This window comes from Notamacropus eugenii, chromosome 1 (genome assembly GCF_028372415.1).
Source record: "Notamacropus eugenii isolate mMacEug1 chromosome 1, mMacEug1.pri_v2, whole genome shotgun sequence".
NCBI classification, from domain to species: Eukaryota; Metazoa; Chordata; class Mammalia; order Diprotodontia; family Macropodidae; genus Notamacropus; species Notamacropus eugenii.
Genome location: NC_092872.1, coordinates 410,544,862 through 410,616,950, shown reverse-complemented (window position 1 = coordinate 410,616,950; position 72,089 = coordinate 410,544,862). Strand labels below are relative to the sequence as shown.

The 72,089-nt window shown below is 36.9% G+C and overlaps 1 long non-coding RNA gene across 2 annotated transcripts; it reads right to left on the bottom strand.

Annotated features, from left to right (window-relative positions):
- Positions 1-37,180: 37,180 nt before the first annotated feature.
- LOC140518697 (uncharacterized) lies at positions 37,181-68,837 on the bottom strand. 2 transcript variants are annotated; one of them, XR_011971992.1, is made up of 5 exons: positions 68,688-68,837; positions 68,134-68,234; positions 67,353-67,390; positions 38,577-38,604; positions 37,181-38,125 (listed from the first exon to the last, which is right to left on the bottom strand). It is a non-coding gene; the product is annotated as an uncharacterized lncRNA (long non-coding RNA). The 2 variants fall into 2 exon arrangements; XR_011971993.1 differs by lacking the exon at positions 68,688-68,837 and adding an exon at positions 68,416-68,614.
- Positions 68,838-72,089: the final 3,252 nt, after the last annotated feature.

Genomic DNA, 72,089 nt, shown 5'->3' with positions numbered 1-72,089 from the left:
TGACCTTGCCTTTGCCTCAGGTCAGCTGAGGAGATCTCCTGAGGCCAGACCACCCCTCCCACACACCTAACAAAGCTAACCCCAGGGTTGATCTGGGAAACAAAAAACAAAAGCCTGCTTTTAGCCTAGACACATCAGCTCAATTTAAAGATCTGTACCTTCTGACTGAAAGAACCAGAAGCTACAACACTCAGTCAACATCATGAATTGGAAAAAGCAGACGAAAAGTGAAAAAACCATAGAATCTTTCTATGGGGATAAGGACCAAAACACAAACACCAAAGAGGTCAGAGCTGAGACTGTACTTCCATCTGAAACCTCAGATGGGACTATGAATTTCTCACAAGCATAACTAGATTACCTGGAACATCTGAAGAAGGATATAAAAGAAAAACTGGGCAATGATTTTAAAATTATAAAAAAAGAATTCACTGATGAGAACATCACTCTGAAAAAGAAAATTGAAGAAATGGAAAAGGAAGTTCAAAAATTAACTGGAGAGAATAATTCCCTAAAAGGAAGAGTTAATCAAACGGAAAAGGAAACCCAAAACCTAATTGGGAAAATTGATCAGATGGAAAAGGAAACCCAAAACCTAACTGGGAAAATTGGTCGAATGGAAAAAGAAGTACAGAAACTAAATGGAGAAAATAGCTCCTTAAAGGGAAAAATTGGTCAGATGGAAAAGGAGATGCAAAAATTAACTGAAGAAAACAATACGATGAAGATTAGAATTCGGCAAGTAGAAACTAATGACTCAATGAGGCAACAAGAATCAGTCAAACAAAATCTAAAGAATGAAAAGATAGAAGAAAATGTAAAATATTTAATTGGAAAAACAACTGACCTGGAAAATAGATCCAGGAGAGAAAATTTGAGAATTATTGGCCTGCCAGAAACCCATGATGAAGAAAAGAGTCTGGACAATATCTTCCAGGAAATCATCAAGGAAAATTGCCCAGAAGTACTAGACTCAGAGGGCAAAATAGTCATCGAAAGAATCCACCGTTCCCCTCCCGAAAGGGATCCCAAACTCAAAACCCCAAGAAATATAGTTGCCAAATTCCAGAGCTATCAAGAGAAGGAGAAAATACTACAAGCAGCCAGAAAGAAACAATTCAAATATCAAGGACACACAGTCAGGATCACACAGGACCTTGCAGCTTCTACATTAAAAGATCAAAAGAATTGGAACCCAATATTCCGTAAGGCAAAGGAGTTGGGACTTCAACCAAGGATCAACTACCCAGCAAAGTTCAGCATAACATTTCAGGCAAGGAGAAAGTCATTCAATGAAATAAGGGATTTCCAGAGCTTCCTGACCAAAACACCAGAACTCAATAGACAATTTGATCTTCAAATGCAGGTCTCCAGAGAATCATAAAAAGGTAAACAGAGGGGAAAAAACAAAAACAAAAACTTGCTACTCAATTAGGGCAAACTGTTTACCTCCCTATAAGGGAAGATGATACCTGTTAATCTTGAGAACTGTGCAGCTATTATGATAAAAGGGATATATGTAGAGGGAACGGGCATAAAGTAAATGATGTCATGTCAAAAATATGATTTAAGTATGAGAAGGGATTGTAATAGGAGGTGTGAATAGGGGGAAGCAGAAAATGGCAAATTATATCACAGGAAGAAGTACAAAACTATAGTAGAGGGAAGGAGGGGAGGGAGATGAGCATTGTTTGAGAGGTACTCTCATCTGATTTGTTCAAAGGAGGGAACAATAATCTTAAGTAGATAATCCTAACTAGCTCTATAGGCAGTAGGAGGGGAAGGGGGAAGAAAGGGGAGGGTGGCTAAAAGGGAGGAAAGAAGCAATAAGAGTAAAGGGGAGTAAAAGGGAGGGGGGCTAAAAGAAGGAGGGGAAGGCTGCAGGAGGAGGGGGAGAAAAGTGAATACTATTGAGGAGGGGAAGGGAGACGGGAGAGCTAAAAGCACAAATGGTGGGAAAGAGGTTGGAGGGAAATACACAGATTGTAATCATTACTGTGAATGTGAATGGAATGAACTCTCCCATAAAACGGAGACGGATAGCAGAATGGATTAAAAGCCATAATCCAACAATATGCTGCTTACAAGAAACACATTTGAAACGGGGGGATACACATAGGATAAAGGTCAAAGGATGGAGCAGAATATATTGTGCTTCAGCTCATGTAAGAAAGGCAGGAGTAGCAATCCTAATCTCAGACAAAGCGAAAGCAGAAATAGATCTAATCAAAAGGGATAAGGATGGAAACTATATCCTGCTAAAAGGCACCATAGACAATGAAGCAATATCATTACTAAACATGTATGCTCCAAGTGGTATAGCATCCAGATTCTTAGAGGAGAGGTTGGGGGAGTTGAAGGAAGAAATTGATAGCAAAACTATACTAGTGGGGGACCTCAACCTCCCCCTCTCTGAACTCGATAAATCCAACCTCAAAATAAACAAGAAAGAGGTTAAGGAGGTAAATAAAACTCTGGATAAGGTAGATATGATAGATCTTTGGAGAAAATTAAATGGGAATAGAAAGGAATATACCTTTTTCTCAGCAGTACATGGAACATTTACAAAAATTGACCATGTACTAGGACATAAAAATATCACAATCCAGAGCAGAAAGGTAGAGATAATCAATACATCCTTTTCAGATCATAATGCATTAAAAATTACATGTAATAAAAGGCCATGGAAAGAGAAACCAAAAATCAATTGGAAACTAAATAATCTAATTCTAAAGAAGGGTTGGGTTAAAGAAGAAATCATAGAAACAATCAACAATTTCATTCAAGAGAATGACAATAGTGAGACAACATACCAAAACTTATGGGATACTGCAAAAGCAGTTATTAGGGGAAGTTTTATATCTTTGAATGCTTACATAAATAAAATAGAGAAAGAGGAGATCAATGACTTAGGCTTGCAGTTGAAAAAGCTAGAAAATGAACAAATTGAAAATCCCCAAGTAAATACCAAATTAGAAATACTGAAAACCAAAGGAGAGATTAATAAAATTGAAATTAAGAAAACTATTGAATTAATAAATAAAACCAATAGTTGGTTTTATGAAAAAACTAATAAAATTGATAAACCTTTGGTCAATCTGTTTAAAAAAAAGAAAGAAGAAAATTAAATTACTAATATTAAAAATGAAAGGGGTGAACTCACCTCCAATGAGGAGGAAATTAAAACAATAATTAGAAACTACTTTGCCCAACTTTATGCCCACAAATTGGATAATCTAAACGAGATGGATGAATGTTTTAAAAAATACAAATTGCCCAAATTAACAGAAGAGGAAGTTGAATACTTAAACAACCCCATCTCAGAAAAAGAAATTGAACAAGCCATCAATGAACTCCCTAGGAAAAAATCTCCAGGACCAGATGGATTCACAAGTGAATTCTATCAAACATTTAAAGAAGAGTTAATTCCAATACTACATACACTATTCTTGAAAATTGGGGAAGAAGGAGTCCTCCCAAATTCTTTCTATGATACAAATATGGTTTTGATACCCAAACCAGGAAGAGACAAAACAGAGAAAGAAAATTATAGACCAATTTCCCTAATGAATATAGATGCAAAAATTTTAAATAAGATTTTAGCAAAACGAATACAGCATCTTATCACAAGATTAATACATTATGATCAGGTAGGATTCATACCAGGACTACAGGGCTGGTTCAATATTAGGAAAACTATTAGCATTATCGATCACATCAACAACAAAGCTAACAAAAACCACATGATTATCTCAATAGATGCAGAAAAAGCTTTTGACAAAATACAACACCCATTCCTACTAAAAACACTGGAGAACGTAGGAATAAAGGGAACTTTCCATAAAATAATAAGCAGTATCTATGTAAAACCTTCAGCAAGCATTATATGTAATGGGGATAAGCTAGATGCATTCCCAGTAAGATCAGGGGTGAAACAAGGTTGTCCATTATCACCACTATTATTCAATATGGTACTAGAAATGTTAGCTGTAGCAATTAGACAAGATAAAGATATTCAAGGAATAAGAATAGCCAAAGAAGAAACTAAGTTATCACTCTTTGCAGATGATATGATGATTTACCTAGAGAATCCCAGAGATTCAAGTAAAAAATTACTTGAATTAATAAACAACTTTGGCAAAGTTGCAGGGTACAAAATAAACCCACACAAATCTTCTGTGTTCCTATATATTAGCAACAAAGTCCAACAGCAAGAGATAGAAAGAGAAATCCCATTTAAAGCTAGGGTAGACAGTATAAAATACTTAGGAGTCTACCTGCCAGAACAAACCCAGGGATTATATGAACACAATTACAAGACACTTTTTGCACAAATAAAGTCAGATCTAAATGAATGGAAAAACATCAGTTGCTCATGGGTAGGCCGTGCTAATATAATAAAAATGACAATTCTACCTAAATTAATATACTTATTTAGTGCCATACCAATTAAACCATCTGACAATTATTTTCTAGAGCTGGATAAAATAATATCAAAATTCATTTGGAAAAACAAAAGGTCCAGAATATCAAAGGGGCTAACGAAAAGAAATGCTTGGGAAGGTGGCTTAGTGCTACCAGACCTCAAACTGTACTATAAAGCAACAATTATCAAAACCACTTGGTATTGGCTAAGAAACAGAGAGGTAGACAAGTGGAGTATACTTGGGACTCAAGATGCAGCAGGCAAGGAATATAGCAACCTTCTGTTTGATAAACCCAAGGACCCCAGCTTCTGGGATAAGAACTCATTGTTTGACAAAAATTGCTGGGAAAACTGGATAACAGTGTGGTGGAAATTAGGCATAGACCCATACCTGACACCGTACACAAGAATAAAGTCCAAATGGGTACATGATTTAGGTATAAAGATTGATACCATGAATAAACTGGAGAAGCAAGGAATAGTGTATTTATCAGATCTATGGAGAAGGGAAGAATTCTTTAATAAAGGAGAGATAGAAAGCATTATGAAATGCAAAATGGATAACTTTGATTACATTAAACTGAGAAGTTTTTGCACAACCAAACCCAATGCAACCAAAATCCGGAGGGATGTAGTAAATTGGGAAAGAATTTTTACAGCTAAACTCGGGGATAAAGGCCTCATTTCTAGAATATACAGAGAACTGACCCAAATGTATAATCATACAAGTCATTCCCCAATTGATAAATGGTCAAAGGATATGAACAGGCAATTTTCAGAGGAAGAAATTAAAGCTATCTATAATCATATGAAAAAATGCTCTAAATCACTATTGGTTAGAGAGATGCAAATCAAAACAACTCTGAGGTACCACATCACACCTATAAGATTGGCAAACATGACAGAACAAGAAAATGATAAATGCTGGAGAGGATGTGGGAGAGTTGGAACACTAATTCATTGTTGGTGGAGCTGCGAGCGCATCCAACCATTCTGGAGAGCAATTTGGAACTATGCCCAAAGGGCTACAAAAATGTGCATACCCTTTGACCCAGCAATATCGCTACTAGGACTATATCCCCAAGAGATCATAAAAATGGGAAAGGGCCCCACATGTACAAAAATATTTATAGCAGCACTCTATGTAGTTGCCAAACACTTGAAGTCAAGGGGATGTCCATCAATTGGGGAATGGCTGAATAAATTATGGTATATGAATGTAATGGAGTACTATTGTGCCATAAGAAATGATGAACAAGAAGACTTCAGAGACGCCTGGAAGGACTTATATGACCTGATGCTGAGTGAAAGGAGCAGAACCAGGAGAACTTTGTGCACAGCAACGACCACAGTGTGTGAGAGTTTTTTTCTGGTAGACTTGGAATTTTGTAATAACGCAAAAACTTCTTATAAAAAAAAAAATCCCAAAGGTGGTTCTCAAGGCAAAATGCCTTCCACACTCAGAGAAAGAAATATGGAAGTCACTCACAAAATGTGGCAGATCATGTTTATGTATGTGTATGTGTTTGTGTATCATGTTCTGATTTGTTATACGATTTCTTTCATTTATTTTAGTCTGACTACATAGCATGACTATAGTGAAAATATACTCAATAGGAAAGTATATGTAGAATCTATACAGAGTTGTATGCAGTCGTGGGGAGGGAGGGGGGTAGTGGGGGGTAGGTGGGGGGGGATAAAATCTCAATTGTATGGCAGTGATTGTTAAACATTAAAAAATAAAAAATAATAAAAAAAAAGAAAATGCAAGCTTACATGGATTTAAAAAAAAAGTAGACTAACTCAATTGGCAAAAGAGGTTCAAAAAGTCAATGAGGAGAAGAATGTTTTAAAAAGCAGAATTAGTCAGATGGAAAAGGAGGTTCAAAATCTCGCTGAAGAAAATAGTTCTTTCAAAATTAGAATGGAACAGATGGAGGTTAATGACTTTATGAGAAACGAAGAAATCACAAAACAAAACCAAAAGAATGAAAAAATGGAAGATAATGTGAAATATCTCATTGGAAAAACAACTGACCTGGAAAATAGATCCAGGAGAGACAATTTACAAATTATGGGACTACCTGAAAGCCATGATCAAAAAAAGAGCCTAGATATCATCTTTCATGAAATTATCAAGGAATATTGCCTTGATATTCTAGAACCTGGGGGTAAAATAAATATTGAAAGAATCCACTGCTCACCTCCTGAAAGAGATGCAAAAAAAAAGAAACTCCTAGGAACATTGTGACAGAATTCCAGTGTTCCTTGGTCAAGGAGAAAATACTGCAAGCAGCTAGAAAGAAACAATTCAAGTATTGTGGAAATACAATCAGGATAACAAAAGATCTAGCAGCTTCTACATTAAGGGACTGAAGGGCTTGGAATATGATATTCCAGAAGTCAAAGGAACTAGGATTAAAATCAAGAATCACCTACCCAGAAAAACTGAAGGTAATACTTCAGGGAGAAAAAATGGTCTTTCAATGAAATAGAGGACTTTCAAGCATTCTTGATGAAAAAACCAGAGCTGAAAAGAAAATTTGATTTTCAAACAGAAGAATCAAGAGAAGCATGAAAAGGTAAACAGCAAAGAGAAGTCATAAGGGACTTACTAAAGTTGAACTACTTACATTCCTACGTGGAAAGATAATATTTGTAACTCTTGAAACTTTTTTCAGTATCTAGGTAGTTGATGGGATTACACACACACACACACACACACACACACACACACACACACACACGCACGCATACATGCACACGCACAGAGAGAGAGAGAGAGAGAGAGAGAGAGAGAGAGAGAGAGAGAGAGAGCACAGGGTGAATTGAATAGGATGGGATCATATCTTAAAAAAATGAAATTAAGCGGTGAGAGAGAAATATCTTGGGAGAAGGAAGGAAGAAATGGAATGGGGCAAATTATCTCTCATAAAAGAGGAAAGTAAAAGACTTTTCAGTTGAGGGAAAAAGAGGAGAGGTGAGAGAAAAAACATGAAGCTTACTCTCATCACTTTCGACTAAAGGAAGGAATAAAATGCACACTCATTTTAGTATGAAAACCTATCTTACAATACAGGAAAGTGGGGGAGAAGGGGATAAGCAGGGTGGGGGGAGGATGGAAGGGAGGGCAATAGGAGGAGGGAGCAATTTGAAGTCAACACTTGGGGAGGTTCAGGATCAAAAGAGAGAACAGAAGCAATGTGGAGCAGGATAGGATGGAGGGAAATATAGTTAGTCTTAGACAACACGACTATTATGGAAGTCATTTGCAAAACTACACAGATATGGACTATATTGTATTTCTTGATTTCCCAAAGGGGATGGGTGGGGAAGGAGGGAGGAAAAGAAGTTAGAATTCAAAGTTTTAGGAACAACTGTTGAATATTGTTCTTGCATACAACTAGGAAATGGGAAATATGGGTAATGGGGTATAGAAAGTTATCTGGCCCTACAGGACAAAAAAGAAGATGGTGATAAGGGAAGGCAGGGATGTTAGAAGGGAGGGCAGATTGGTGATAGGGGCATTTAGAATTCTCAGCGTTTTGGGGTGGGGGAGGGGAAAAATGGGGAGAAAATTTGGAATCCACAATTTTGTGGAAATGAATGTTGAAAACTGAAATAAATTTAAATTTAAAAAAAGAAGTAATTGAGACTTTTGTTCAATAGGAATAAACAGACATATTAAGCCAATTCACCAAAAAAAGAAACACTGGAGAATCACTAGTATCTTGGATGGTGAGAATCAGTGACAAGGGGCCTGGAGAAGTATTGTTAGATAAAATAGATTGCTTGAAATTTATAGGCATTAGTCAAAATCCCTGTGTACCACAAGTTTTTGTGGATTACCATATTTAAGTAGGCAACAACAGGACTAATTTTTTAGCGCTGGGTCCCAAGTGATGCAATAAACAATATTCTACTGACTCTGTATGGCCTGTTTGAGTAAGACCTTGGTATTTGCTTAGGGACTGTATAAGAAAGTCAAAGGAAGAGATAATAAAAACTGCAATAATGATCAGAGATGTAGATGTATATCACAGCACTCACTTAACAGTCCCTCATACAAATACATTTTTAAGCACATAATTCTGACTTTACTAATTGGGAAAATAGAGCACCCTCTTTTGGAGGTGTTAGATGAGATTTCACAGGTAGGTGACCTAGGGGAATGGGGGATAAATTTCCTCAAAAGAGAAGAGAAAATAGCCAGCAGATTCAAAGTCAGAAAAAATTAACAGGGAGAGAATTCTTCACTGCCTTACTAATAGCAGGAATAGATTATGAAGAAATAAATGTTATTCCATCTAATGTACTATATAAGATGTACCAGGAAAAGGGACTCAGTATTATACAGAATAGGGAAGTAAGAACTGCCACTACAGCTCTTCCTGAGTCATTGTATCCAAGATTGTCACACCTGAAGGGAAAATAAGAAATTGGCCAAGCCCCAGCTCAGAGTACAGAAGTATACAGACAGGATTACAGAACCCATATCAGTTTAACCATATAATGGAAAAATGGATTAACCATTGTAGCTGTGGCATTAATAGATACTGGAGCCCAGACCGCTCTTATATGGAAACTCTGATAAATTAAATCCCTATTGTCATCACAGGACTGGGAGGAGCTGAAATACCAGCCAGACAAGTAAAAGTATTGATGAAGATTGGGCAATTACCTAAGAAGGAATATATAGTGGTAATTGTGCCTATTCCTTAATATATCATCAGGATAGATATATTGAGAGATATGACTTTAAATCTGGCTGAGGGAAGACACCAATTTGCAGTAAGGAAGATTGGAATTAATGTAGTACTGGTGAGTAAAATAAAAAATGGGCCCAGTGATTTTACCTAAACATTCTGAAAAATATTACTTTGAAGAACTATCATGTGCCAGGTGGATAAGATGAAATTACCAATACTATAAAGGAATATATTGAGGCAAGAGTGTTAGTCCCTACAACCACTCAATGAAATAATCCTGTCTGAACAGTGGAAAAGTCAGATGGAAATGTAGAACTATAGTGGATTATAGACAGTTAAATAAAGTGAGTCCTCCCTTTTATGCTTCTAATCCAAGTATATTTACCTTAATAGAAAGAATCCAGAGATATGATGGGACTTGGTATGAAGCTATTGATTGTCCAATGTTTTCTTTGTTATCACGATAGATTCTAAACAATGGGAACAGTTTGCAGTCACTTCTCAGGGCAGACGGTACACTTTCATCTACTTGCTACAAGGATATCTGCATAGCCGTAGGACTTGTCAAAAAATTGTAACTGAGCATGTAGATGAATTACGACTGCCTGGTATGGAGCTCACCCCCTACATAGATGATATTATGTTACAGGGAGAAAATGTAGAAGTTGAGACGAGTTTGATATTTTATTTGGGCATGTGAAGAGCAAAGGGTAGGAAGTTAACTTTGCAAAGGTTCAAGGACCAGCTCAAACAGTAGAATTCTTAGGCATACATTGGAATAAGAGATTTTCCCACAAGCCTGACAAGACATTCAGGATTTTGCTATCTCACCAATAAGAATGAGATGCAAAAGTTTATAGGATTCTTTGGATATTGGAGACATCACACAACACATTTAGGGCAGATTCTGAAACCCTTATATAATGTAACTAGGAAGAAATATGAATCTGATTGAGGACCTGAGCAGAGTAAAGCTTTCGAAGAAGCCAAGGATGCTACCCAGTTGGCCCTGGATTTATGGCCTATGCAAAGTGGCCCAGTGGAATTATAACTGACTCTACTGGATGAATATGCAAACTGAAGTTTATAGCAAAAACAGCAAAGCCTAAATGTACCCTTAGGATTTTGGTCTAGGGAACTCCCTTCAACAGGAGTTCAACATACCTTTCTTGAAAAGCAGTTGTTAGCTGCATACTAGGTCCTGATAGAGACTGAACAATTGACTCTGGGCCATGAAGTAATATTAAGGTTTGGAATCCCAATTATGACCTGGGCAATGAGTACTCCAGTTTTCCACAAAATTGGACATGTACAAGGGGTTAGCATAACTAAATGGAAATGATATATTCAAAAAAGATCTAAAACAGGTAAAAGTGAAGTTTCTGCTATACATGAAACTATAGCACACAGATACTGAGGGAAATTAAGCATCCCCTGAATCAAAGCATCAGTTGATATATTCCTTGGTAAAATGGAATAAGGGATATGACAAATTAACTAAGGAACAAAAGAAACATGCATGGTTTACTGATGGGACAGCAATATATTTAGGCCATAAAAAACATTGGAAAACTGTGGTCTATAACCTGTATACTAGGTGGACTTTGGAAAATACTGGGACAGGTGAAATCAGTCAATATATGGCAGTACATCAAGCTATTAAAACAGAATAAGGAGGGCAGTGTCATATATTTACTAATTCATGGGCTGTAGCTAATGGATTAGCTATATGGATGCCCATGTGGAAAAATCAAAATTGGGAAATTCATGGTAAACAAGTCTGGGGCAAAGAATTATGGGAAGATATATGGAAAATGTCTTTGGTTGCCGGTTTCTCGTTTTTTCATGTAGATCTCACGTGGCCCTCACCATGCCAGAATGTAAGCACAAACATAAGCACAAACTGATAGACTAGCAAAGATTTCTGCTCAACATATTGTCCCTACTTTGAACAACTAATGAGCCAATAACTATTAAAATGGATCCATCAAATAGCTGTCCATTTAGAGGTCTGGATCCCACACTGGTTGGGCACATTATCAAGGTATTAATATCTGACATTGATTGTTAAAACAAGTAGCAGAGGAATGCCATATATGTCAACTGGAAAAGGAATGAACTGTTCCTTGCCTACTAACTGAAGAGATAGCAAGGGGAAAAGTCCCAGCCAAAATCTGGCAGATAGATAATATTGGACTTCTACCCCAAGATAGTAGATACAAATTTGTATGTTTTTCTGTTGATACCTATTCAGGTGTACTAGTGACTTGTCCCTATAAGAATGTGATGCAGAAAAACACTTGTAGAACTCAATATATCATGATTCTATATTATAGAACCTCAGTGCAGATTCAAAGTAACAATGGGTCGTATTTGAAAGGTAATGAAATGAAGAAATATTATATATTAAACAGTATAGAATGGATATATCCCATTCCATATTATCCACAAGCATCTGGGTTAATTAAAAGAATGGAAGAAGTATTGAAAGAAGAGTTAAGGAAGTTAAGTTCCAGTAATTCTTATCAACATTGAAAGGACAACTTATTTACTGCTTTACATAATTTGAATAATAGACCATTTGGAGAAAGTGTACCTCTAGCCAGAATGATGAACCCAAATCTGCAAATTAGACAACAGCAATCACATAATATTCCAAATATCGAATACTGGGCTGTAGGGCATGATGCCCCAGAACTGTATTCAGGAACACCTGGTTCAGCTGCATTCTCTGCATTACACTGTTTGGACAACTTTTGCTGGATAGGGAAGATTTAAGGAAAATCCCTACTAGGATATGTATGAGAATCCTTAAAAAATTATTTTGGACAGGTATTAGCTAAATCAGGATTAGCAGCTTGAGGAATACATGTGTTAGCTGCAGTAATAGACTCTAACTACAATGGAAAAGTTACTGTGGTACTCCAGAATTTAGGTGAAGAACCTATACAGTTTTGTAAAAATGATAGAATAGTTGAAGTGATTATTATCACTTGTGAAACAATACCCATTGTGAAAACTGACCCTCCTTCCAAAATAACTATCAGATGAACTGAACGGTTTGGTTCTACTGATAGAAAAAAAATTGGGAGTGAAAGTATGGTTACAATGGAAACCAGATAATGTTCCAAAGGCTATGGAGATTATAGCACATGGAAAAGATAATACTGTGACTGTCATTTACTCAGTAGAAGATAAGCACTGAATTGTGCCCTTAACTCATGTGTTTTACCATAAATAAGGGTATCATACTGGGTTCATAGGCTCTAGGAGCAGAACTGACATCAAGAAATGCCACAAGCCACTCAGAGAAAATTTCATACCATTCTGTCAACAAGTGGAGATTTAGGAAAAATCTGTGAGGACAATCTTAGTCTCAATCTAAGAAGGGATCCTCCTGGTTTAGTTTCCCCATTATGTTCTTTTGGAAAGGAATATTTCTTACCTGACTATTCCTGAGATTGGCTATAAGGTCAAATTGATGCTGCATACTTGGACCTAGCAGCTTCTACATTAAAAGATCAGAGGGATTGAAATACGATATTCTGTAAGGCTAAGGAGCTTGGACTACAACCAAGGATCAACTACACAGCAAAATTGAGCATAATCTTTCAGGCAAGGAGATGGTCAGTCAATGAAATAAGGGATTTCCGGAACTTCCTGATGAAAACACCAGAGCTCAATAGAAAATTTGTTCTCCAAATATAAGTCTCAAGAGAAGCATAGAAAGGTAAACAGGGGAAAATGTTATTCAATATGGGCAACCTGTTTATATCCCTATATGGGAGCATGATACTTGTTAATCTTGAGAAATGTATATTGATTATTACATTTAAAAGGGTTTATCCCTTTTATCCCATAGATAAAGGGAGTGGGCATAAAGTAACTGATGTGAAGATAAAAACATAATTAAAGGGTGTGAAGGGAGTGTAATAAGAGAAGAGGAAAGAAAAAGGCAGAAAAGGGTAAATTGCATTACATCAAGAGTGACAACAACACATTATAGTAGAGTGAATGAAGGGAAGGAGATGAGCAGTGTTTGAGCTTTATCCTCACTTGATTTAGTTCAAGGAGGGAACAATATACTCATTTAAGTATAGAAATCTAACTTACTCTACAGGAAGTAGGAGGGGAGAGGAGAAAGAAAAGGAAGGAGGAGGTTAGAAGGAAGGGAAGGAGTAGTAAGTGAAAAATGAGGGTGGCTGATAGAAGGGAGGGAAGACTGATGGAGATGAAGTTTGAAAGCAAAACTCTCGAGGAGGAGAAGGAACAAATAAAAGCATATACGGGGGAGGGGACTAGGATGGAGAGAAAGACGCAGCTATTAATCATAATTTTGAAAGTGAATGGGATGAACTCTCTCATAAAATGGAGGTGGATAACAGAATGGGTTAAAAACCATAATCCTGCAATATACAGTTTACAGAAACATATTTGAAACAGGGGGATACACACAGGGTAAAGGTAAAAAGAAGAGGAGAATACACTGTGCTTCAGCTGATATAAAAAAAAAAAAACAGGGGTAACAATCCTAATCTCAGATAAAGCAAAAACAAAAATAGATCTAATCAAAAGAGATAAGGAAGGAGACTGTATCCTGCTAAAAGGTAGCATTGAAAATGAAAATAAATATATATGCACCAAGTGGTATAGCCTCCAAATTTTTAGAGAAGTTAAGGGTGTTCGAGGAAGAATTAGACAGCAAAACTGTACTAGTGGTGAACCTCAGCCTCCACCTCTCTGAACTTGGTAAATCTAACCTCAAAATAAACCAGAATGAAGTTAAGGAGGAGAATAGAATTTGGGAAAAGTTAGATATGACAGACCTCTGGAGAAAATTGAATGAGGATCAAAAAGAATATGCCTTTTTCTCAGTGGTACTTGACACGTACACAAAAATGAACCATATACTAGGGTATAAAAACCTCACAACGAAGTACAGAAAGGTAGAAATAGTCAATTCATCCTTTTCAGATCATGATGCAATAAAAATTATATGTAGTAAAAGAACATGTAAAGATAGACCAAAAATTAATTGGAAACCAAATAAGATAATCCTAAAGAAAGAGTAGGTCAAACAACAAATCATAGAAACAATCAATAACTTGATTCAAGAGAATGAGTATAATAAGACCACATACCAAAACTTTTAAGATGCAGTGAAAGCAATCCTTAGTGGAAGATTTATATCTCTGAATGCTTACATGAACAAAACAGAGAAAGAGAACATCAATGAATTTGATATGCAACTGAAAAAGGTAGACAAAGAACAAATGGAAAATCCCGAATAAAATATAAAATGAGAAACATTGAAAACCAAAAGAGAGATTAATAAAATTGAAATTAAGAAAAATAATGAACTAATAAATAAAATTAAGTGTTGGTTTTATGAAAAAAAAACAACAAAATTGATAAATCTATGGTCAATTTGATTTTAAGAAAAGGAAAAAGAAAACCACATTACCAGTATCAAAAAGGATTATAGTTTTTAATTCATTGTGATATTTACTTACATTTTAGGGGGGCACTCAGCCCATTCACATCCATGTTTATGATTACATCTTTGTCTTTCTTTACATTCTAACCCCTGCCTCCAGTTTATACTTTTGTTTTTCCTTTCCCTGCTCACGAGGGTTTTACTTTTGAACACCACCTCCCTCAGTATTTCCTCCCTTCTATTATCCCACTCCCTTTTCTTTTCCTTTTCCCATATTACTTCTTTCTTCCTTCCTACCCACCTTGCTTTTCTTTCCCCTTTCCCCTCCTACTGCTCATAGGGAAATTTAGATTTCTATACCTGTGTATGATATTTGTTCCTTGAGCTACATGCAATGAGAAGAGAATTCAAGCAATGCTCTTCTCCCTCCCTTCTTTCCCTCAGCTATAACACATCATGCCTCTTCATGTCATGAAATTTGACCTCTTCTACCTCTTCCTTTCCTCTTCTCCCATTACAATCCCTTTTCATCCCTTATTTTTTTTTATCACATAGAAGTAATTTAAACTCACCACCTCTACCTAGGTATATCCCTTCTAAGTGTCATAATAAAGATACAGTTCTCAAGAGTTATAACTATCTTCGCTTGTAGGGATATAAACAGTTTGCCTTTATGGAATAACATGTGGTTGCTGCTTGTTTTTCCTTTCCTATTTGCATTTCTATTCTATCCTCTGGTTCTAGAATGTGAGAGCAGTATTCCTTGATAATTTCTTGAAAGGTGATGTATAGTCTTTTTTTTAATCTCTTAAGTGCTCCAATATTTTTTATATTATCTCTTCTGGATCTTTTTTCTACCTCAGTGTCTTTCTCTAATGAGATATTTCACATTTGCTTCTATTGAGTTTCATTCTTTTGGTTCTGTCTTACAATTTCTTGATTTCTCCTCAAGTCAATAGTTTCTATTTGCTCCATTCTTATTTTTAAGGAATTATTTTCTTTACTGAGCTTTTGGACTTCCTTTTCCATTTGACCAATTTTTTTTAGGAACTCTTTTCCTCATTGGCTTTTTGGACCTCTTCTGCCATTTGGATTACTCTGTTTTTAAGGTGTTATTTTTATCAGTACATTTTTGGGTCTCCTTTAGCAAGTCATTATTTAGCAAGTCTTATTTTTCATGATGTTCTTGCATCACTCTCATTTCTTTTCCTAATTTTTCCTCTACTTCTCATTCTTGATTTTCAAAATCCTTTTTGAGCTCTTCCATGACCTGCAACAAATTCATATCTTACTTATAGGCTTTTGATGTAGGAGCTATGACTGTGTCTTCTGGTTTTATGTTTTGATCTTTGTCAACAAAGAGGGATTCTATAGTCAGAGATTTTCTTGTTTTTTTTTAAATGTTGTTTGCTCATCTTCTCATCCAAATACTTGACTTTTTAACTCTTTGTCAAGGCAGGACTCTACCTCCAGTGGGGGGAGGGAATGTATGTACTGTATGAGGCTTCAGGGTTTTGTATCAGCCATTGAATCCCCCACCATGTGTGGACCCAGAGCTCCAGATCCAGCTGCTGCTGACATTGCTGCTACCACTTCTCCCTCCCCTATCACAAGGCTGGGGCTAGACCCCAGCCAGCTAGTGCTCCTCTTTCATCCAAGTCCCACAGAGTTTTTCCACTGGCCTTCTAAGTCTTTGTGTAGGTGGGTTGAGAAGTTTGGAAATTGCCACAGCTACTAGTGATTCTGTCCCTTAAGGCCCACTCCAGCCCTCTCTGTGCTGGCACAATCCATGTCAAAATGCACTTTTCTTCCAATCAAATGCAATATACACTTCCTATCGACCTTCTAGGTTGTTTTGGGTTGGAGATGTGTTTCATTGTGTCATTCTGAGGGTTCTGCATCAGTAGAATTTGTTTAGCCATTTTTCAGGTATTTGGAGGGTTTGGGGGTGGAGTTCAAGCAAGTCCCTGCCTTCACTCTACCATCTTGCCTTCCCCCTCCTGTTTTCCTTTCCCGAGTCCTGTATTTGAAGATCAAATTTTCTGTTGACTTCCTGTCTTTCATCAGGAATGTCTCGACGTTCCCTATGTCATTGAATGCCCATCTTCTCCCCTGAAAGATTTTGTTGAATTTTGATGGATGGTTGATCCTTGGTTGTAATCCAAGCCCTTTTGCCCTCCAGAATATTATATTCCAATCCCTATGTTCCTTTAATATATAGATACTGATAAATCTTGAGTTATCTTGACCGTGGCATCACCATACTGGAATTGTTCCTTTCTGACTGCTTGTAATACTTTCTCTTTGACCTGGAAATTCTGGAATTTGGTTATAATATTCCTGGGAGTTTGAATTTTGAGATGTCTTTCAGGAGGTGATCTGTGAATTCTTTAAATTTTTATTTTACTCTATGGTTGTAGAATATCAGGGTAGTTTTCCTTGATAATTTTTGAAAAATGAAGCTTAGGCTCTTATTATTATCATGACTTTCAGATAGTCCAATAATTTTAAATCATCTCTGCTGGATCTATTTTCCATGTTAATTGTTTATTTAATGAGATATTTCACATTGTCTTCTTTTTTTTAATTCTGTGATTTTGCTTTATTTTTTCTTGATTTTTCATGAAGTCTTTAGTTTCCATTCTAATTTTTAAGGGATAATTTTCGAAAAGGAGCTGTTAGACCATCTTTCCACCTGACCACTTTTGCTTTTTAAGGCATTCTTCTTAATGACTTTTTTTTTACTTCTTTTGCCATTTAGACTATTCTGTTTTTTTAAGTGTTATTTCCATCACATTTTTTTGTCTCTTTTACCAAGGTATTCACTTCTTTTTAATTATTTTCTTGCATCACACTCACTCTCGTCCCATTTTTTTCTTTACCTCTCTTACTTGATATTCAAAAGTTTTTGGAATTCTTCCATGACCTATGACCAGTTCATATTTTTCTTGGAGGTTTTGTATGTAGGAGCTTTGATCTTTTGTCTTCTCCTCAGTGTGAATTGAGATCTTCCTTTTCACCATAGTAACTTTCAATAGTCAGAGATTGTTTTCCCTTTCTCATTCATTGTTCTAGCCTATCAGGTAACTTTTAACTGCTTGTTAAAGTAGGGCTCTGCTTTCAAGGTAAAGGACACACAGTCCCAAGCTTCAGGGGTTTGTGCAACTGTTTTCAGATATATTTCTAGGAGTCTATAAGTTTTCAGGTATTCCAAGGTGATATGATCTAAGGAGAGATGTTTATTCCTCTCCTGGCCTTTGCTCTGTTCTGTGAGCTACCATGAGCACTGTTTCCTTCCGTGGAATTATGATGAAAGCCCCCCTCCACTGCTACGAAAAGCTCTGCTGTGCTGATGCTGCCACTCCTCTTGGGAATGCCACCCAGTATTTAGTCATTTTTATGACTATAGGCATAGAAACAAATGCTGCATCAGTGCTAGCAAAAAATCCCATGGAATCTCCTTGTGATGACTTGTTATCATCTGACAGCTGAGAATTCTGGAATCAACTGCGACCATACCTGCTGCTGATTCAGTCACTCTAGGTCTGCTCCTAGTTTGCTGGGGCCAAGGTTGTGCTGGCATCACTGCACTCTTCACTGTGCAAGTTTCATGAGAAGCATAAAAAAGTAAATACGGAAAACAAAAAATAAAAACCTTGTTATTCAATAAGGGAAAATGGTCTGCATTGCTATATGGGAGGAAGACACTTGTTATTCTTTTTTCATTAGGAAATATTTAATGAAATAAATAGATATGTTTAAAAATATACACCTCCTGCTTATAGCTGATATTTAATATCCTACCAAATTCTTTTTGTGATATAAATGTGGTGCTCATACCTACACCAGGAAGAGATAAAACAGAGAAAGAAAATTAGAGACAAATTTCCCTAGTGAATATAGAATGAAAAAAATTTAAATAATATATTAGCCAAAAGATACCAGCAAATTATCAAGAGAATAATACACTTCAATCATGTAGTTATTATACTAGTAATGCAGGACTGGTTCAATATTAGGAAATCTATCAGAATGATTGGCATTTGTCAAAAATAAAACAAACAAAAACAATATGATTATCTGAATAGATGCAGATAAATATTTTGACAAAATATCACACCCATTAATGTGAAAAACACTGGAAAGCTTAGTAATAAGTAGAGCTTTCATTAAAATGATAAGTAACATCACCTAAAATCATCACCAAGCATTATATGTAGTGGGGATAAACTAGACGCATTTCCAATAAGATCAGGGTTGAAAAACGAATGTCCATTATCATAACTGTTATTAAATATGGCGCTAGAATTGTTAACTTTAGCAATCAAAGAAGAAAAAATTGAAGAAATTAGAATAAGCAAAGAAGAAACTAAGTTATCATTCTTTGTAGATGATATGGTGATATACTTAGAGAATCAAGTAAGACACTAATTAAAATAGCAAGCAATTTTAGCAAAGTTGCAGGATATAAAATAAATCCACATAAAACATCTGCATTTCTATATATTACTAACAAAGATCAACAGCAAGAGATAGAAAGAGAAATTTTATTTAAAGCTACCTTAGAAATTAGAAAATATTCGAGAGTCTACCTGCCAAACAAAATGGAGGGACTATATGAACCCAATAAAAAAATACTTTTCACACAAATAAAGTCAGATGTAAATAATAGGAAAAACATCAGTTCCTCCTAGATAGGCTGAGCTTATATAACAAAAATGAAATTCTGCCTAAATTAATTTACTTATTAAGTGACATACCAAAATATCAAAACATTATTTGATAGACCTAAAAAATTCATCTTGAAGAACAAAAGGTCCAGAATACCAAGGAAATAATTAAAAGATGTGCTAGGGAAGGTGGCCTAGCCATACCTCACCTTAAATTATATTATAAAGCAGCTGTTATCAAAACCACTCGGCAGTGGCTAAAAAACAGAGGGGTAGATCAATGGAAAATGTAGGTACACAAAACACAGTAGTCAATTATTATAGAAATTTAGTGTTTGATAAACCCAAGGACCCCTCCCAGGATAAGATCTCACCATATGACAAAAACTGTTGGGAAAATTGGAAAACAGTGAAGCAGAAACTAGGCATAGACCAACATCTGACAATGTACACGAGGAAAAAGTCCAAATAGGTACACTATCTAGATATAAAAACTGATAATATAGTAAATTAAGGAGCAAGGAATATTTTATGTCAGATTTATGGTGAATGGAGGAATTTGTGACCAAACAAGAGATAGAGAACATTATGAAATGCACAATGGATAATTTCAGTTACATTAAATTGAAAGGTTTTTGAACAAAGCCAATGCAAATAACATTAGGGGAGAAAGAGAAAACTGGGAAAGATTTTTACAGCTAGTGACTGTGATAAAGGCCTCATTCCTAAAATATATAAAGAACTGAATGAAATTTACAAGAATATGTCATTCACCAATTGATAAATAGTTAAAGGATGTGAACAGGCAATTTTCAGAGGAAGAAATTAAAACTATAGTCATATGAAAAAAATGTTCTAAATCACTATTGATTACAGAAATGTAAATGAAAACAACTCTGAGGTACCATCTCACATCTATCAGATTGGCTAACATGACAAAACAGGAAAATGAGAACTGTCGGAGAGGATATGGGAAAGCTGGAATGCAAATTCATTCTTGGTGGACCTGTGAGTTGATCTATCCATTCTGGAAAGCAATTTAGAACTATGCCCAAAGGGCTATAAAACTTTAAATCCTCTTTGACCCAGCAATTTCTCTTTTAGGTCTGTATTCTAAAGATACCGTAAAGATGGGAAAAGGACCAACAAGTAAAAAAATATTTATAACACCTTTTTTTGTGAAGGCCAAGAAGTGGAAATTGAGGGAATGCCCATCAGTTGGAGAATGGCTTAGCAAGTTGTGGTATATAAATATAATGGAATACTATTGTTCCATAAGAAATGATGAGCAAGGGGGAGGAACCAAGATGGCGGGGTAGAAAGATACACATATGCTAGCTCCAAACCCGCAGCCCATAAAATACCTGTAAAAAGAACTCCCAACAAATTCTGCAGCAGCAGAAGCCACAGAACAATGGAGCAGAGGAGATTTCTGGTCCAGAGAGCCCTGAAAAACCAACCCAAAAGGTCCATTGCACACCACACCCGAAGAGGACTCCAGCCCTGCCTTGGCCACGCAGCACCGAGAGCAGCGGATCTGCAGGATTTAGGGACAGAATCTCCAGCAGCCTCGCAAGTCCCTCCACCCACAGGCGGCAAAAGTCAGTAAGAGGGTCTTGTGGGCTCCCCAAGAGTGGAGCAGAGTGTCTTCATAACTCAGGACCCCTCCGGAGGAAGCAGCAGACAGGGGCTCCCAAAGCAGGCAGGAGCTCAGAACCATTGTTGAAGGTCTCTGCAAAAACCCCTTGAGGGAAATGAGCCCTGGGTGGCAGCCTTGCACCCACCTGAGCACCTGAACTTAATCTCACATTGAATAGCAGCCCTGCCCCCGCCGAAGCCCTAAGGCTAGGGAGCAGCATTTGAATCTCAGACCCCAAGCACTAGCTGGGCAGAACTGGAGGCCAGGTGGGTGTGGCGAGGAAACTCAGAAGTCAAGTAACCAGCTGGGAAAATGCCCAGAAAAGGGGGAAAAAAAATAAGACCATAGAAGGTTACTTTCTTGGTGAACAGATATCTCCTCCCATCCTTTCTGATGAGGAAGAACAATGCTTACCATCAGGGAAAGACATATAATTCAAGGCTTCTGTATCCCAAACATCGAAAATAAATATTAAATGGGCTCAGTCTATGGAAAAGCTCAAAAAGGATTTTGAAAATCAAGTTAGAGAGGTGGAGGAAAAACTGGGAAGAGAAATGAAAGAGATGCAAGAAAATCACGAAAAGCAGGTCAACACCTTGCTAAAGGAGACCCAAAAAAATGCTGAAGAAAATAACACCTTGAAAAATAGGCTAACTCAATTGGCAAAAGAGGTTCAAAAAGCCAATGAGGAGAAGAATGCTTTAAAAATCAGAATTATCCAAATGGAAAAGGAAGTTCAAAAGCTCACTGAAGAAAATAGTTCTTTCAAAATTAGAATGGAACAGATGCAAGCTAATGACTTTATGAGAAACCAAGAAATCACAAAACAAAATCAAAAGAATGAAAACATGGAAGATAATGTGAAACATCTCATTGGAAAAACAACTGACCTGGAGAATAGTTCCAGGAGAGACAATTTAAAAATTATGGGACTACCTGAAAGCCATGATCAAAAAAAGAGCCTAGACATCATCTTTCATGAAATTATCAAGGAAAACTACCTTGGGATTCTAGAACCAGAGGGCAAAATAAGTATTCACGGAATCCACCGATCACCACCTGAAAGAGATCCAAAAAGAGAAACTCCTAAGAACATTGTGGCCAAATTTTAGAGTTCCCTATTCAAGGAGAAAATATTGCAAGCAGCTAAAAAGAAACAATTCAAGTGCTGTGGAAATACAGTCAAGATAACACAAGATCTAGCAGTTTCTGCATTAAGGGATAGAAGGGTGTGGATTAGGATATTCCAGAAGTCAAAGGAACTAGGACTAAAACCAAGAATCACCTACCCAGGAAAACTAAGTATAATAATTCAGGGGGAAAATGGTCTTTCAATGAAATAGAGGACTTTCAAGCATTCTTGATGAAAAGACCAGAGCTGAAAAGAAAATATGTCTTTCAAACACAAGAATCAAGAGAAGCATGAAAAGGTAAACAGCAAAGAGAACTCCTAAGGGACTTACTAAAGTTGAACTGTTTACATTCCTACATGGAAAGACAATATTTGTAACTCTTGAAACTTTTCAATATCTGGGTAGTTGGTGGGATTACAGAGAGAGAGAGAGAGAGACAGAGAGAGAGAGACAGAGACAGAGAGAGACAGAGACAGAGAGAGACAGAGAGAGACAGAGAGAGAGAGACAGAGAGACTAGAGAGACAGAGAGCACAGAGTGAATTGAATAGGATGGGATCATATCTTTAAAAAATGAAATTAAGTGGTGAGAGAGAAATATATTGGGAGGAGAAAGGGAGAAATGGAATGGGGTAAATTATCTCTCATAAAAGAGGCAAGCAAAAGACTTTTTAGTGGAGGGAAAAAGAGGGGAGGTGAGAGAAAAACATGAAGTTTACTCTCATCACATTCCACTAAAGGAAGGAATAAAATGCACACTCATTTTGGTATGAAAACCTATCTTACAAAACAGGAAAATGGGGAGAAGGGGATAAGCAGGGTGGGGGGGATGATGGAAGGGAGGGCAATGGGAGGAGGGAGTAATTTGAAGTCAACACTCTTGAGGAGGGACAGAATCAAAAGAGAGAATAGAAGCAATGGGGGGCAGGATGGAACGGAGGGAAATATAGTTAGTCTTACACAACATGACTATTATGGAAATCATTTGCAAAACTACACAGATATGGCCTATATTGAATTGCTTGCCTTCCCAAAGGGAATGGGTGGGGAGGGAGGGATGAAGAAAAGTTGAAACTCAAAGTTTTAGGAACAACTGTCAAGTACTGTTCTTGCCACTAGGAAATAAGAAATACAGGTAATGGGGTATAAAAAGTTATCTGGCCCTAGAGGACAAAAGAGAAGGTGAGGACAAGGGAAGGGAGGGATGATAGAAGAGAGGGCAGATTGGTGATAGGGGCAATCAGAATGCTCAGTGTTTTGGGGTTGCGGTAGAGGACAAATGGGGAGAAAATTTGGAACCCAAAATTTTGTGAAAATGAATGTTAAAAGTTAAATAAATTAAAAAAATAAAAATTAATAAAAAAAGAAATGATGAGCAGGTAGACTTCGGGAAAATCTGGAGAGACTCATATAAACTGATGCAAAGTGAAGTGAGCAGAACCAGAAGAATATTATACATAGTAACAGCCACAGTGCGAGAGGACTGATTTTGATAGACTTAGCCCTTTTCAGCAATGCAAGGACCTAAAACATTTCCAGTGGATTCATGATGCAAAATGCCTTCCACATTGAGAGGAAGAACTATGGAGTAAGAGCACAGAATGAAGCAGACGGTTTTCTTTTTTGTTATGTTTCATTGTGTTCTGTTTTATTTTTCTCATGCTTTCTCCCATTCATTACAATTCTTCTATGCAACATGACTGGTATGTAAACATATTTAATAGGAATGTATGTGTAGAGACCAACTAAGGTTTCATGCCATCTTGAGGAGGGAGGTGGAAGAGAGGGGGAGAAATTTTAAAACTTATAGTAGTTGATGTTGAAAACTAAAAACAAATTAATTAATTAATTTTGAAAAAATATGATTATACATGTATAGTCTATATCAGATTACATGCTGTCTTGGTGTGCAGTACGAGGTGGAAGGAGAAACTTTTAAATTAAAATCTTCTAATAGTGAATGTTGAAAAAACAATATTTTCCAAAAGAAGGAAACAGGGGAAAAGTTATTGCTTGAACCTTGATCACATCAGTATTGGCTAAAGGAGGGAATAATATACATAATCATATGGGTATAGAAGTCTGTCTGCTTTGACAGGGAAGTGGAAGGCAATCAGATTTCATAAAAGAGGTGGTTGGGTGATGACAGAGAGGAATCCAGATTGGGGTATATGGTAGATAGAAGCATAGCATTGGTGATGTGGAAATGGGTGAAAGGAGAGAGAACAGACAGGAGAAAGAATTGGATGGAGGGAAATATAGAAGTAATAATCATAACTGTTAATGTGAATGGAATAAACTCTCCCACAAAACTGAAGTGGATAGCAAAGTGGATCAAAAACCAGTATCCTACAATAAGTTAACTGCAAGAAACACCTGAAGCAAAGAAACACACACAGAGTAAAGAAAAACCTGGAAAGATTTGGGTATGAACTGATGCAAACTGAAATTTTATATAGTATTGGCAACATCATCTGATGATCAACTATGAATGACTCGGCTTTTCTCAACTACCCAGTGATCTAAAAGAAGTACAAAGGACTCATTAAGGAAAATGTTATCCATATGAGGATAAAGAACTGACGAACTTGAGTGCAGAGTGAAGGATATTTTTTTTTACTTTATTCTTTCTTGTGTTTTTTGTATTTTAATTTATTTTTAATTTTCAACAATCATTTCCATAAGATTTTGAGTTCCAAAATTTCTCCCCTCCCCTCACCCTAAGACATGGTTCATTCTTATTACCCCTTTCCCTAATCTACCTATCCTTCTATCACACCCCTCCCTTCCCTTATCCCCATCTTCTCTCTTTTTTTGTAGGGCAAGATAGATTTCTATTCCCCATGACCTGTATTTCTCATTTCCCAGTTGCATGCAAATACAATTCTCAGCATTGGTTCCTAAAACTTTCAATTCCAATTTCTCTCTCTTCCTCCTTCCCCACCCATCCTCTCTGAAAAGGCAAACAAATCAATATAAGCTATCCATGTGTAGTTATGCAAAAAACTTACTTAATAGTCATGTAGTGAAAGATTAATTATATTTACCTCCATCCTATCCTGACCCCATTCTCTTTTGACATTGTCCCTCCCAAAAAGTGTTTACTTCCAATGACTCCCTCCTCCCATTTGCCCACCTTCTGTCATCCTACCATCCCTCTTATCCCTTTCCCCCCTACTTTCCTGTAGTGTATGATAGATACCCATATCAAACTGAGTGTGCATGTTATTCCCTCCTTAAGCCAAGTGTGATGTGAGCAAGCTACACCTTTTCCATTTCACCTCCCCCCCCACTCCCTCTATTGAGAAATAATTTGTCCCATTCCATTTCTCCCTTTCTCTTCCCAATATATTCCTTTCTGACCCCTTGGTTTTGTTTTTTTAGATATCATCCCTTCCTATTCAACTCACCTTGTGCCCTCTGTATACACAGATACAAACATACATACATATGTGTATATATGTATACATATATGTATGCATATATATGTATGTGTGTATGTATGTATATAATCCCTCCAACTCCCCAAATACTGAGAAAACTTTCAAGAGTTACAAATATTATCTTTCCAAGTAAGAATGTAAACAGTTCAATTTTAGTAAGTCCCTTATGATTTCTATTTCCTCTTTACCTTTTCATGCTTCTCTTGATTCTTGTGTTTGAAAGTCAAATTTCTAGTCAGCTCTGGTCTTTTCATCAAGAATGCTTGAACGTTCTCTTTTTCGTTGAATGACCATTTTTCTCTTCAAGTATTATACTCAGTTTCCTGGTAGGCGATTTTTGGTTTTAATCATAGTTCCTTTGGCTTCTGTAATATCATATTCCAAGCCTTCTGACCCCTTAATGTAGAAGCTGCTTGATCTTGTGTTATCCTGATTGTATTTCCACAAGACTCAAATTGTTTCTTACTGGTTGCTTGCAATATTTTCTCCTTGACTTGGGAATTCTGGAATTTGGCTACAATATTCATAGGAGTTATTTTTTTTCCAGATCTATTTCAGGAGGTGATAGGTAGATTCAATATTAATTATACCCTCTGATTCTAGTATGTCAGTGTAGTTTTCTTTCGTAATTTCATGAAAGGTGATGTCTAGGCTCTTTTTCTGATCATGGCTTTCAGGTAGTCCCATAATTTTAAAATTGTCTCTCCTGCATCTATTTTCCAGGTCAGTTGTTTTTCCAATGAGATATTTCACATTGTCTTCTATTTTTTTCATTCTTTTGGTTTTCTTTCTCATAATGTCATTAGCTTCCATCTACTCCATTCTAACTTTTAAAGAACTATTTTCTTCAGTAAGCATTTGATCCTTCTTTTCAATTTGGCTAATTCTGCTTTTTAAAGCGTTCTTCTCCTTATTGGTTTTTTTAACCTCTTTTGCCAATTGAGTTAGTCTATTTTTCAAGGTGTTATTTTCTTTAGCATTTTTTGGGTCTCCTTTAGCAAGCTGTTGACTCACTTTTCATGATTTTCTTGTATTGCTCTCATTTCTCTTCCCAATTTTTCCTCCACCTCTCTTACTTGATCTTCAAAATCTGTTTGAGCTCTTCCAAGACCTGAGACCACTGAATATTTATTATGGAGGTTTTGAATGTAGAAGCCCTGACTTTTATGTCTTCCTCTGATGGTGTGCTTTGTTCTTCCTCATAAAAAGGATGGAAGAAAATACCTGTCTATCAAGAAAGTAACCATCTATATTCTTCTTTTTTCCCTTTTTTGGGGCATTTTCCAAGACAGCTACTTGACTTTTGAGTCCTTTGTCAAGTGGAAGTTATACTTTAGGGACCTGTAAGTACTCAGTTCCCTCACGGTGGCACAAATCAAGGGAGGGGAGTTTAATCCTCTCCTGGCCTGTACTCTGGTCTGGGAGCAACCACAAGGTTTTCTGCCCAGGATCCGTGAGTAGAATTCCCTCTACAGGGCCTCTAGCAGCTCCACCATGCCAGTGCTCATCCTCCCCGCAGGGCCACAACTGAGGACTGAGACCCAGCTCAGCCACTCTACTCCCCCAGGATCATTAGGCCCAGGGCTCTAAAAATGGATGCTTTGCTGCAGTAACTTCCACTGCCTTGGGCCAGGGGCTAGGACAGGACCCTGCTCCCTTCTCACCCAGGTGAAAAAGCTTTCTCACTGAAGCTGTTTTTGGCATTTGTGGGTTGAGGAATCTGGAAGCCACAGCTGCTGCCCATGATTCCATGCCCTGAAGCCCACTCCAGTCCTGTCAAAGCAGCACTGCACAACCAAGGCTGGGCTGTGCTCTACTCCAAGCCAGGTGCGATAGATATTTCCTTCAGAGCCTTCCAGGCCGCCTTGGCCTGGAAATCTTTCACCCTGTCATTTTGTAGCTTCTGTTGGAGAATTTGTTCAGTCATTTTTTTAACTTTTTTTTTTAATTTTATCATTATTTTATTTGTTTTCCGTGTTCTACTGTCACTTCCATATAACATAGATTTCCCCCCTCCCTCCCCTTCTTTTCCCTTCCCTCCGTCCTCACTCCCTGAGGAGGCATAAAATTTTATATAGGTTCTACACATACATTCCTATTAAATACATTTTCACTTTAGTCATGATGCATAGAATTAAAATGAGTGGGAGAAATCATAAAACAAACCAAAAGGTAATACAAAAGAAAATGCTGCATTCTGCTATTGAATTCCATAATTCTTTCTCTGGATATGGAAGGCATTTTGCCTTAAGAGACCACTGGTAATTTTTTAAGTCCTTGCATTGTAATGTAGTTCTAAGTCTTCCAGAAAGATTCCTTGCACACTGTGGTTGTTGCTGTGTATAGAGTTCTCCTGTTTCTGCTCCTTTTACTCAGCATCAGATCATATAAGTCTTTCCAGGCCTCTCTGAAGTCTTCCTGTTTATCATTTCTTACAACATAATAGTATTCCATTACATTCATATACCACAGTTTATTCACCCATTCCCCAGTTGATGGGCATCACCTTGTTTTCCCGTTTTTGGCCATCACAAAGTGCTGCTATAAATATTTTTGTACATGTGGGACCCTTTTCCATTTTTATGATCTCTTGGGGATATAGTCCTACAAGTGGTATTGCTGGGACAAAGGGTATGCACATTTTTGTAGCCCTTTGGTCATAGTTCCAAATTGCTCTCCAGAATGGATAGATAATTTTGATTACATTAAACTGAGAAGTTTTTGCACAGCCAAACCCAATGCAACCAAAATTCGGAGGGATGTAGTAAATTGGGAAAGAATTTTTACAGCTAAGTTCGGGGATAAAGGCCTCATTTCTAGAATATGTAGAGAACTGATTCAAATGTGTAATCATACAAGTCATTCCCCAATTGATAAACAGTCAGAGGATATGAACAGGCAATTTTCGGAAGAAGAAATTAAAGATATCTATAATCATATGAAAAAATGCTCTAAATCAGTTTTGATTAGAGAGATGCAAATCAAAACAACTCTGAGGTACCACATCACACCTATAAGATTGGTAGTTGCTGGGATCACACACACACACACACACACACAGAAACAGACAGACAGAGAGACAGAGACAGAGAGAGAGGAGAGAGAGAGAGAGAGAGAGAGAGAGAGAGAGAGAGAGAGAGAGAGAGAGAGAGAGAGAAGAGAGCACAGAGTGAATTGAATAGGATGGGTTCATATTTTTTTTTTATTTTGTAATGTTTAACAATCACTGCCATACAATTGCGATTTTATCCCTCCCCACCTACTCCCCACTACCCCCCTCCCTCCCCACGACTGCATACAATTCTGTATAGATTCTACATATACTTTCCTATTGAGTATATTTTCACTATAGTCATGCTATGTAGTCAGACTAAGATAAATGAAAGAAATCGTATAACAAATCAGAACATGATACACAAACACATACATATACACAAACATGATCTGCTACAATATGTGAGTGACTTCCATATTTCTCTCTCTGAGTGTGGCAGGCATTTTGCCTTGAGATCCTCCATTGGGATTTTTTTTTTTTTGTAAGAAGTTCTTGTGTTATTACAAAAATCTAAGTCTACCAGAAAAAATTCTCACACACTGTGGTTGTTGCTGTGCATAAAGTTCTCCTGGTTCTGCTCCTTTCACTCAGCATCAGGTCATATAAGTCCTTCCAGGCCTCTCTGAAGTCTTCTTGTTCATCATTTCTTATGGCACAATAGTACTCCATTACATTCATATACCATAATTTATTCAGCCATTCCCCAATTGATGGACATCCCCTTGACTTCCAGTTTTTGGCAAGGGATCATATTTTAAAAAATGAAATTAAGCAGTGAGAGAAATATATTAGGAGGAGAAAGGGAGAAATGCAATGGGGCAAATTATCTCTCATAAAAGAGGCAAACAAAAGACTTTTCAGTGGAGGGAAAAAGAGGGGAGGTGAGAGAAAAACATGAAGTTTACTCTCATCACATTTGACTAAAGGAAGGAATAAAATGCACACTCATTTTGTATGAAAACCTATCTTACAATACAGGAAAGTGGGAGAGAAGGGGATAAGCAGGGTGGGGGGGATGATGGAAGGGAGGGCAATGCGAGGAGGGAGTAATTTGAAGTCAACACTCTTGGGGAGGGACAGGATCAAGAGAGAGAATAGAAGCAATGGGAGGCAGGATAGGACGGAGGGAAATATAGTTAGTGTTACACAACACGACTATTATGGAAGTCATTTGCAGAACTACACAGATATGGCCTATATTGAATTGCTTGCCTTCCCAAAGGGAATGGGGAAGGAGGGAGGTATGAAGAGAAGTTGGAAGTCAAAGTTTTAGGAACAACTGTCAAGTATTGTTCTTGCAACTAGGAGATAAGAAATGCAGGTAATGGGGTATAGAAAGTTATCTGTCCCTACAGGACAAAAGAGAAGATGGGGACAAGGGAAGGGAGGGATATTAGAAGGGAGGGCAGATTGGTGATAGGGGTATTTAGAATGCTCAGCGTTTTGGGGTAGGGGGAGGGGAGAAATGAGGAGAAAGTTTGGAATCCAGAATTTTGTGAAAATGATTGTTAAAAGTTAAATAAATAATTTTTTTTAAAAAGTGTTTGCTTCTGATTGCCCTCTCTTCCAATTTGCCCTCCCTTCTATCATCCTCTCTCTTATCCAGTCCCTACTTTCCTGATGGTAAGATAGATTTTCATATCCATTTCATATTCTTTCCTTAAGCCATATCTGATGAGAGCAAGATTTCATTCATTTCTCCTCACTCCTCCCTCTTTCCCTTCATTTAAAAATTTTCTTCTTGACTCTATTTTGTGAGACAATGTAGCCCATTCAATTTTTCATATCTCCTTCTTCTAATATTTTCCTCTCTCACCCCTGAATTTTATTTTTTTAGATATCATCGCTTTATATTCAACTCGCCCTGTGCCCACAGACATATTCCTTCCAACTATGAAAATACTGGGAAAAATATCAACAATTACAAATATTCTTTCCATGTAGGAATATAAACAGTTCAACCTTAGTAAGTCCCTTGTTATTTCTCTTTCCTCTTTATCTTTTGATGTTACTCTTGATTCCTGTTTTTAAAAGACACATTTTCTATTCAGCTCTAGTCCTTTTATAGATAGTTCTTGAAAGTCTCTGTTTCACTGAATATTCATTTTTCTCCTTAAGGTATTATACTCAGTTTTTCTGGATGAGTGATTGTTGGTTTTAATCCTAGCTCCTTCAACCTCTGGAATATCGTATTTCAACCCCTCTGATTCGTTAAGCTAAAAACTGTTAAGTCTTGTGCTATCTTAATATCTTAACAGTGTTTCCACAATACTAAAATTGTTTCCTTCTGGCTATTTGCTTTCAATATTTACTCCTTTATCTAGGAACTCTGGGAGTTGGCTAAAATATTTCTAGGAATTTTCCTTACAGAATCTCTTTCAGGAGATGATTGCTGCATTCTTTTTTTTTCTCTTTATTTTCAGTTTTTAACTTTCACTTCCACAAAATTTTGAATTCCAAAATTTTTTCCTTTTTCTCCACTTCCCCCAGGCCAGGATAGTGGTCTTCTGATTACTCTTTCCTCAGATCTACCCTCCTTTATATCAGCTCCCATCATCCCCTTCTTTCTATTACCCAGTAACTCAAAATAGATTTCTATAGCCCATCGCCAATGCATCTTATTTCCTAGATGCATGTAAAAACAATTTTTAACATTCATTTTAATGCTTTGAGTTCCACATTCTCTCTCTTCCCACCACCCCACCCAACCACTATGAGAAGGCAGGCAACTAAATATAAGTTATATCTGTATAGTCATGCAAAACATTTCCATAACAGCCATGTTGTGAAAGACTAACTAAATTTCCCTCTTTCCTGTCTTGCCCTCCATTTATTTTATTCTCTCCTTTGACCTGTCCCTCCACAAAAGTTTTTGCTTCTGGTTACCTCTTCCTTCAATGTGCTTTCCATTCTGTAATTCCATCTCTCTTATCCCCTTGCCTCCTGCTTTCCTGTTGGGTAAAATAAACTTCCATATTCAATTGAGTGTGTATGTTATTCCCTCCCTTCAATTTTAAAAGCTCTTTCTTACTTCTTTTATGTGACATGATTTACCACACTTTACCTTTCCCTTTCTCTTTCCCTAGTATATTCCACTGAACACTTAATTTTCTTTTTAGATATCATCCCTTCATATTTTGCTCACACTTTGTCTTCTTTCTCTCTCTCTCTCTCTCTCTCTCTCTCTCTCTCTCTCTCTCTCTCTCTCTCTCTCTCTCGCTTTCTCTTCATACATATATGTGTATATACATATAGTTATATACAATCTTTCCACGTAGGAATGTTAACAGTAAAGTAAACAAATTTTCTGTTCACCTGTAGTCTTTTCAATAAGAATGCTTGGACATCCTCTCTCACTGAAATTTCATTTTTTCATTTGAAGTATTATACTCAGTTTTGCTGAGTAGGTAATTCGTAGTTTTAATCCTTGCTTCTTTGATATCTGGAATATCATATTCTAATCCCTCTGATCCCTTAGTGTAGAAGCTGTTAGATTTTGTGCTATCCTTTTCGTGTTTCCACAACACTTGTATTGTCTCTTTCTGACTGCCTGTAATATTTTCTCCTTCACCTGGGAACTCTGGAATTTGGCTAAAATGTGCCTAACAGTTTTCCCTTTATCACTTTCAGGAGGTGATTGGTGAATTCTTTCCATCTCTATTTTACCCTCTGATTCTAGAATATTAGGCCAGTTTTCCTTGAAAATTTCTCAAAACATGATGGCTAAGCTCTTTTTTAATCATGGCTTTCAGATTGTTCAATAATTTTTAAATTATCTCTCCTAGATCCATTCTAAAGGTAAGTTGTTTTTCAAATAAGAGAGTTAACATTGTCTTCTATTTTTCATTCATTTGGTTTTATTTTATATATTTATTTCTCATAAAGTCATTAACTTCCTTTTGTTCCATCCCAAATTTTAAGGAGTAATTTTCTTCGGTGAGATTTTGCACCTCTTTTTACATTTCACCCACTCTGCTTTTTAAGTTATTGTACTTCTCATTGACTTTTTGGATCTTTTTTACCATTTGGACTAGTCTAATTTTAAAGTGGTTATTTTCTTCAGCATTTTGGTGGTCTCCCTTAGCAAGGTATTGACTCATTTTTCATGATTTTCTTGCACACTCCTATTTCTTTTCCTGATTTTTCCTCTACTTCTCTTACTAGATTTTAAAAGTCTTTTTGAGATCTTCCATAGCCTGAGATCAATTCGTATTTTTTTTGGAGGCTTTGGATGCAGGAGTTTTGGCTTTGTTGTCTTCTTCTGGTTGTATGTTTTGATTTTCCTTGTCTCTAATGACATTAGAAAATATCTCTTCACTGAGAAAGTCAGAATCCATAATCTCTTTCTTTTTCCCCTGTTTATTCATTTTCCCAGCCAATTATTTGACTTTTGAGATCTTTATTCGGTGGAGTGCTCCAGAAACAGCCTCTTTTTCAACAATGGCTCTCACCATCCTGGGGTGGGGGCCAGGGCTGAGGATGAGATTGGTTCCAGGAGTGAACAACTTTCAATCAGGTGAGAGACCCCTTTACACGGACCTTCGAAACTGTCTCTGACGTTTGTCAGTTGAGAAGCCCAGAAACTGAAGCATTCATCAGTGATTCACTCTCCTAAGGCCTGCTCCACCATTATTCATACCAGGCACAGACCACGTCACACTGCACTCTGCTCCTAACCCATTGCAACAGACCTTTCCCATCCAATTTTCAGATTGTCTTGAACTGGAAAATTGCTTCAGTACATTATTTTTTGGCTTCTTCTACTCCAGAATTTATATAGAGTCATTTTTATAAGTTTTTTCAGGGATTTGTTTGTATGGCTTTTAGCAACCACGTTGGCTTCACCCCCTTGATTGGTGCATTCTATCTGTTTATATTATGCCCTCTGATTCTAGAATATCATGGCAGCTTTCCTTGGTAATTTTTAACAGATTATGTCTAGGCTTTTATTATTATTATTATTATTATTTTTGTCATGGATTTCAGTTACTACAATAATTTTTGTTTGTTGTTCTTGATCGATTCTAGTCATTTATTTATTTGTTTGTTTGTTTGTTATTTTTAACGTTCTACAATCTCTACTATAAAACTTAGATTTTTCCCCTCTACTACCTCCCACCACACCCTCCCTCTACAAGATGGCATACAGTTCTGTATAGGGTCTACACATACATTCCTATTGAATACATTTTCACTATAGTCATGCTGTGTAGATGAACTAAGATAAATGGGAGAAATCATAAAACAAATCAAAACATAATACACATACACACGCACACACAAATGATTTGCTACATTCTGTGATTGAATTCCATAGTTCCTTCTCTGAATGTGGAAAGCATTTTGCCTTAGAAGACTATTGGGAATTTTGTGTGTGTGTGTGTGTGTGTGTGTCCTTGTATTGCTTTGAAGATCCAAGTGTACCAGAAAAAAACTCTGTGGTCATTGCTGTGCACAAAGTTCTCCTGGTTTTGCTCCTTTCACTCAGCATCAGATCATATAATTCTTTCCAGGCCTCTCTGAAATTGTCTTGTCCATCATTTCTTAAGGCACAATAGCACTCCATTGCATTCATATACCATAATATATTCAGACATTCCCCAGTTGATGGGCATCCCCTTGATTTCCAGCTTTTGGCAACTATAAAGAGTTCTGCTATAAATATTTTTGTACATTGTTCCCATTTTTATGATCTCCTGAGGATACAGTCTTAGAAGCAATATTTCTGGATCAAAAGGCATGCACAATTTTGTAGCCCTTTGGTCATAGTTCCAAACCTCCCTCTGGAATGGCTGGATGAGCTCACAGCTCCACCAACAATGAATTAGTGTTCCAACTCTCCCACATCCTCTCCAACATTTATCATTTTCCTGTTCTGTCATATTTGCCAATCTTATAGGTGTGATGTGCTACCTCAGAGTTGTTTTGATTTGCATCTCTCTAATCAGAAGTGATTTAGAACATTTTTTCATATGATTATAGATATCTTTAATTTCTTCCTCTGAAAATTGCCTGTTCATATCTTTTGACCATTTATCAGTTGGGGAATGACTTATATTGTTGTACATTTGACTCAGTTATCTATATATTCTAGAAATGAGGCCTTTGTCCTCGAGATTAGCTGTAAAAATTCTTTCCCAATTTACTACATCCCTCCAAATTTTGGTTGCATTGGGTTTGGTTGTGCAAAACCTTTTCAGTTTAATGTAATCAAAATTATCCATATTGCATTTCATAATGCTTTCTATCTCTTCTTTAGTCAAAAATTCTTCCCTTCTCCATAAATCTGATAAATACACTATTCCTTGCTCCTCCAGCTTGTCTGTGGTATCAATCTTTATACCTAGATCATGTACCTATTTGGCCTTTATTCTTGTGTATGGTGTCAGGCATTGGTCTATGTCTAGTTTCGACTACACTGTTATCCAGTTTTCCCAGCAATTTTTGTGGAACAGTGAGTTCTTATCCCAAAAACTGGGGTCCTTGGGTTTATCAAACAGGAGGTTGCTATATTCCTTGCCTACTGTGTCTTGAGTACCTAGAATATTCCACTTTTCTACCCTTCTGTCTCTTAGCCAGTGCCAAGTGGTTTTGATAAATGCTGCTTTATGATACAATTTGAGATCTGGTAGAGGTAGGCCACCTTCCCTAGCATACAACAGTAAGTTTTTAATTATTTCTCCTAGATCTATTTTCCATTTGAGTTGTTTTTCCAGTGAGATATATCACATTGTCTTCTAGTTTTTTCATTCTTTTGATTTTGTTTTATAATTTGATTTATCATAGAGTGATCACCTTCCATTTGCTCCATTCTAATTTTTAAGGACTTACGTACTTCAATGAGTTTTTGGGCCTGCTTTTCTGTTTGGTGAATTCTGCTTTTTGAAGCATCCTTTCCTCATTGCCTTTTTGAACCTCTTTTGTCATTTGGGTTAGTCTATTTTTTTTCATGGTTTTATTTCTTTCAGCATTTTTCTGGATCTCTTTTACCAAACTGTTGACTCTTTTTTTCATGACTTTCTTGCATCACTCTCATTTCTCTTCGCATTTTTTCCTCTGCTTCTCTTACTTGGTTTTCAAAATCCTTTTTGAGCTCTTCCACGCCCTGTGACCAATTCATACTTTTCTTTTAGATTTTTGATGTAAGAGCTTTGACTTTGTTATCTTCTTCAGGTTTTATGTTTTGATCTTATTTGTCACCAGAGAGAGATTTGTTCATTTTACACTGCTTGCTCATTTTCCCTGCCAAATACTTGACTTTTTAACTCTTTTTTAAGGTACTACCATTTCCAGTGTGGAGATTGTATTGCCCCAAACTTCAGGAATTTACTCCAACTCTTTTCTAAGATATTTCTAGAGGCCTGTAAATTTTCAGTTCTTCCAAGGTGGTATGATCAAAGGAGAGGTGTTGACTCCTTTCCTGTCCTGTGCTGTGCTCTATGAGTGACTAAAAATACACTTTTCTGCCTTGGAACTGTGAGAAGGATTCCTTCTTCACTACTACCACAAGCTCCACCACACTTCACTCCTCCTCACCCCAGCACTGTCAATCAGGATTGTAACCCAGATTGCAGCACAGGAGAAGCAAGAGAATCCTGTTTTGATGCCTGTAAAGAGATCCCTGAAATCCTCATCTGATCAGTTTTTCAATCCCCCCACTGCCTGTGGGCTGACAGCTCTGGAAGCAGCCACTACTGTCTCTGCCTCAGCCACTCCAGGCCTGGGGCTAGACCCCACTTCCTTCTCACTCAGGTCCCAACAGACCTTTGCTACTGACCATCTAAGTTATCTTTGGTGTTTGTGGGTTTTGAAGTCTACAAACCACCATAGCTGTCAATGATTCAGTCTTCTGAGGCCTTCTCCAACCTGTCAGTGGTTGTGTGGCCCATGCTGGACTATGCTCCATTTCCAGTATGGTGCAATAGACCTTTCCTGTCAAACTTCCAGGTGGTCTTGGGCTAGAAATTTGTTTCACTCTGTTATTTTGTGGGTTCAGCAGCTCTAGAATTTGCTTAGATAATTTTTTAAATGTGTTTGGATGGATTTTGGAGAAAGCTCAAGCAAGTCCCTGCTTTTACTCAGCCATCTTAGCCCCAACCCCTGTATCCCATGATGACCTATACTCCCCTTTCACCCAAGTGAGACAACCTTTCCTGACATCCTTCTACGTTTCTTGGGCTATAAGCTTGTTTCACTCCATCTTTCACTTCATTATCACTCCAGAATTTGTTTAAAAGTTTGATTTAACATTGTTTCTGAGGGAAACTGAGGAGTCCTCAGGCAATTTTCTAGTTTTCTCCTCCATCTTCACTCTTCCCATTTACAAATAATGGATGACAAAAATTCAAGGAACCCAGAAGTACATATGGTCAATAGAGTTGCCACCTCTCCCAGGTCCTGCATCTAATGCCATCAAAGATTTGACTAATCTCTTTCTGACCAGTTGTCTCACAATTATCATCCATGGGCTGAGAATTCTTGAATATGCTGCCACTACTGTTGTTGCAGCCACCTTCAAATCACTCTGTTGGAATTGGTGGAACTTGAATTTGTCCAGCCACTGTGGAAAGCAACTTAAATTGACTGTAAAATGTTACTAAATTCTACGTGCCTTTTGACTAATCTATACAATTATTAAGCCTATATCATAAAATAAAGAGGAAACAAAGTTCTAGATACAAAATCATTTACTGCAACTCTTTTCAAGGGAGTCAAACACTGAAAACTAAGGGGGTGTCCTATTGAAGAACAGGAACAAAAGTAAATAGTATTGTATTATAAGAAGGTATGAAGAGGACAGTTACAGAGGAAGTAAGAAAACTATGATAATTCAGATAATGAAATCCACACCACAGAGAAAAGATAGCTTTGAAAGACTTTAAAATTGTATTATACTGTGTGATAAATGACAAGTCCAAAAGAATGAAAATGAAACAAGCCGCTCACCTCCTTATAGAAAGCTGATAAGCACAAGAAAAAAGTGAGGCAGATATAAAGCAAGAGACAAAGTGACAGAAAGGGAAAAATAAGAAATGAAGAGAGGGGAAGAAGAATGAGGAGAAAGAAGAGTAAGAGAGAAGAATGACAGGGGTAATGACACAAAGAAAAGGGAGAAAGGATACAAAAGGGAGAGAAAAATAAAGGGGAAAAAGTCAGCCAAGATTGGAATGATCACACCCACAAAATGATTATCAATCCTCTGTGATAGAATTCCTAGAAAAGCTTTCTTCCATAGGGTACTAGGGTGCAAATAACAGTCAATTTAGAGTCAGAGGATCAGATTCAAAATCCTGTCTTAGTTCTGGTTATGTGCACATGAGAATGTCACTTAATCTTTCTCTTCTTATTTCCCTCTAATACAAAATATAATTGAATTGGATTACCTCTAATACCTTCTAATAATAAATCTGTGATTGTACATAAGATAGTCCTTTGATTCTTTGAAATAGTTACCATGCTCATGGGATCATAAATTTGTACCAAAAAGCATTATGTTCTTCATTCTGATTTTTTTAATTGGTGATTTTATGTCCTGAGTCTCAATCTTCTCTTCTTCCTGGTAACTCTTCTATGGAGTCACTTGGTCTTGTTAATGTGGTCCTCATAAAAGACATCTGGAAATGAACATGATATTTAGAATATGCTCTGGTTAGCATAGTAAATAACAAGACAATTACATCCTTTACTCTGGATATGCTGAATCTATTAATGAAGCCTAAGACAAATTATCTTTCAACAGCACATCATTAAGTGATGCTGAGGTTGTGAGCAGTGAAACCTACAAGGTGTTTTCATTAGAATTGATGTTCAGTGTATTATCTTGAGAGGTTGTCTAAAAACGAAATTTTATTTTACCATAAGAAACTGTGAAATTGATAGTTACAGAGAAAACTATAAAGGCTTCTATGAATTAATGCAGATAGAAATGAGGAGAATTACTGGGACAATTAAGTTAAAGAAAAACACATCATAGAAGGGGATACAGCTTTGAAAAACTTTTAAACTCTGGCTAATTAAGCATTAAATGACAAATTCCAAAGATTGAAGATGAAACAAGCTACTCACCTCCTGATAGAGAGACGATGAATTCAAGCTATAATGAGACAAAAGGACGGATTAGGACTTTCATTATCATTGTCAGGATGCTTGTATGCATCAATTTTGACCCTTTCTGGAGCTCTGATGGAAAATAGAATCTATTAACATTGTATGCATGTTTGGCGAAGCAAATAACTGAGTGCAGAGTCTGTTGGTACTATCAAAAATGAATTGCTTGAATCTGGGATATAATTGAAGACTCTTCAACTGCAAAAATGAACAAGGTCACTAAACATTTGACTTGGAGTCTTATCTAAGTCAGATCCTGCTCCTGGTGAAGAGAGAGAAATAGAAAACGCCATATGACACTGGACAGTAGCAACCTGTTGTGCAAAAATCACAGAAAATGGCAGTGAGTAGCTGGATTTTGACTTTTTAACCTTTTTGAGGGGGGATGAAGTGGGGGAGTAAACAAGATCTGGGCCTGCTATTTCAAGAGTATACTGGTAGATTGTGTATCTATTGGAAAACAAAACATGGTATAACAATTAGAGGAGATGATCCAAGATGAAATAGAAAAGCTTGAGCCACGTGAGCCACCCTTGAGCCACCTGAGTCACTTAAGCCACCCTTCCAAATACCATTAAAAATGCCACAGAACAAATTCTGGAGTGGCAGAACCCACAAAAGAATGGGTGAAACAATTTTCCAGCCCAATACAAGTTACAAAGTAGGAAGAAGAAGTCTATTGCATCAGGGTGAGAGTGGAGCTGAGTGCAGCACAAGCCTTGCCAGCACAGAAAATCAGAGGCAGGAATTGGGAATGCCCCTGAATCAATGGCAGCAGTGGTGAATTTCTGGAGCTCTCAGCTCACAGAGAGTAAGGAGTTCAGTTTGTTGGTCAGAAGGTGATTACAGGTGTCTCTTTGTTGGCAGCAGGAGCAGGAATCACTTTCATTGCCCATACTTGGATCTATTCCCAGTTCTGAGTCTCAGTCCTAGTGCAAGAAGGGGTACTAGCATATGAGAACTTGTAGATGCAGTGAAGCAGGACCTTTGTCATAGTTCTAGGGTACAAAAGAGTACTTGTAGTTACACACAGACAGGGCACAACACAGGAGAGTATTAAACATACCTCTTCCAAGATCATACCAATTTGGAAGGACTCAAAACTTACAGGTCCCAGAATTACCTCTGAAAATTGTTGAAAAAACTTTAAAGCTTGAGATGGCACACCCTACATTCTAGAAAGAGAGCCCAACCTTAGGGTAGAGTTGAAAGTCAAGAAATAGTCTATAAAATGAGAAAACAGAATATATATATATATATATATATATATATATATATATATATATATATATATATATATATATATATATATATATATTCTGACTATAGGAAGTTATTGTGGCATGGTGACAGAGAAAATCAAGCCCAAATTCAGAAGAAGACAAAATCAAAACGCCTATATTCAAAGCCTCAAAGAAAAATAGGAATTGACCTCAAGCTATGGAAGAGCTCAGAAAGCATTTTAAAAATCAAGGAAGAGAGGTAGAGGACAAATTGGCAAGAGAAATTAGAGTGATGCAAGAGAATCATGAAAAGAAGAGTCGACAGCTTGGTAAAGGAGTCACAGAAAAAATACTTTAAGAACAACACCTTAAAAACCAAAATAAGACAAATGAGGGACAGAAATTCAACGAAGAGAAAAATGTCTGGAAAGTAGAATTGGCCAAATGGAAAAAGATACACAAAAATTTCATTGCAGAGAAGAAGTCCCTATAAATCAAAATTGGTCAAATGGAAGAAGAGATACAAAAATTCACTGAAGAGAAAAACTACTTAAAAAATAGACCTGACCAACTGGAAAAGGAGATGCAAAAAGTCAATGAAGAAAATTAACCTTAAAATTATAATTGGACAAGCGGAAGTTAATGACTCAATGAGACACCAAAAATCAGTTACACAAAATCTGTAAAACAAAAAAAGGGAAGAAAATGTGAAATATTTCATTGGAAAAACAACTGACTGGGATAATATATGCAAGACATTTAATTTAATCCTTATTGGTTTAACAGAAAGCAATAATCAAAACAAGAGCCTAGACATCACCTTCCAAGTAATTTTCAAGAAAATTTGCACCAATATTCTAGAACCAGATGTTAAAAGATAAATTGGAAGAATTCATCTATCACTTCCCGAAAGAGATTCCAAATTAAAACTCCCAGGAACAGTATAGTTGGATTCCAGACCTCTGAGGTCTGGGAGAAAATATTGCAAGCAGCCATAAAAAAAGAATTCAAATTTCATTGAGCCACAGTCAAGGTAACACAAGATTTAGGAGTTTTCCCATTACAGAATCAGAAGTCTTGGAGCATAATACTCAATTGGGTAAAAGAGCTAGGATTATAACTAAGAAACACATGTCCTTCAAAATTGAGCATAATCTTTCAGGAGAAAATGGATATTCAACGAAATAGAGAACTTGCAAGAATGCTTGATGAAAAGACTAGAGCTGAATAGAAAATGTGACTTTTCAAATACAAGACTAGAAAGAAACATATAAAGTTAAGCAGGAAGAAGAAACAAAGGATTCAATAAAGTTAAGCTGTTCGCATTCATACATGGGAAAAAAAATATTTGTAACTCCAAAAAATTTTTCTCACTATTAGGGCAGTTAGAATGGTATGCATAGAAAGCACATATGTGAGTTGAATATGATGGGGTGATTATCTAAAAAATAAAATAAAACTGAGAGGTGAGAAAGAAGAATACACTGGGAGAAGGTAAAAGAGAGAAGCAGAATGTGGTAACTTATCTGACATAAAAGCGGCCTGAAAGAGATTTTAGAGTGGAGGCAAAGATCGAGGAGGCAGGAGGTAGGAAGGGAGCACATGAAATTTACTCTCATAAAAATTCATTTAGGTGGGAAGAGCCAAGATGGCGGAGTAGAAAGACACACATGTGCTAGTTCTGAACCCACAGCCCATAAAATATCTGTAAAGAAGAACTCCCAACAAATTCTGGAGCAGCAGAAGACACAGAACAACAGAGCAGACGAGATTTCTGTTTCAGAGGGCACTGAAAACCTGACCCAAAAGGTCCACTGCACCCTGGACCTGAGCAGAGCCCAGCCCTGCCTTGGCCGAGTGGCAACGAGAGGAGCAGATCCCAGTGGCCTTCAGGGACAGAATCTCCAGTGGCCAGGCAGGTCCCTCCACCCACAGGTGACAAGGGTGGGTGAGAGGGTCTCTTTGGCTGGTCGAGAGGGGAGTGAGGTGTCCCCATAATTCAGGCCCCCTCCAGAGGCAGCGGTGGGGACAGCAGCAGATAGGGGCTCCCTAAGCAGGCAGGAGCTCGGATCCATTGTTGAAGGTCTTTTCATAAACCCCCTGAGGGAACTGAGCCCCAGAGAGGTGCCCCTGTATCCACCCAAGCACCTGAACTTAATCTCACACTGAATAGCAGCCCTGCCCCCACCCAAAGCCCTGAGGCTGGGAAGCAGCATTTGAATCTCAGACAGCAAGCCCTGGCTGGGCAGCTCTGGAGGCATGGTGGGTGTGGAAAGAAAACTCAGAAGTCGTCACTGGCTGGGAAAATGCCCAGAAAAGGGGAAAAAAATAAGACTATAGAAGGTTACTTTCTTGGTGAACAGATAATTCCTCCCTTCCTTTCTGATGAGGAAGAACAAGGCATACCATCAGGGAAAGACACAGAAGTCAAGGTTTCTGTATCCCACACATTCAAAATAAATATGCCATGGGCTCAGGCCATGGAAAATCTCAAAAAGGATTTTGAAAATCAAGTAAGAGAGGTGGAGGAAAAACTGGGAAGAGAAATGAAAGTGATGCAAGAAAAGCATGAAAAGCAGGTCAACACCTTGCTAAAGGAGACCCCCAAAAAAGCTGAAGAAAATAACACCTGGAAAAATAGGCTAACTCAATTGACAAAAGAGGTTCAAAAAGCCAGTGATGAGAATAATGCTTTAAAAATCAGAATTAACCAAATGGAAAAGGAGGTTCAAAAGCTCACTGAAGAAAATAGTTCTTTCAAAATTAGAATGAAACAGATGGAGGCTAATGACTTTATGAGAAACCAAGAAATCACAAAACAAAATCAAAAGAATGAAAAAAATGGAAGATAATGTGAAATATCTCATTGGAAAAACAACTGACCTGGAGAATAGATCCAGGAGAGACAATTTAAAAATCATGGGACTACCTGAAAGCCATGACCAAAAAAAGAGCCTAGACATCATCTTTCATGAAATTATCAAGGAAAACTGCCCTGAGATTCTAGAGCCAGGGAGCAAAATAAATATTGAAAGAATCCACCAATCACCTCCTGAAAGAGATCCAAAAAGAGAAACTCCTAGGAACATTGTGGCCAAATTCCAGAGTTCTCTGGTCAAGGAGAAAATATTCCAAGCAGCTAGAAAGAAACAGTTCAAGTATTGTGGAAATACAATCAGGATAACACAAGATCTAGCAGCTTCTACATTAAGGGATCGAAGGGCATGGAATAGGATATTCCAGAAGTCAAAGGAACTAGGACTAAAACCAAGAATCACCTACCCAGCAAAACTGAGTATAATACTTCAGGGGAAAAAATGGTCTTTCAATGAAATCGAGGGCTTTCAAGCATTCTTGATGAAAAGACCAGAGCTGAAAAGAAAATTTGACTTTCAAACACAAGAATCAAGAGAAGCATAAAAAGGTAAAGAGCAAAGAGAAGTCATAAGGGACTTACTAAAGTTGAACTGTTTACATTCCTACATGGAAAGACAATATTTGTAACTTTTGAAACTTTTCAGTATCTGGGTAGCGGGTGGGATTACACACACACACACACACACACACACACACACACACACAGAGAGAGAGAGAGAGAGACAGAGACAGAGACAGAGAGAGAGAGACAGAGAGCACAGAGTGAATTGAATAGGATGGGATCATATCTTAAAAGCATGAAATTAAGTGGTGAGAGAGAAATATACTGGGAGGAGAAAGGGAGAAATGGAATGGGGCAAATTATCTCTCATAAAAGCGGCAAGCAAAAGACTTTTTAGTGGAGGGAAAAAGAAGAGAGGTGAGAGAAAAACATGACGTTTACTCTCATCACATTCCACTAAAGGAAGGAATAAAATGCACACTCATTTTGGTATGAAAACCTATCTTACAATACAGGAAAGTGGGGGAGAAGGGGATAAGCAGGGTGGGGGGGAGGATGGAAGGGAGGGCAATGAGAGGAGGGAGCAATTTGAAGTCTACACTCTTGGGGAGGGACAGGATCAAAAGTGAGAATAGAAGCAATGGGGGGGCAGGATAGGATGGAGGGAAATATAGTTAGTCTTACACAACACGACTACTATGGAAGTCATTTGCAAAACTACACAGATATGGCCTATATTGAATTGCTTGCCTTCCAAAGGGAATGGGTGGGGAGGGAGGGATGAAGAGAAGTTGGAACTCAAAGTTTTAGGAACAACTGTCAAGTACTGTTCTTGCTACTAGGAAATAAGAAATACAGGTAAAGAGGAATAGAAAGTTATTTGTCCCTACAGGACAAAAGAGAAGATGGGGACAAGGGAAGGGAGGAATGATAGAAGAGAGGGCAGATTGGTGATAGGGGCAATTAGAATGCTCGGTGTTTTGGCGTGGGGGAGGGGACAAATGGGGAGAAAATTTGGAACCCAAAATTTTGTGAAAATGAATGTTAAAAGTTAAACAAATTAATTAAATAAAAAATTCATTTAAAGATTAAATAACACACATACACACTCAGTTGAGTATAGTAATCTATATTACTATATAGGAAAGTAGGAGGGGAAGGGAATATGAGAAGAAGAGGGAATTGATTGAATGGCAAGCAGATTGATGAGGTAAAATGAGACATTTTTGCAAAGGTACGAGGTGAAAGTAGAGAGTAGAATAAATGGGAAAAGTATAAATGGAGAAATACATAATTGGCAATCATTACTATGAAAAAAATATTTACAAGTCTGATAAAGAACTCATTTCTCAAATATATATAAAACAGAGTAAAATTTACAGAAATAAGAACCATTCCTCAATTGATAAATGGTCAAAGGATATGATCAGACTTTTCAAACAAAGTAATCAAAGCTATCTATAGCCACATAAAATAATGACTAAATAACTATTGATTAGCTAAAGGCTAATTAAAACAACTCTGAGGTACCATAACATGTCTATCAGATTGTTTAATATGACAGAAAAGGAAAATTACAGGTGTTGGAGGGGATGTGGGAAAATGAAAATACTAATTCACTGTTGCTGAAGTTGTATACTGATTCAGACATTCTGCAGAGCAATTTAGAATTCTCCCCAAAGGGCTATAAAAGCATGCATATGCTTAGACTAGGAGATATCATTACTAGGTCTGTATCTCAAGGAGATTTTTTTAAAAGGAAAAGAAACTGTATATAGAAAAAAATTATATCATCACCTTTGGTTGTAGCAAATAATTGGAAGTTGTAGGGACGTCTGTCAGTTGGTGAATGGCTTAACAAGTTATTGTATATGATTATTATGGAACACTATTGTGCTATAAAAATGGCAAGCAGGGTGCTCTCTGAAATAACTGGAATATCTTACATGAAACACTGAGAAGCGAAATGAGTAGAGAAAGAAAAAAATTACATATAGTGGCAGTAATATTGCATAATAATCTCCTGTGAATAACTTAGCTATTCTCAACAATACATGATCCTAAACAATTCTGAATTATGTACAATGAAAGGTGTAATCCATCTCAAGAGAAAGAAATGATGGAGTCTCAATGCAGATTGAAGATATTTTTTCTTTACTTTATTTGGTTTTTATTTTTGTCTGTTTTCTTTGACAGAATGACTTACATGGAAATGTGTTTTGCATAACTACACCTGTGTAATGTATGGTTAAGTTTACCCTCTCAACGTACGAGGAGAAGAGTAAGTGAGAAAATTTGGAACTCATAATTTGCTTTTAATTTATTTATTTTTAGTTTTCAACACTCATCCCATAAGGTTTTGAGTTCTAAATTTTCTCCCCCTCTTTTCTCCCTCCCCTCCCCAAGATAGTACGTAATCTGATACAGGTGAGATGTATACATTCATATTAACCCTATATAGACACTACTGATGTTATAAAGAAGAATGATAACCAGTGGAATTAACCACAAGAAAGAAGAAACAAACAAAAAAGAGAGCAAATAGTATTCTTTGATCTGCATTCAGACTCCATAATTTTTTTTTTGGATGTACATAGCATTTTCCATCAAGAATCTTTTGGAGTTGTCTTAGATCCTTGCATTGTTGAGAAGAGATAAGTCTATCAAAGTCAGTCAATCCACAATATTTCTGTTACTGTGTACAATGTTCTCCTAGTTCTTCTCAGTTCATTTAAGTCTGCAAAATTTTTTTCTGAAATCTTCCTGCTTATCATTTCTTATGGAACAATAGTATTCCATTACATTCATACACCACAGTTTGTTCAGCCATTCCCCAATTGATTTGAATCCCCTCAATTCCCAGCTGTTGATGAACACAAAAGAGAGCAGCTATAAATATTCCTGTACATGTGTTTTGCTTTTTTTTTTTTCCATTTTCATGATCTCTTTGGGATCAGCCCTAGAAGTAGTATTTCTAGGTCGAAGTATATGCTCAGTTTGATTGCTCACGAGATGCAGTTCCAAATTGGTCTCCAGAATGGTTGGATCAGTTCACAACTCCACCAACAAAGCATTAGTATGGACCTCATAATTTGAATAAGGTATATTTTTTAAATTTCCATGTAATTTAGAAAATAAGATATTAACTTCAAGATAAAAATATTGAGGAATGATGGTCCTAAAAGTTTGCCCCTACCTTGGCCCCTTTTTAATGGTCCATGTGAGATGCTCATTACGTTCTGATAGCCACATTTGTAACCCTCCCAGGAAGCATCCTGGTGACCACAATAAAAGCTGGTCTTTGGAGATTGTTCTTCATTCTCCAAAAGGACCAAAATGACATCACTATGCTACAGTCAAGTTACAATGTGCCTGACTGTGGTTAATCAGACCAAAATATAACCTTGGATCATTTTAACACAGGTTGGGCACAAATAATGCATCTGAACATTTTGAGCGGATTTTCTTAATTTGATCATCTTACATTTCTTTTGAGGTACTTCAATTTGGCTTTGCTCATAGAGCACAGCACCTTCTCTGATGTGAGCACACCATTCTGAGTAATCCTGTGCCAGTGTCTCCCATTTCACACAATCAATTCTAAAGCACTTAAAAGAGATCTAGAGAGTGTCCTTGTATTGCTTCTTCTGACCACCATGTGAATGCTTGCCTTGTGTGAATTCATGATAAAATAGTCTTTTTAGCAAGTATGAATTTTGCGTTCAAACCATGTGGCCAGCCCATCAGAGTTGTACTCTCTGAAGTAGAGTTTGAATGCTTGGCAGTTTAGTTAAAAAGAAAAGACATCAGTGTCTGGTATGTTATCCTGCTAGGTGATCTTCAGAATCTTCTTAAAACAATTCAAATGGAAGCAATTCAGTTTCCTAGCATGAAACTACTATACACTCCAGATTTCACAGGCATACAATAATGAGGCCAGCAAATTTGTTCTGTAGACCTTCAGTTTGGTAGTCAGTGTAATACATCTTCTTTCCCAAACTTTCCTTCAGAACCTCACAAATACTAAGCTATCTCTGACAATGCATGCATCAACTGCATTATCAATGTGTACATTCCTGGAAAGTACACTACAAAAGTAAGTGAACTTATCCGCAGGATTCAAAACTTCCCCATTTTCTGTAACCAATGATTCCATGTAAGGATGGTTTTGTGGTGGCTGATAGAACGAACACCTGTGTTTTCTTGGTCTTAATTGCTAAGCCAAAGTGAGCACAAGCAGCAGAGAATAGATCCATGCTGTATTGTATCTCAGCTTCAAATGCTGCATTAAGTGCACAATCATCTGCAGACAAAATCAAGCACCAACACTCCCTCCACTTTCGTCTTGTCTTGTAACCTTTTTTGAGTTGAGGAATTAGCTGAACTGATGCTGTGCTGTGCTTGTCTTCATTGAAGGCATTTGACAATATTGCTGAAAACATCATGATAAAAAGGATGCGAAAAAGTGTATGGTATTGTTTCACTCCATTTGTGACTGGGAAAGCACAAAAGCATTGTCTATTATTGAGAACCCAGGTAAGCATGCCATTATGAAAGTGATGTACAATGTTGATGAACTTCTCCGGGCAACTAAATTTTGACATAATTTTCCATAAGCCCTGATGACTGACAGTATCAAACGCCTAGGTCAGGTCTGTAAACGTTGTGCGTAGACCTTAGTTCTTCTGCTGGCATTTCTCCTGGAGTTGCTGAGCAGCAAACACCATATCAATTATTACTCGGCCCTTTCTGAAGCCACACTGGTTCTCAGGCAGCTAACCATCTTCTAGGTGAAGGATCAGCCTCAGGATACTGGCAAGAATTTTGCCAGCAATGACAGAGAGAGACCTCTATTGATTGTCACAGGACAATCTATTTCCTATACTTTCATGGAGATGGAAAATGGAGGCATCATTGAACCACCGGTGTATAACGTCCTCTTGCCATATAACATGGGAAACTTTAGACCACTTTTCTATGAGTGATGGTCATCCTACCTTGTAAAACACAGTTGGAATAAAATAAGCACATTAAAAGAGCCTAATGGCATTTAAAACCTCTTCTTTAGTTGGAACCTCAGCTAGGGATAGATTAAGTTCAACCTGAGGTAAATATCCAATGGATTCAACATTGATTGATGATGTTCTGCTGAGAACAATATGGAAGTGTTCAGTCCATCTCTCTATGATCATGTCCTTATCCTTAATCAATATTGCTCCATCCACACTGAGTAGCTGAGATGCACCATAAGTCTTTGGCCAATAAATAGTGTTCAAGGAGCCATAAAAGTGCTTTGGATTATTACTATGAGCATAAAACTGAATTTCATCTACCTTGTTAGTGAAGCAAAAATCCTGCATCTCTTTAAGCTTTACTTATACTTTACTTAAATGGAATTAAATGCTGCCTTCTCAGAGATGGATGAACTATCCTGCTGGTAAATCCTGTGGAATTCGCGTGTTTTTTTTTTCACTTGGCATACTGTACCTTTGGTGGGAAGGCTGCTGAGCACTTTTCAGAGCTTCTTTCTATCTTTGGTATCTACTTGTTCCACTTAACGATAAAAGTTATTGTCTTTCTAACAGTAGTATATCCTTGGAGCCTAAGAAAGATATCCCCAAGATTCTCTTTACACAGAATGGCAGCAGGTCTGCCCATAAAAGAACCTACTTTTGCCTCCCATGAACACATCTTATCAACAGGTTATTCATTTGCAAGAAAAAGAGAATCATTTCCTCCAACATCCCTAGATCACAATGTTTCAGCCAACTTACTACTATGTTCTCTCATATAAGTCCCTGCCTGTCATATACTCTGTGCATCTCAGAGATGAAAGGGATCCTAGGAACAGCAAATTTAAACCTCACCTCTATAATAGAACTTCCTAAGAGAAACTCATTCAGAGTCCATTGGTTGACTCCCTTCACTGAGGTGGAGAAGAAGTTCTGGCCTCCTGATGAATTTGATTGTTAAGAAGATTTCTTGTTTCCTTTCCTTAACTTAAAGGCAAATGTGATGCAAAATCTTCCCCCTCAGATTTTTTTTCAACTGTGGTAGTTCAACTTTCTTGGTTCCAAACAAAGCAGGTCTAATCAACTTTCTTTATTAATATACTGGTGATATTTGAAATCAATGATTATTTCCTTGGTCTCTTTCTCCTTTCAAGATAAATGTCATCACTTTCTCAATTGATATTCAAGGAACATGGGTCTCTGTTGCCTTACCCACTATGCTAGCACTCCAATGGGAATATATCAGTTATCTTTTCACAGAATTCTAGACTAAAATTGTAAAGAATTCTTAGAAAGCATCCAGTTCAATGTATGTTCATAGAGGAAACAGTTTACAACATGCTGATGAATTTACTTTTTTGCCTCTCCTAGAAAATCACACTAGTGGTGGGGTACTCAGTGCTTCCAGAGAAAGCATGTTTTACTTTTGGATGTGTTGAATTTGAGAAGGTTTTTCTTGACATTGACTCTAAATCTACCTCTTTGAAACTCACATCTAGTTCTTCCTTCAGAGGACAAACAACAGAATCATTATCCCCCTTCCTTGTGACGACCCATCATATTTTTTTCCATTATGTACACCTTGATCACTATCCTTTTGAATGGGCTCTAGCTTCTAAATGTCTTTTCTAAAATATGATACCTCCAAAACAGCTGTAACACTTGAGACATGGATTAAACAGGAGAGTGGTAAGTGGGATTCTCACTTGATTCTGAACATTACATATTTACTAATACAACCTCAGGCTTAATTATATGACCATAGATTTAGAAACAGAAAGAATCTTAAAGCGTATCTACTGAATTTCTCTTATTTTAAGAATGATGATAGAGGGAGAGAAACCAAGATGGTGGAGTAGAAAGATACACATATGCTAGCTCCTAACCCACAGCCCATAAAATACTTGAAAAGAAGAACTCCCAACAAATTATGGAGCAGCAGAAGCCACAGAACAATGGAGTGGAGGAGATTTCTGTTCCAGAGAGACCTGAAAACATGATGCAAAAGATCCATCATGCCCAGGACCCAGAGCCTAGCCCAACCCTGCCTTGTCCGTGCAGCACCTAGAGGAGTAGATCCGAGTAGGCTTCAGCGACAGAATCTCCAGCAGCCACGCAGGTCCCTCCACCCTCAGGTGCTAAAAGTCAGTGAGAGTCTTTTTGGCTGGCCAAGAGGGGAGCGGGGTGTCCCCATAACTCAGGCCCCCTTGGGAGGCAGCAGCAGAGACAGCAGCAGACAAGAGCTCCCAAAGCAGGCAGGAGCTCGGATCCATTGTTGAAGGTCTCCACATAAACCCCCTGAGGGAACTGAGCCCCATGAGGCAGCCCTGCCCCGACCTGAGCACCTGAACTTAATCTCACACTGAGTAGCAGCCCCGCCCCCACCGAAAGCCCTGAGGCTGGGAAGAAGCATTTGAATCTCAGCCCCCAAGCTCTGGATGCCTGCCCAGCCTACCCAGCAAAACTGAGTAAAATACTTCAGGGGAAAAAATGGTCTTTCAATGAAATAGAGGACTTTCAAGCATTCTTGATGAAAAGACCAGAGCTGAAAAGAAAATTTGACTTTCAAACACAAGAATCAAGAGAAGCATGAAAAGGTAAACAGCAAGGAGAAGTCATAAGGAACTTACTAAAGTTGAACTGATTACATTCCTACATGGAAAGACAATATTTGTAACTTTTGAAACTTTTCAGTATCTGGGTAGTTGGTGGGATTACACACATACACAGAGAGAGAGAGACAGAGACAGAGAGCACAGATTGAATTGAATAGGATGGGATCATATCTTAAAAAAATGAAATGCAGCGGTGAGAGAGAAAATTGTGAGGAGAAAGGGAGAAATGGAATGGGGCAAATTATCTCTCATAAAAGAGGCAAGTAAAAAACTTTTCAGTGGAGGGAAAAAGAGGGGAGGTGAGAAAAAATAACATGAAGCTTACTCTCATCACATTCGACTAAAGGAAGGAATAAAATGCACACTCACTTTGGTATGAAAACCTATCTTACAATACAAGAAAGTGGGGGAGAAGGGGATAAGCAGGGTGGGGGGATGATGGAAGGGAGGGCAGGGGGAGGAGGGAGCAATTTGAAGTCTACACTCTTGGGGAGGGACAGGATCAAAAGTGAGAATAGAAGCAATGGGGGGGGGCAGGATAGGATTGAGGGGAATATAGTCTTACACAACACAACTACTATGGAAGTCATTTGTAAAACTACACAGATATGGCCTATATTGAATTGCTTCCCTTCCCAAAGGGAATGGGTGGTGAGGGAGAGATGGGGAGAAGTTGGAACTCAAAGTTTTAGGAACAACTGTTGAGTATTGTTCTTGCAACTAGGAAATAAGAAATACAGGTAATGGGGTATAGAAAGTTATCTTGCCCTACAGGACAAAAAAGAAGATGGGGACAAGGGAAGGGAGGGATGTTAGAAGAGAGGGCAGATTGGTGATAGGGGTAATTAGAATGTTCAGCATTTGGGGGTGGGGGAAGGGGAGAAATGGAGAGAAAATTTGGAACCCAAAATTTTGTAGAAATGAATGTTTAAAAGCTAAATAAATTAATTTTAAAAAGAAAGAAAAATATATGCCAATTTCCCTAATGAATATAGATACAAAAGTTTGAATAAAATATCAACAAAAAGATTATAGCAACTTATTATAAGAACAATACACTATGACTAGGCAAGATTTATTCCAGAATTGCAAGGCTCATTCAATATTAGCAAAACTACCAGTCTAATTGAGCACATCAACAACAAAACTAGCAGAAAGAAAAATGTGATTATCTCAATAGATGCAGAAAAAACTATTGATAAAACACAACACCGATTCCCATTAAACACATTAGAAAGCATAGGAATAAATGGTGGATTCCTAAAATGTCCTAAATATGTCTCCATATGTAATGGAGATAAGCTACAAACATTTTCATTAAGAATAGTGATGAAATAAGGATTTCTATTATCAACCCTATTATTCAATGTGGTATTGGAAATGTTAGCTTTAGCAATAAGAGAAGAAAAAGAAATTGAAATAGTTACAATAGGAAAGAAGAAACAAAGCTGTCACCCTTTGCAGATAATGTGATGGTATATTTAAAGAATCCTACAGAATCAAGTAAAAAAGTAACTGAAGTAATAAAAAACTTTAACAAATTTGCAGGATTCAAAATAAATCAACATAAATCGTTGACATTCTTATATATTACTAACAAAGCCTAACAGCAAGAGACAGAAAGAGAAACTCCATTTAAAGTTACTGTAGACATTATAAAATATTTGAAACTCTAGCTGCCAAAAGAAACCCAAAAATGATATGAACACAATTACAAAGCACAAAAATAAAAGTAAGATCTAAATAATTGGATAAACATTAGTTGCTCATAGGTAGGCAGGCCTAATATAATAAAAATGACAAATTTAACTAAATTGATTTATTTGTTTATCAAACTACCAAAAATTATTTTATAAAGCTAGAAAAAATAATAATAAAATTCATCTGGAGCAACAAAATGTCCAGAATATCAAGGGAATTAATTAAAAGTAATATTAAGGAAGGTGGCCTAGCTATACCAGATCTGAAATTGTATTATAAATAGCAATCTTCAAAACTACTTGGTGCTGGTTAAGAAATGTAGTGGTGGATCAATGAAATAGGTTAGGTACACAAAACACAGTAATCAGTCTACTGTGTGATAAAATCAAGGACTCTGGCTTGTGGGATAAGAAGTCTCTATCTGACAAAAACTGCTAGTAAAACTGGAAAATAGTATAGCAGAAACTGGGCAGAGAACAATATCTTATGATGTATACCAAAATAAAGTCAAAATGGGTTCATGATTTAAATATAAAGACTGATACTATAAGCAATCTATGAGAGCAAGAAATATTCACCTAGCATATTTACAGAGAATGGAAGAATTTATGACCAAACAAGAGACAGAGACCATTATGAAATGCAAAATGGATAATTTTGATTACATTAAATTGAAAAGGTTTTATATGAACAAAGGCAATGCAACCAAGATTAGGAGGAAAGCAGAAAACTGGGAAAGAATTTGTACAAACAATGTGTCTGATAAAGGACTCATTTCTGAAATATGCAGAAAATGGAGTCAAATTTGAAAGAATACAATTGATACATGGTCAAAGGATATAAACAGGTAGTTTCAGGGGAAAAAATTAAAGATATCAATGATCAATATGATAAAATGCTCTAAATCACTGTTGGTTAGAGAAATGCAAACAAAAACAACTCTTAGATACCACATCATACTTGTCATATTAGTTAAACTGGCTGAACAGGAAAATTATAAGTTCTAGAGAATATGTGAGAAAATTGAAACATTGATGCATTGTTGGTGGAATTGTGAACTTCTCCAAACATTTGGTAGAGCAATTTAGAACTATGCATCTTTGACCCACCAATGCAATTTCTAGGGTTGCATCCCAAAGAAATCACAGAAATTGGAAAAGCCCCCATATATAAAAACTATTTTATAGCAGCTCTTTTTGTGGAAGCAAAGAATTGGAAATTGAGGGGATGCCCATCAATTGGGGAATGGTAACAAGCTGTGGTATATTAATGTAATAGAATGCTATTGTGCTATAAGAATTGATGAGCAGGTGGACTTCAGGAAAACCTGGAAAGACTTATATGAAATGCTGCCGAGTGAGGGGAGTAGAACCAGGAGAACATTGTACACAGTTACAGCCACATTATGGAATGGCTGACTTTGACAGACATGGCTCTTCTCAGCAATGAAAGGTTCTAAGACAACTCCAAAAGACTTATGATGGAAAATGCTATCCACATCAAAATAAAGAATTACAGAGTCTGAGTTCTGACTGAAGCATACTATTTGTTTTCTTTCCTTTTTTTTTGTTTGGCTTCTTCTTTCTTATAATCCATTCCATTTTTCAAGTTCTTTTTTGCAACATGACTAATATGAAAATATGTTTAATATGAATGTATGCATATATATATATATATATATATATATATATATATATATATATATATATATATATATATATGGAGAGAGAAAGAGAGAGAGAGAGAGAGAGAGAGAGAGAGAGAGAGAGAGTGACTATATCAGATTGCATGCCTTCCTGGGGAGGAGAGCAAGAAGAATAAGAGGGAGCAGGAGAAAATTTGTAACTCTAAAACTTCTGGAACTGAATGTTGAAAACTAAAAATAAATGAATAAATATTTTAAAAAGAAAAAAATAGACTAAATACCTTATCTCAAGAAATTATCAAGGAAAATTACCCAAATATCCTAGAACTAGAGGGTGAAACAGAAATTGACAATACACCAATCACCTTCTGCAAGAGATGCTAAAATGAAAACTCCCAAGAATATTATAACCAAAGTACAGAGCTCCTAATTCAAGGAGAAAATACTGAAAAGAGAAAGAAACACTTTCAATATTATGGAGCCACAATCAGCATAATATAGGATTTAGCAGCTTCTACATTAAAGAGTCTGGCAGCTAAAAATATGATATACCAGAAGGCAAAGTACATGAGATTACAATCAATAATAACCTACTCAGCAAAACTGAGTGTAATATTTCAGTGGAAAAAACAGATAATTAAATAGAAGAATTTCAAGCACTCCTGACAAGAAGACAAAAACTGAATTAAAAATTCAATAGACAAATAAAGAGTCAAGAGAAACATAAAAAAGTAGACATGAAAGAGAAATCGCAAGAGACTTGATTTGATTAAACTGTTTGCATTCTTATATGGGAAGGTGGTACATGTAACTACTGGGAATTTTATTATTATTAGAGCAGTAAAGAGTCTAAATAGAGACCTTTGCTGTCAGCTAACTATGAACAGATGATGTCAATAAAATAAAATAAGGAGACAGTGCAGCATGTCCCACCACTGTGTGGCCAAGTAGGAAACCCCAGGCTGGTCTCAGGCAGCAGCAGCATGGTAGAAAGGCAGAGTGGCAGCCCAGGGCAGGAGACAAGCAGAGCCGAGTGAGTAACACCCACTGAGCCCCAGGTATCATCTGCAGCCACTCTCGAGACTTTCAGTCTGCAAATTAAACATCTATAAGTCACCTACTTGATCTTCTAGAAGCCAAAATGGCGGAGTGATCACTAAATGTTCTCAAGCGCTCCCATTATTGACCTTGAAAAATCATAAAATATTTCCCCAGAAAAAACCGGAATAAGTGGGATGAGCAGAAGAGGCAGTCTCGTAGCACATGAGGCTAGCAAAATAGCTAAGGGGGATTTCTCTTACTGTGGCAGAAACGAACTGGAAGGAGAGGAGCTACGGGGGGGAGGGGGGGTGGAAATTCTCACTAGAACCCAGAAGTTAGCTGAGCTTGAACTTGCTCTAGCTCAGCTGAGGACATCTCTGAGCAGACCATCCCTCCCCCACATTTAATAAGCAAGGCCCAGGACTGATCCAGGAAAACAGAAAGAAAAAAGAAAAAAAGGGACCTGCCCTTAGCTTACTCACACCAGTCAGCTGAACACCAGGTTCTCTAGCTTCTAAATGAAAGAACCAGAGGTCACAACATAAAAAGCCTCACTAATATGAGTAAGAAGAAAAGGAGGAGAGAGAAGACCATAGAATCTTTCCATGAAGACAAGGACAAAAACACGAATATCAAAGACGTCAGTATTGAAAATGCACTCCCATCTGAAACTTCAGAAGGGACTATGAACTGCTCACATACACAGAGAGTACTTCTGGAACTGCTGAAGAAGGAAATAGAAGAAAAAATAGCCAATAATTTTAAAAGTACAAAAATAGAATTCAGTGGAGAGAACAACTCTTTAAAAAGGAAAATTAAACAAATGGAAAAGGAAGTACAAAAACTAACTGGAGAAAATAATTCCTTAAAAGGAATAATTGGACAAATAGAAAAGGACATGTAAAAGTTAACTGAAGAAAACAATTTGATGAAAATTAGAATTGGACAGGTAGAACCTAATGACTCTATGAGACATCAAGAATCAGCCAAATAAAATCTAAAGAATGAAAAGACAGAAGAAAATGTAAAATATATAATTAGAAAAACAACTTACTTGGAAAATAAATCCCGGAGAGAAAATTTAAGAATAATTGGCCTATCAGAAAGCCATGATGAAAAGGAGAGTCTGGACAATATCTTCCAGGAAATCATCAAGGAAAGCTGCCCAGAAGTGCTAGATCCAGAGGGCAAAATAGTCATCAAAAGAATCCACCGTTCACCTCCTAAAAGGGATCCCAAACTAAAAACACCAAGAAATATTGTTACCAAATTCCAGAACTATAAGTGAAGTAGAAAATACTACATGCAGCCGGAAAGACACCATGCAAATATCGGGGAGCTGAAGTCAGGATCACACAGAACCTTGAAGCTTCTACATTAAAGGGCCAAAGGAATTGGAATATGATATTCCATAAGACAAAGGAGATAGGACTACAACCAAGGATCAATTACTCAGCAAAGTTCAGCATAACATTTCAGGCAAGGTGATGGACATTCAACAAAATAAGAGATTTCCAGACCTTCCTGACAAAAAGGCCAGAACTCAACAGAAATTTTGATCTTCAAAAGCAGGTCTGAAGAGAGGCATAAAAAGGTTAACAGGGGAAAAGGAAAACTTGCTACTTAATTGGGCAAATTGTTTATCTCCCTATAAGGGAAGATGATACTTGTTAATCTTGAGAATTGTACATTAATTATGAAGTATAGAAGGGATATACACAGATAGAGGGAAAGGGCATAAAGCAAATGATGTGATAAAAAAAATGTGATTCAAGCACACGAAGAAATTGTAACAGGAGATGTAAAAAGGAGGAAGCTGAAAATGATAAATTACATCACTGGAAGATGTGCAAAATTATATTATAACAGAGAGAAAGAGGGGAGAGAGATGAGCATTGTTTGAGGGATACTCTCATCTGATTTGGTTCAAGGATGGAACAATAAACTTAATTAAGTATATAAATCTAACTATCTTTATAGGCAGTAGGAAGGGGAGGGGGAAGAAAGGGGAGGGGAAGCTAAAAGGGAGGAAAAAAGTGGTAAGGGTAAAAGGGAGTAAAAAAGCAGGGGGGTGGAAAGAAGGAAGGGAAGACTGTGGGAAGTGGTGGTTAAAAGTGAAAACTCTGTTGAGGAGGGGAAGGGAGATGGGAGAACTAAAAGCACAAATGGTGGGATAGAGAATGGAAGGAAAGACACAGACTGCAATACACACAGGGTAATGGTAAAAGGTGGGAGCAGAATATATTGTGCTTTAGATGATGTAAGAAAAGCATGGGTAGCAATCCTAATCTCAGAAAAAGCGAAAGCAGAAATAGATCTAATCAAAAGATATAAGGAATGAAACTATCCTGCTAAAAGGCACCACAGACGATGAAGCAATATCACGACTAAACATGTATGCTCCATGTGGTATAGCATCCAAATTCTCAGAAGATAGGTTGGGGGAATGGTAGGAAGAAACAGATAGCAAGCTATACTAATGGGGGACCTCAACCTTCCCCTCTCTTAACTTGATAAATCTAACCTTAAAATAAACAAGAAAGAAGTTAAGGAGGTGAATAAAACTCTGGATGAGATAGGTATCATGGATGTCTGGAAAAAACTGAATGGGGATAGAAAGGAATATACCTTTTTAGTGGCAATACATGGCACATATGCAAAAATTGACCATATTCTAGGCCATAAAAACCTCAGGATCCAGTGCAGAAAGACAGAGATATTCAACACATCTTTCTCAGACCATAACACAATAAAAATTATATGTAATAAAACGTCATGGAAAGGTAAACCAAAAATTGGTTGGAAACTAAATAATCTAATCCTAAAGAAGGAATGGGTAAAACAACAAATCATAGAAATAATCAACAACTTCATTCAAGGGAATGACAATAGACAGGCAGAGCCAAGATGGTAAAGTAGAAAGACGCATATACTCTAGTGCTTCCCCCATAGCCCGCAAAATACCTGTAAAAAATGACTCTCAACAAACTCTAGAGTAGCAGAAGCCACAGAGCTACAGAGTGAAAAGAATTTCAGACAAAGGTAACCTGGAAGGCCAACAGGAAAGGTCTATCTCACAGGATGCTGAGTGGAGCAGAGCCCAGCCCTGGCCACACAGCACTGGCAGGAACAGGACCTGAATAGACCTCAATAGCAGAATTCTCAGCACGGAGGGTCCCAAATCCCTCAATCCACAAGCTGAAAAGAAAGTTACAAAGTCAGTATGGGAGGGTTTTGCCAGCTGGGGGAGTGGGGAACAGGGTTCTCTCAGCACTGGCCCCAGGTGGCGGCAGAGGTTTCTAGAGTGACCATGGAAACAGCCTGGCTCTATTGTCCAGGCAGTTCACCTTAAAGTCTCTGGGGCAATTGAGCAGCTGATCTGAATCTCACCCTTGAGCATGGTACTGGGGGGAGGAGGAGCACTAGGACCCTCCTCTTGACAAAGGATTCAGAGGTCAAGTAACTGGCAGGAAAATGCCCCAAAAAGGGGGAAAAAATAAGACCATAAAAGGTTACTTTCTTGGTGAACAAGTGCCTCCTTCCATCCTTTCGGGTGAGGAAGAACAAGGCATACTGTCAGAAGAAGTCAAGGTTTCTGCCTCCATTACCTCCAAAATGAATATGAAATGGGCCAAGGTCATAGAAGACCTTCAAAAAAGAGTCAGTAGCCCACTAAAGGAGAACCAAAAAAATGCTGAGGAAAATAACACTTTAAAAATAGGCTAAGTCAATTGGAAAAAGAGGTCCAAAAAGCTAGTGAGGAGAAGAAGGCTTTAGAAAGCAGAATTAGCCAAATGGAAAAGAAAGTCCAAAAGTTCACTGAACAAAATAGCTCTTTAAAAGAGAGAGTAGAGTTCAGGGAAGCTAATGACTATGAGATAAACCAAAAAGTTAGAAAACAAAACCAAAATATTGAAAAAAATAGAAGACAATGTAAATCATCTCATTGGTAAAGCAACTGACCTGGACAATAGATCCAGGAGAGACAATTTAAAAATTATGGGACTACCTGAAAGCCATGATCAATTAAAGAGCCCAGACATCATCTTTCATGAAATTATCAAGGAAAACTCCTCTGATATTCTAGAACCAGAGGGCAAAATAAATATTGAAAGTATCTACTGATGACCTCTTGAAAGAGATCCAAAAAGAGAAACTCCTAGGAATTGCCAAATTTCAGAGTTCCCAGGTCAAGGAGAAAATACTGCAAGCATCTGGAAAGAAACAATTCGAGTATTGTGGAAATACAAGCAGGATAACACGGAATCTGGCCGCTTCTACATTAAGAGATAGAAGGGCTTGGAATAGGATATTCCAGAAGTCAAAGGAACTGGGATTAAAACCAAGAATCACCTACCCAGCAAAAGTGACTTCAAGGGAGTAAATGGCCTTTCAATGATATAGAGGACTTTCAAGCATTCATGATGAAAAGACCAGAACTGAACAGAAAAAATGGCTTTCAAACACAGGAATGAAGAGAAGCATGAAAAGGTAAACAGGAAAGAGAAATCATAAAGGACTTTATAAAGCTGAACTGTTTACATTCCTACATGGAAAGATAATATTTGTAACTCTGAAGACTTTTCTCAGTATTTGAGTAGGAGGAGGGATTACACACACACACACACACACACACACACACACACACATGCCAGGCCTAGAGGCCTGTGGGCTACCCGAGTCTTCCCTTACCTCTATCGGAGGTCTTCGGTTGGCCAAACCAGATGCTCGTATGAGAGAAAGGACATTCCAGAGTCGAACAAGGGTTGAGCTTTATTTCAGGGTCCAGTTACAAGTGCAGGGGAATTCTTCCTTAGGAGGGAGAGAGAAAGATCTCCCAAGGAGGCAAAGATCTTACAATAAGAGACTGGAAGTAGAAGTGTAAGTGGGGAGAGAGGGGGAGGGGAGAGAGGAGAGAGGAAAAGCAGAGCCTTGTGTCCTCACACGTGGCCCCTCCTCCCAAGAGAGCTTTCAGGCTTTCCTGATCCTACTTAAGCTCTCCAGCCGCATAGTTTGCATCTGAATACCGTGCTGTTAGGTGTGCCCAGATCTGGGACAATCTTGAGAGCGGGGAGAGCTCTCTCCCATCACGTCTCTCACGGGAAGAGGCGGAAATACACGAGATAGCTCGGTTCACCTCGATTCCCAGTCGTTTCCTGGGGGGGCCTCGTGAGAACTCTAAGATTTAGAAGTTCCCACCTTTACCCGCCCGAGACTGTCCACATGGAATTGAGCTTCCATCCCCAGCACACACACACACACACACACACACACACACACACACACACAGTACAGATTGAGATGAATCACAAGAGATGATATCCATAAATAATAAAATAAAATTAAGGGTTGAGAGAGGAAAATACTGGGAGGAGAAAGGGAGAAATGGAATGGGTCAGACTATCAATGATAAAAGAGAAAACAAAAATCTTGTTCAATGGAGAAGAAAAGGGAAGAGGTGAGAGGGGAAAAGTGAAGGTTATTCTCTTCACATATGACTTAAGGAGGGAATAACATGCTCACTCAATTTGGTATGAAAATCTGTCTTACACTACAGGAAAGTAGGGGAGAAGGGGACAAGTGGAGTGAGGGGAATGTTAGAAAGGATGGCAAATGGGAGAAGGGAGTAACTAAAAATAAACACTTTGGGGAAGGGACAAGATCAAATGAGAGAATAGGAATAAAAGCGGTGAGGACGGTAGGATGGAGGGCAATATAGTTAGTCTTACACAGCACAACTATCATGGAAGTCTTTTGCAAAACGACACATACATAGCCTGTATTGAATTGCTTGCCTTCTCAGTGGGGATGAGTAAGGAGGGAGGGATTAAAGTGAATTCTATCAAACATTTAAAGAACAGCTAATTCTAATATTATATAGACTATTTGGGAAAATTGGGGAAGAAGGAGTATTCCCAAAATATTTCTATGATACAAATATGGTTTTGATACCTAAGCCAGGAAGAGACAAAACAGAGAAAGAAAATTATAGACCAATTTCTCTAATGAATATAGATACAAAAATTTTAAATAAGATGTTTGCAAAAATAGTACAGAAGCTTATCATGAGAATAATACATTATGATCAGGTAGGATTCATACCAGGAATGCAAGACTGATTCAATATAATAAAACTATTAGCATCATCGATCATATCAATAACAAAATTAACAGAAACCACATGACTATCTCAATTGATGCAGATAGCTCTTTTGACAAAATGCAACACCCATCCCTATTGAAAACACTGGAGAGCATAGGAATAAAGAGAACTGTCCATAAAATAATAAGCAGTACCTACATAAAACCTTCAGCAAGCATTATATGCAATGGAGATAAGCTAGATGCATTTCCAATAAAATCAACAAGTATGTCCATTATCACCACTGTTATTCAACACTGTACTAGAAATGTTTGCTATAGCAATTAGAGAAGATAAAGAAACTGGAGGAATTAGAATAGGCAAAGAAGAAACTAAGTTATCACTCTTTGCAGATGACATTATGATATACTTGGAGAATACCAGAGATGCAAGTAAAAAACTACTTGAAACAATTGCTGGGAAAACTGGAAACTAGGCATAGAATAATGCCTGACACCATACACAAGAATGAAGTCCAAATGGGTACACGATAGAGATATAAAGATTGATACTATGGACAAATTTGTGGAGCATGGAATAGTGTATTTATCAGATTTATGGAGAAGGGAAGAATTTTTGACTAAAGAAGAGATAGAAAGCATTATGATGTGCCAGATAGATAATTTTGATTGCATTAAACTGAAAAGTTTTTGCACAACCAAACCCAATGCAACCAAGATTCAGAGGGATGCAGAAAACTGGGAAAGAATTTTTGCAGGTAGTGTTTGTGATAAAGTCCGCATTTCTAGAATGTTTGGAGAACTGAGTCAAATATAGACAAATACAAGTCATTCCCCAACTGATAAATGGTCAAAGGATATGAAAAGACAATTTTCAGCTGAAGAAATTAAAGATATCTATCGTCATATGAAAAACACTCTAAATCATTATTGTTTAAAGAAATGCAAATCAAACCAACTCTGAGGTACCACATCACATGTATCACTTTGTGGACAGCAACGACCACAGTATGCAAGAGTTTTTTTTCCAGTAGACTTGAAACTTTGCAGCAATGCAGGGATTTAAAAACAATTCCCAATGGTCTTTTAGGACAAACTGCCTTCCACATCCAGAGAAAGAACTATGGAATTCAATCACAGAATGCAGGAGATCATTGTGTGTGTGTGTGTGTGTGTGTGTGTGTGTGTGTGTGTGTGTGTGTGTGTGTGTGTGTGTATTACGTTTTGGTTTGTTATATGATTTATCCTCTTCATTTTAATTCTTCTACACAGCCTGACTATAGTGATAATGTATTTAATAGGAATGTATGTGTAGAATCTATATAAAATTTTATGCTATCTTGGGGAGGTAGGGAGGAGGCAGGAAGAAAAATCTAAGTTATATGGTAGTGATTATAGAACACTGAAAATAAATAAAATTAATAAAAATAAATAAAATGAAATAAGAAGGTGAGAAAAAGTTATGCACTGGGAAAAGTGGGAAGGGAGAAGTAGTATAAGATAAATTATCTCCTATTAAAGAGGCCTAAAAGACCTTTGACATAAGAGAGGAAGATGGAAAGAAGAGAGGAGAAAAGCCTAAACCTTCCTCTCATTAGAACTGTCTTACAGAAGGAACAATATATACACAAGGTGAACTCTATCTTTTCCTAGAGGGAAGTCAAAGGGAATGGAAATATGTGAAGGCAGACTGCTAATAAAAGGAAAGACATATTTGAGGAGGCAGTGGTAAGAAGCAAAACATTTTTGAGGAGGGAAGAGGGCGAAAAGAGAGAGAAAGAAGGATAGCTGGGAAAATAATATGGACATAAATAGTTAGCAGTAATAACTGTGAAAGTGAATGGGAATAACCTACCCATATAAAAAGGAAGCAAATCAATAGAGTGGAGTGAAAACCAGAATTCAGAATTATGTGATTTACAAGACAAATGCTTGAACCCAAGGGATGTACACAATGTAAGGAAACAAATTGGAATAAAATGTATTTTGTTTTAGCAAAAAAATTTTAAAAAGCACTGGTAGCAAACGTTCTCAGACAAAGCAATAGCAATTATACATCTAATCAACAGTGATAATCAAAAAAACTCCATTTTGCAAAACTTACAATAAGTTATAAGGTAATACTAAATAAGGTGTAAGATATAAAAATTGGGAAATATCTATTAGAATTTTTACATGTTACCATCAAAGTCCAGCAAGAAGAGATAGAAAGAGAAATGTCATTTAAAAGAACTGCGGACAATATAAAATACTTGAGTCTACCTGCCAAGACAAACTCAGGAACTATATGAACAAAATTACAAGACACTATTCACACAAATAAGGTCATATCTAAACAATTGTACAAATATTAATCTCTAATGTGAATTCTGAATATTAGTATAGTAAGTAAATTAAAATATATTTATATCAATTGATATTTAATTAATAATAATATATTAAAAATTACAATCGTCCCAAAATTAATTTATTTTTTAAAATCTTACCAAAATACTAAAAAATTTTCTATAGAAGTAGAAAAAATTAATAGCAAAATTAAGAATTAAAAAAATGTGAGAGAAGGTGGACTAACTACCGTATCTTCAACTATATTACAAAGTGGTAATCATCAAAAGAATGTACTGCTGGCTAAGAAAAGAGAAGGGTATCAGTGGAATAGATTAAATGCAAAATACACAACAGTAAATGACAATAGTAATATAGTTTTTGATAAACTGAAAGATCCAAGTTTTGTGCTTAAGAACTCATCATTCAACAAAAATGGCTTGGGAAGCTGAAGCAGTTTAGTAGAAATTAGGTGTAGACCAATTATCCATACTGTATACCAAGATAAAGTGCAAATAGGTAAACAATTTTGAAATAAACCATGATATTCTCAGCAAATTAGGTAAGTAAGGAATACTTTATCTGTCAAATCTGCAGATAAGGGTATTCCCTATTCATGAACTATTGTTCATGACCAAATGATAGAGAGAATAATGGGATGTAAAATGGGTACTTTTATTACAATGAATTTAAAAAGTTTTGCACAAAGAAAACCAATGCAGTCATCATTAGAAGAAAAGAAGGAAACAGGGAATAAAATTTAAAAGTATCTCTGACAAAGGCCTCATTCCTCAAATGAATTGAGATCTTAGTAAAATGTGTGAAAACCCAAGTCATTCTCCAGCTGATAAATGGTCAAAGAATATGAACAGGCAGTTTTCAGAAGAAATCAAAACTATTTATAGTCATATGAAAAAATGCTCTAAATCACTATGATTAGAAAAATGCAAATTAGAACATCTCTGAGGTATTACCTCATACATAGCAGATTGGCTAATATGACAGAAAGGGATAATGATATATACATTGAAAGAAATGTGGAAAAACTGGGACACAAATGCACTGATCGTGAATTTGTGGACTGATCTAAACATTCTGGAGAGCAATTTGAATCTAGAGTCAAAAGGATATGGAATTCTACATACTCATTAACTCAGCAATAGCACTACTAGATCTGTGTCCCAAAGAGATAAAATATAAAGGGAAGTGACATATATGCACTATAATATGTATAGCAGCTCTTTTTGTGGTGGCAAAAAATGGGAATTAAAGAGATGCTCCTCAATTGGGGAATGAATGAAGAAGTTGTGGTATATGATTGTAATGGAATTGCAGTGTGTTAAGAAATGATTAACATGATGATTTCCAAAAAGCCTGGGAATACTTATATGAACTGATGCAAAGTGAATTGAATGGAACTAGGAAATCATAGTTCACAACAAAATCAATATTGTATGATTAGGAATTATGAATGACTTAGCTATTCTCAGTAACACAATGGTCCAAGACAATTCCAAAAGAGTTATGATGAAAGTTTCTCTAGAGAAATAACTGATGGAGTCTGCATACATACAAAAACAAAGTTACTTTTTCTTTCCTTATATGTCTTGATTTTTTTCTCTGTATTTTCTTTTGCAGTATGACTAATATGGAAATATGTCTTGCATAAATGCACATACATAATCTATATCAAAGGGTTTGCTTTTCAAGAAACAAGGAGGGGAGGGAAAGAATAATTCAAAACTCAAAAATTATTTTAAAAAAGAATGTTAAGATTGTTTTATGTAATACTGAGAAAAATAAAATAAGCATTCTTAGAATATTATAAAAATTAAAAATAAATAGAATTACTTGCTTTATTAAACTGAATTGAAATTAATTGAGAACATACATTTTCAGTTCTTGAAAATATCTTTACCATATTCAAGAAGAATCAAAAATGTTACTTTTACTTACCTCAATGCATTATAAATCATTCATAACAGATAGACCATTTGAGTCAAAGGGGATTGTACTCTTTGGTGGACAAGTGTAATGGCAGTATCAAACACATGCACCATACAGGCTGCCAGAATCACAAAAACATTTAATTTGATCCAATATAATTTATACAATGAACCCTATGGTTTGAGAAGCCACCATGCCATAGCCAAAATAACAATCATTTGAAGTATCAAGACAATTTGTTCTTCTGTACAAGGGAAACAGCTTATGGTGCTTCTCGGTTTAAATTTAGGCTTGTGTTTTCAAAAAGAAAAGAATTAAATAAGAAATATTGGGGGTTGAAAGTGTAACTTGAACTTTAAGGCTGCCTTTCAAGACAGTCAGAAAGCCATTTTGGGCTTCCAAATATTACCCTTTCTTGAGAGATTGCCAAACCTTCTGAGTTCTCTCTAGCCAAAACACGTCTCACCATTCCCTGAATTCTTAAAATAATCTCGGCTCCTCAGCTCTATCATTGGTGTTGTGTCATTCAGTTTAGTGATTTAATTAAGTCACAGGTAGATATCTTGCTTCCCTCAATAGACTGTAAGTGACTTGATTGCTAGGTCTAGACTTGAAAGACTTGAGACGACTTCTTTCACGAGGAAAGTGAGGTCCAGAGATATCTGGCATTGAACTTGGCTCTTCTGATTCTAATTTTACTGTGCTCTCCACTATACCACCTGTGCTTTCTATCTGACCCCACAGAAACTAAAGCACATCTGTCCACACCCAACACACTTACTTAAAACTTAATGAATTGAACTAAACTGAACAGTCCTAAGGTGAGTTGCATATTATTTTGTAAATGAAAAATTCCTATTCCACTGGTTAGACAGAATGGGAAGCCATTCCAGTCCATTCATTGATGCAATTACTGACAATAGATGATCCTTTTAAAGTCCACTTTTCATTCTCACCATACAATGAAGATGATAACAAGGGGGAAAAAAGGCAGATGAAAAGAAATTTTGAATCACCTTCGTGTCACCAATGTCTGCATGAAAAGCTAAGTTTCTACTAAGCTGAGGGGTTTTTTTTTGAGCCACTAGCTTAATCAGCTGGTTTAATTCATCCTTGTGTTATTTTCCACCTACTTATTTTAATTTTTCAGTCCATATTGGCTTCTTGATTGATATATAATCTTGCATTTTTACTTTGTACAAAACTCGACCTCAGTTATCCCATATTTCCTTTATAAACAATAACATTTGTCAAGACTTACAAGAAACGTATTTATTCCCATAGATTCCACCTCTACCACAATAGAAACTTCCTTTGTAGCAAAGAATGATATCTAAATTAAATAAGTTAACACATAACCCTGACATGAAAATGTCGCTGTTGTGCTCCTCCTATATAGAGAAAAAAATAGAACTCAAAAAAATGGTGACTTTTTTTCTGCTGGGTCTGCCTTCTTTGCTCTCACTCTCTTCACTGAAGACTTTTTAAGTTTGTCCGAATTTTTCATAGCCAAGGAGTATTGCATATATAACATATTTCATTACTGCATTGGAAAATTTTGCTAAAGTGTTGTTTTATTTCATTATTTTGGTTACAAGGTATAATTTTCTGAGAGAGAAGGTCATATTGAAAAATGTATGGGATAAAAAAACAAAATTAATTTTTTTCAAAAATCATATGTTACTATAATCAAAGAACCGAGTTCTCAATGACTGGTCCAATTTAAAAAGTGAGAAAAACTTACCGTAGCTCTTACATTTTCCATAAAATTGCGGGAAATACCTGTAACCAAAATTTAGATACAATAGGTTACATTTTATAATAATGGATAAAGTTGCTTCATCTTTAGGTCAAATGAAACAATACCATATTTTTTCAACACTCAGGACCCTACAAAAAATGCAACGGTCTATGTCTATGTGTATTTATGTAGTCTAATTGTCTAGATACTACCACAGTCATTGGGGAATGAGCAATATGATAAGCAATTGTGTTTAGGATCAACTTTGTCAAAATGTTCTCATCTAGGAGGATGCTTCAGTACTAACCATTTATCTTGATTCAATGTCAATGAAAACCTAGAAGAAACATAACTGTTAACTAATACACTATATTAGGAATAATTTTCATTTATTCACAGATCATTAAATTGAGGAGGAATACTACAGATAATCTAATTCTGTGTCCCCATTTTATATAAAAGTCCAGTGGGCTTGAGACCCAGTGAAAAACATTGACCAAGGTTACCTCAAGTGAGTAACAAAGTGAAGTGAAATTTGCTAACTCCCAACCCCATGGTTTTTCTGTCACATAATATTACCATTACTTTTTGCAATGCATCAAATACATTAAATTCACAAATTCATCAGATTGCAACTTTTTAAAGTTTCCCAATTTGATCTGCAAGTTTAGAACTCCTAAAGAAGAAAGGAACAACCTGTTTCAAGTATCAGGTAACACTACTCTCCACAGAAATTTCTGAAAGGTTAGTAGATTTCCCACCAATGACTTAGAAATTTACTGACCTGAGTAAACAGGCAGTATCAAGAAGAAAAGCTCAAAGAAGGCCTTCTTCATCACTTGGAAGAGGGCCATTTAGCCTTAGGAAATTCCTGGATCAGGTCCTCTGTAAGGAAAAAAAAATAAAAGCCTATAGACAGTTTTTCATCAACAAAATGGAACATTTGGCTAAGCCTCACATTCACAAAGGTCTATTAATATTAAATTCTTTATTCTCTCACTTCACATACCCATAATGTTAGGATTGGAAAGCCCACTCTCCAACCCCATCCCAGACCAGTACTTACAAGCTGGTACAAGTCATGACTATTCCTCCTCTACCTCCTCAAAGGCAGAATGATGAAGATGTGGCAACCCTCCTCATACAAAACCCAGTCACAGGAGGTGAAGTTCTGTATGTATCCCTGTGCCCATGATCAGCCTTTACATTTCCCTCCAAGAAATATAACAATGACAATTTTCCTTTAAAGTCAGATTTAGACAGATGTACAAACAGGAAAGAACAAAGCAAAATGGGAGGGAAGGGGCATGGTCTCAATGGAAGGTCCAAGTGACTCACCTCAGAGGGAAGAAGAAATGGACAAGAACATGAACTATCTGTCTCTTCCCTATGTGTCACCTAAATACTCTTAGCTGGTCACAATATCTCCACTTGAGGAATGACCAAGGAGGGAGGTAAAGTTGAAGTCAGGGGGGTAGAGAGCAGTGAGGCAACTCGTGCTCTACCCACAGGCCAAGGAATATCTCTTTGTGTGAGGCTTTACCCTTATCAATGTTTATGTCTCTGCAGGAGGTTGAGGGATCAGGGAAAAGGGAATCGGCCTAAGAGAAAGAGTGAGAAGCATGAAGTAAAGAGTATTAAGAAAAGGTGAGGCTGGCTAAGAGTTAGTTAGAGGATAAGAATTCAGGAAGGATGTAAAAAAGGGCACAGAGGGCAACAAAAGGAAACAGTAAAAAATAGTCCCAGAGAAGAGATGAAGCCCATTGAGGTTCCCTTCTATTATCTTCAATTCTGACCCCTTCACTGAAGAAATAACATCCTGAGGAGGGCAACGAGGATGATAAAGGTCTAGATACCAGGTCATGTCAGGATCAGTTGAATATACTGAGCATATTTAGACCAATGGATTTTCTATTATTAAATTTAAACTCCTCTATTTGGAATTAAAACATTTTAACAAACTTTTCCCAAACTATCTTGTTTAACATTTAAAAAAAATATATATGTATATTCACATACATACATACATATGTATATATACATACATGCATATGTACACATATATACATATGTGTATGTGTGTATGTATGCACACATTATTATATATTACATTCTATATTATATATATTTACTAATTATATATTAATTATTTTACCACAAACAACATTTTTGCTGTTTATCACACATGGCCCTGCATATTCTATCTCCTTATTCACTAGAAGTTACTCCTGTAGCCTCTTGTCTGACTCTTGCCTTTGAGGATCCATAACTTTCTTCACAGCTCAACTCAACAGCAACCTTATAGCAAGAGACTTTCCCCCTCTTGATCCACTTCTCCTAGTTGGCAAAGCTTTCCCACAAAATATTTTCAATTTATTTTGTATCTAGATATAGAAATATTATCTTCCTTCCCCAGTAGAATGTGCATTCCGTGAAGCTGATAGACTGGTTTGTATCACCAGCTCCTTAAACAGTGCCTGGAATATAGTAGAACCTTAATAAAAGTTTGATAATTGATTGGATTGATTGATTGAGATGAAAAGCTTTGGAGGGTACATGATCACTGTTTTCAAGCAATGGAAACTGTCCTGCAATAGCATAAGCTGAATTAAAAATTAAAAATAATTGTTAATGTATACTCTATGCCAGACATTTTGCTAAAAGCTTTCTAAATATTTACTCGGCTGATCGGCAAAACAAATCTGGGAGGTAGGTTTCATTATTAATCTCACTCAGCAACAGAGAAGTGAAGGAGATGGAGCTTAAATGACTTTCCTAGAATCACACATGTAGTAAGTGTCTGAGGCTAGATTTGAACTCAGATGCCCAATAGTGTACTACCTAGCATTTTCATAAGTAAATAATTTCTTTTTTTATAGACTAAAAAATTCCCTAATTATATGTGAAGATAACTTTGAACATTTTTGTTTTAATTTTGAGTTCCAAATTTCTTCTCTTTCTCCCTTCTTTTCCCTGTACAAGACAATATTTGGCATAGGTTTGTATGTGCAGTTACATAAAACATGTTTCCATGTCAGTCATTCTGTAAAAGAAAAAACTTACCAAAAGAAATAAAAACATTAAAAATAAAGTGAAATATAGTATGCTTCAAACTGCATTCAGATTCCATCAGTTCTTTCTCTGGAAGTGGATAGCATTTTTCAACGAGTCCTTTGGAATTCTCTTGTATCATTGAATGGCTGAGAATAGCGGTCATTCACAATTAATCATTCTAAAATATTGCTGTTATTGTTTACAATGCTCTCCTGGTTCTCCTCACTTCATTTCATATCAGTTCATGTAAGTACTTACAGATCTTTCTGAAATCATCCTGCTCTTCATTTGTTATAGGACAATAGTATTCCATTACAAGCATATAGCACAACTTGTTCATTCATTCTTCAAGATGAGCATCTCTTTGGGGCTTAATTTTGATAAGAAGGTTTGAGTGCCAAATGAGAACTCTGAGAAACCATTAAAGAGCCCCCCAGCTTTGAGAACCCAAATGTCATGCTCCTCTCTCTGGTAACTAATCAGACAGCTATACTTGTCTGTTGAATTATGGTCAGAGGAAACCATGTCTGTTGATTATTTGGGGTTTCAGAGAGTTGAGTCTCTTGAATTGGGTGAATGATATATGTGCTTGACTAAAGGATTGGTACATGTCCTTGATTAGAGTGATTGTTAACCCTTCAAAAAAATGAACATCTCTTCAGTTTTTAATTCTTTTCTACCACAAAAAGAGCTGCTATAAATATTTTTGTACATGTAGGTCCTTCTCTTTTTTATTATCTCTTTGAGATACAAATCTAGTAGGGGTATTGCAGGATCAAAGGGTATGCACATATTGATGGTCCTCTGGGCATAGTTTCAAATTATTCACTAGAATGGTTGGATCAGTTCACAACTCCACCAACAGTGCATTAATGATCCAATTTTTCCACATCCTCTCCAACATTTATCATTTTCCTTTTTTGTCATATGAGCCAATCCGATCAGTGTCAGGTGGTGAAATGGCAAGCAAAATATGATCTTTTGTTGTTTTGGTTTTAATATAATCAAGTGCCTCTGATTGACTCTTACCTTTATCAATCAAAAGTCTACTAAAAGTAAAGTACAGAAATAAGAGTTTCCTTAACTAGAAACAGTTGCATTTGTATTGTTAATTATTTTAATGTGATTAAAGATCTTCCCCACCCATTAATTGGTCTGCTCACTAAGGGGATTTTGATTAGGGAAGAACTGTGGGAAGGCCCATACCTTTTGTTAATGAGGCATTGATTTCCAAGGGTCCTGATGCCCTCTGGCTCTAAAAAGGGTATAAATACTCTGAGTTGAGGTTTTTCTTTGGGGCTTACTGACTGGAAGTGTTTGCTTGGCCAGACAAGGATTCTAGGATGCTGCTAAGGAGCCCCCTGGCTTTGAAAACCCAGATGTCAGTGCTTCCCTCTCTGGTAACTATGGTCAGACAGTTGGACCTGTCTGTTGAATTCAGGCAGAGAAAGCCATGTTTGTTGATCTTTGATTTCTCTGTATTTTCTTTGAAGTTCAGGATGTTGACTCCTCTAAACTAGGTGAATGATATATGTGCTTGGTTAAAGGAATGATACATGTGCTTGATTAAAGTGATTGTTAACCCCTCAAAAGTTGCCGTTCCTCTTATGAATGTAGATCTAACAACCTGTGATAGCAGTCATTCTGTGTATATTGGGGTGCCAACTGTTACAGGTGGTACCTCAG